This window comes from Betta splendens, chromosome 12 (genome assembly GCF_900634795.4).
Source record: "Betta splendens chromosome 12, fBetSpl5.4, whole genome shotgun sequence".
Classification (NCBI taxonomy): domain Eukaryota; kingdom Metazoa; phylum Chordata; class Actinopteri; order Anabantiformes; family Osphronemidae; genus Betta; species Betta splendens.
In genome coordinates, this window is record NC_040892.2 from 2,810,415 (window position 1) to 2,881,772 (window position 71,358).

The window sequence follows — 71,358 nt, forward strand, 5'->3', positions numbered from 1 at the left end:
GAGCACCATCAATCAACAACAACAGTAATTCTTACACCATTTCCACCAAACCCCTTAACCAAATAACATAAACACCAGTGATTAGTGTTACTGAGTTTGTGTTTCCATATTCAATTTGACCGACGGCTTCCTATTTCCTGCCAGTGATGCTAATGGATCTATTAAGCTGAAGGTAATAAATAAAATATAGCCAGAGCCTCCATTACCGCATACTGTAGCTCTGCCTACGGAGCTGAACGGTCCAGTGGAGTGTCTGTCATTGTAGCCTGACTGCTGATAGCTTTCTATTCCTACGCTGAAAATGCCCTCCAGGGACGCACGCACGTCCAGCACGAGGAGCGGTGAAAGGTTTCTGTGCACGAGCTTGCAGCCCCGTCGTGGTGCATTCACTGACATCTCTGATGCGTTGGCGGGTGGGAATCTGTGGCATTATAAAGTCTGCTCATTGTGAGACTGGGCCACAGACGGACTCAGCGCAGCAGAGGCTCGTCGTTTACGGTTTTGGGCCTGTGCTTAACTTATGCATCCACGTGTTGTTCATCCGTGGTCAGACGGACTCCGTGGGAACCAGATGGCGACACCGTGCGACCCAGATGGGACGGGGTGTTTCCAGCAGGCTGCCGTGAACACGCTGGTTAAGTTCGCCTCATCTTCTGAGAAAATCACCGACGGTGTCAGCATCACGCACACACACACACACACATCATCACAGCTCCTGCATGATTCACAGATATCAATATGGACCCTCCACATGGACTGATAGACAGGCATTGCATTAAACTATATGAAGATGAACTGTGAGCACAGTCTATGGCCATAACCAGATAAATAAATGAACCTTTACATTGTCTGGTGATCTGGGACACACGCTGAAATTTAATTTCTGATCAAAGTGTAAAAGTGTAGAAACTCAAATTATTGCACATTTATAGCCTCAGAGAGAGTAACTGCAAAATAGCATCTGCTTTTTTATTCAGGTTTTGTGCAGTTTACATTTTCCACTCATTCTTCTTTATCAATAAAAATCTTGACAATCAACACTGCATATTGTCCACGTATCACGAGCTCCGGCTGGTGGTGTTATACCGCCACCAGGTGGCAGCCAGCTGCTACTGCCGCCACATGATTCCTTTTATAAAGCAAACTGCTCCTTCGGATGCACTCAAACGTGTCATTCACGTCCCAACAGAGATTTTCAATAGGTTTAAATCGTGTCACTCAAAACATTCCAGGACTTTATCTGAAGCAAAACCTTATTTCCGAGGTCAGTTTTTATACTTTAATAACACACTAGAGCTTCTAAACTGTTACGTTGACCGTTTTTATTGCTGCTTTTGCAAAGCTTCACTCTACTGACACACTTACACACTCGGAGCTGTAGGTGTCAGCACAGTTTCAGTACAGAGACCTGCGGCGAAGGAGGAGGAAGCGTTGCAGTCACACCAACCATGACGTGAAGCTGTAGATTAGGTGGAACCAGCTTTGTTTGCATTCACTTCTCCTCCGCGTCTCATTTACTCACAGCGTCAGAGTCACAGCGAGGCTGGAGAACTGTGCGCGTAGCACAGCTGTGATGAGCCGCAGCGACGTTAAGCAACGCTCAGCGAGTTTGCACTGATGCGCATCAGTGCATTAAAAGAAAGCATCTTTAAGTTTAAGTTCAGTGGCTCCACCTCAGAACATTGGGAAACTGAATTCCTTATTCAGATACAGTACCATTAACAATTACTGCAGACGAATGGGGCAGGATCCAACTAAGACCTCTCCAGCACATTCTGGGGATGAATCCTGACCATCAAGCGGATCATGAAAATTAGATTGTCCCAATTGATTCATGCCCCACAGAGAAAATGGCTTCAGCAAAAAATAACACAGAATGTGGGTGTTCTTTTTAATGCCGCGCCGCGCACGAGTGCTCCTCCATTAAGAGCCATTGATCATCGCGCCCGGGCCGCGCTAGACGCACTCTGTGCAAATCAGAGTGGTTTGGGGTGAAAGGTTCCTGGCAGACGCCCAGGAATTCTCTCAGAGTCACCCCTGTGGGCGCCAGGACAGCACAATGCTGCCGCCCGGCTTCCTGTCGAGGAGACGAATAATGCAGACTTTCTCCCTTTCCTTCTGAAATGCTGATGAGGAGACTAGTGCACATGCAACTCTGCACTGCTCATACCGTGGAAGCGCCTCTTGTTTCATAGTGGAAGCAGCCGGTGATACTGCGTGTTTACCAGCGTTTACGTTGTTGGTCCCCTTCTTATGTCTCACACACACCTCCAGCCTCCACTGCTAAGGTGCTGACAGGCCTTTGTTGGGATCTGTGCCTTTTGCAGAGTGGAGCTGCAGCCCCGTCTCCCTCGCGCTGCTGTCGGGAAACGCGCTGACCTCTGAGGCTTGGATTACCTGGCAGGGCCTGAGGGAGCAGCTCAAGAACACTTGAGGACAAGACTTGCGCTGCGCTCAATCAATAACTATCAAGTGTGTGTGTGTGTTTTCTACAGGCCTCACATTACAGTAAATGTGTTTGCTTTGCAGTGGTTCTGCAAACTGCAATGGCAAATGCCTTGTTCCATAGATTAGTACACGCGGAGGTGTCCTGCAGCTGCAGGATGACTTTGCACACTACGTTGCGATAGGAAGAGACGCAGGGTGTGACAGGACAAAACGGCACATGATGGAAACGATGGGAAGCGAAAGCAGAGGTATTTGTGCCAATCAGTGAATCAGTGGCACCTTTGGAGTTACACATGAAGAGAGTGGAGAGGAACCTCCAGGCTCAGGGAGGGCGGTCATCTGCCTCGACCGGTCGATGTGAGGGGATAGAGACGAGGAACAAGCTGATGCAAAGATAGAAAAATACCGTTGTGATGCTGAATATGGCGTAAATGGAGCTGATGAGTTGAAAACACAGGTTGACTCTCTTCTCTCTGTCATCGATGTGTGTTGTCATCTTCTAAAGGCCGTCTGTCTTTTAAATGACTAGTTTCTGTTACCAATGCTGCTAAAATCTATTCCTCACTCCTTGTGGCGGCTTCTTCCGTCCCAGATGACACAATCTAAACCTCATGTCCCCTCGCTTTTTAATTATCCGGCGGCCTGGCGTCGGCTCACGTAACACTTTAAACTAATGCAAAGCGCTTTAATAGTTGGTCGTTAACGCCATTAAGGTCATTAAAGTCTCAAAAGGGAAGAAAAACATCTGAACATTCAACAAATGATTCTGTCTGGGACCATTAGTTTTCTAACAGAGAGGAAGAGCATCACATGAAGTTAGAATCTATCTCTGAAGTGTGGAAACAATTACTGGCCTTTCTTCATCTTGTGTCTTATGAATATATGATTAGAAACAATGAAAATTCTAACATCCTCACGGCCTCGATGCTCCCTCGCTGCCTCACTGCAGAGAGAGAGAGAGAGAGAGAGAGAGAGAGAGAGAGAGAGAGAGCTTTTGGAAGATGAGCTGCACTGCAGCAACTGGGCGTTGGCTCGGTCCGAGGAAGGAGGCAGAGAGAGGCAGAGAGAGAACGGAGCGGTACCAAAGGTGCAGAAGAGGCGCGTTAGAGGCGCCGCTGCTCGGGTCTGACACAAAACTGTAAAGTCTGTTATGCATGACTTGAGTCCACATCGATCCTGTTACTTTTAGAACTTTCACTAACGGAGATGCAGCATTCCACCGTTTATAAGTTCGCTGCCATTGGCTTCACATCAGTTCACTGCACTTTAGCAGGTAATTCATGCTGCGATTCTTTACATGCTCGCATTATTGTAAACCAGCGCCTCCTGACTCACGGTTTTCTATTGTGCATGCTTGCATCTCTCGCCCACCCCGCCCCGCCCCCCTCCGGGGTGAAGAAAATGTGCTGCGTCTGCAGGGGGGTTATTTGGTGCAGGAGACGGGGAGTAATTGATAATGTTGCTGCTTTTTCTAGCAGGAGAGCTGTGTTTGCTCTTAAGAGGAAATGAGACCGAGACAGAAGCAGTGGGAATACAAGTCAAGTGGGAGCAGGGATAAAAATGCAACAGCGAAAAAACAGAAAATCAATGTGGGGGGGAAGCAAGCAGAGAGAAGGATAATGGAGAAATTCAGAGACAGAGAAATAATAACGCAGAAAGGGTGTTTTTTTATATTTGCAGCTTCTTTACACTTTTGTGTTGTTATTCAGACTTTTCTGATCTTGATCTGCTTGTTTTTTTCTGAACAAACAACACGTGGCAGAGATAAAAATAACGACGCTGAAACAAAAGGGGGCGCGTTGTGGGACTGGGGAACACTTCGCACACGTACCACACCCCGAGATGCCAAACTCCATTCTGCACAAACACAACCCCCTCGCGGCGTGTGCTGATGGAGCTGGTGCAGCGCTCACAGCTGAACATGGGGATCTGGGCGCTTGTGAGGCCTCACAGCGAGTCGGTCTCATTTTCATCTCTGTCAGACTTTGGTGCTTTCTTACTGCACTTGCTTTTATCCTACATGTTCTCACAAACGTGCAGTGTCTCTTAAGGAAGTCCACATCCTTGTTTCCAGGATGTAGTTTCTGATGCTGCCAATCAACCCTGTCTCCTCCTCCTTATGATCCTGCTACTGTATAACCAGGGAGCATTAACTACATACGCTGATATCACCCACTTTATTAAAAAGGATCATTTGATTCATAAAAAAAAATACTGCAAAGCTTGTTGAATATTCTGCTGTTGTGCACTTTTCTGCAGCCTGTTTCAGTCTCATGAAATATGCAGCGTCCAACTCAGTCACCGCCGCCTTCACGCGTCGTGACCCAAACCGAAGCGACGACTTACTCATCCACGCTCCTGCACGGCCTCTACTCCACTACGACCCCGCTGTGGGTTCATGTGGCCATTAGTCCAAATACTGTTGATGGGTTTTAGCAGCTGAATTACTGCTAGTGAATCTGATCTTCACTCCTCATCTTCTCTTCCTTCATTAAACAACTTTTCAACTTAAAAATTTGCTCGTTTGAAATAAAACAAATGTGAGGCACTAACTTCAAGGATTTCCATGTGGGATCAAAGCAGAGACACGGCTCCATTGGGAAAGCGTCCTCTCTCCATCCGTCTCTGCTGCATCACTCTAGTCTATCATATGGTAAACAAAAACATTTTATATCGTAATTGTTTAATTACAAAAAAGTTCTGAGAATTCAAATATACACAACATGAGCATATGAAAAGAAGCAGTTTGAAGGGAAGAAACACAAGCTGTAACAGAGAGAGTGATAGAGACACAATCCTACTTCAACCTTCATCTCTTTCAGCCTTTTAACACCATCACTACGGAAACAGCTGCCAATCACTAACGCACAGACACACAAACACTGTTAGTAATGGAAGTAGAAACCTTGCAGCTCCTCGACGTACATGCATAATGATGTTCTAACAGGTTCCAGCCCAACCCAATAATTAAACCCCCCATTGATTGGCCCACACACACACACACATAGATTTATGATGCACACACAAACCGGCTGAATGATTACACTGTCACCATGTGGGATTTAGCCGGACTGGATTATGTTACTAAAACCTGTTACTGTTTCAATAAATACACTGTGGTGCAGCTTTTTGGTCCTGACCTTAAAGATTTTGTCTTTTCAGGTTAAGAGACTGTTTGGAGGAGTTGTTGAGGTCAACAGTATGGCCGAAGCCTCCAGTGCATCTCAGACCTGATCAGTAATTAATGATAACATTCAAATGAAGCGCTAGCTTGGGCTGCAGGACGCACACAGGGAGCCTCTGTGAACCCTCACGCCTCCGTTCTCACCCCTCCCTCCTTCAGCTGTGTCATGATTCCGCAGCTCAACCTCTGCAGCATGACTCCACTTTCCTCTCCGCACCTCACTCAGTCTCCGGCAGCTCGTCGACAGGTCACAGAGTAATGCAGTAATAACTTGAAATTACAGCGGCGAGGGCTACCGACGCACGCTTTCCTCCTGGGTTTACTTCAGTCGCCAGCGCTTCGTGTTGATATTGTCCTTTACAGTCACGACTCAGAAAGCTAAACTAGAAAAAACATCACTGCAGGCACAGACGTGCTCGTGGAGGGGAACGACTGGAAACAGGCTTTTTGACACAACAAAACCAAAAGGAGGAATTCATTATTTTACCTGAACCCTAAAAGAAAAGCAAAGAACCATTCCCGCCCTGAAGTCAGATTTCACAGGCTCACTATCAGGCTCATCTGCGTAAGGTTGCGTCATCATCCTCATCGTCCTGTAGCAGGAGGAGCCCGCTGTATGACCCCTGACCCCCCATCTCTAGCTACGCCTTCAGCTTTCTGCACGTTCCTGCTCTCGCCACCCTTCGTCTGACGCGCCAGAAAAATGCGCAGTGAGGTAATTTCCTGAAGCGCGGGTCCCAGTCCACAGAGCAGAGCATTAAATGTCTAAGGGGGTGATGGAGGAGGATAGAGACGTAAAAAGAGACACAGTGAATGTGCTGTTGTGTAGGTGGAGACGGCAGGAGGGGGAGGAGGGATGCAGAGGAGGCTGATGATGACTGCAGATTAAGGGCGTGATGTCACACCAGGAGAGATGCTTCAGGATATTGGCTGTAGATAAACAGAAATTACTTTTACTTATGACTTTGCCGCTACTATTAATCTCTGCTACTAAGGCCGTCCCCAGATGCGGGCGCTCGTCTCACAGGGAACAAAGCCATAAGTGACTTGTCAAGTCAGGTGGGAGCTGCACAACCTCTTCCTGGAACCTGATCACATGCACGACATTGGCAGTGGCACCATATGGAGCCCGGCTCCAGATGGACCCGATGGCCAGGCCACCTGGGGAGAGGCCTGTTCCATTGATGAGTCATCCTCAATGCAATAAAAGCCCGTTGGAGCAGAGTAAAACCAGACAATGATAAAATAATTAAAGGGTTAAAGTCTCAGTGATTTTCTATAGCGAGGTAATTACGTTTAATTTGCTAAGCTTCCACTGATCGTTGACTTCCTCCTTCAGACGGGACAATCTGCTGACTTCATCTCTATTAGCGTTCGCTGCCGGTGCTCAACACGAGACACTGTGCAGCTTCTGCTCGCTCACGCCTCAGGTTGCTCTATTTGCAAACTACATGTGTAGTGGAATTCGTGTCAGTGACACTGGGGCGGGGGCATATCGACTACTAACACAACCGCACACATGGTGCAGGGACAACAGGGGCTCATGTAGCCAGGACGGAGCGCCAGGAGTCAGTCTTTGCTACTACAGTTTATGAGAATGATACAAATAGTCTCCATGGATTCACATGCACAATGTTTGGCTACATCTTATACAGCAGATCCAACCTTTTGTTGAGTTTGAGTTTTTCTCTCTCTCGCATTGTTGTGGAGATGTTCTGCTCCATTATTGTGACATGCATGGTGTGATTCTGCTGGAGCATCCACTCCTATAGTGGGGAGATGCTGACAGCTGTCTGTCTTAAATCTAAGATCTAATCTGTAGAATATTGGAAAACGTTATTTAAAGAGTAATGATTAGCATTTAGCTGGTTTGCTATTTGAAAAGTTCTGTACAGTATGAGTGAGACGAATAGTGTCCCCCGAAGAAGAAAACCAAAATAAAACATATTCAGACATTTCTGAACCTGTTTTGGCAGATAAACGTCCACCAGCGTCTCTAAACTCAAGTTCAGATCAGAGGAAGAATCAGAAACATGCAGTGGAGTGCTGGGGTAAGTTATTGCAGTTTGACTGGAGGAGGTAGTAAACGTTTTCACAGCAGAGCATCAATAACTGCTCACTAATTAGTCATTCGTCTCCAGTGCTGCAGGAAAAAACAAGCACTATAAATCACTGGAAAATCAACAGTTTCCTTCAGCACTGAAAAAAGGAAACGCATGAAGGAGTAGGTGTGTGTTTGTGCACTTAGTCACAGATAAACAAACTTGTATGAAGACACATGACTATTAGTGGATGTTTCACTGCTTCTTGAGGTTCTGCCAACTGTTGCTCTACATTAAGACATTAAGACAACAAAAATCACCTACAGGAAATAATGCTGCAGCTGTCTGATGATCCACACACACTGACAAAGAGAGAGAGAGAGAGCGAGAGAGAGAGAGAGAGAGAGCTACTGATGCATTGCAGATAAACTGCAGATCCCAGTGTAACCCCTCCCACCGCCCCCCACCCTCTTCCCACTCCTGTTGCTTTTCCACTGCCCTGCCACAGCGTATGACATCATCACTGCCTCCAGACCTCCCACTAACATCGGCCCACACGGCCTGTCCCACCCTGCGTACCTGACCGCTGGAAGCCCTCAACACCTCTCACCCATCCATCCCAGAGCCAATAGGCGATCCAATAGAACCGGGCCCTCGCAGAACACTGACGTTTGAAATCTCCGGCTCAGGTACAAATGCACGATTGTTCCACTAACGACTAGCGTTGTTACAAGTGCAATTAAATCAAACGGCGCCAGTCTGAGCTACATCATCTGCAACGAGTAAAACTCATCTTTTATGATTGCACCAAATGACAGATACATTTCAAAACATTTCAGCACATTTTTCTCTGTAATAAAATTAAGCAGCTTTTTTAATTTATGGGCACTTACTTGAATTTCCCTGGACAAGCTGCACATGGGTGTTTTTCAGCCAATATGTGCTTCAGCAACTGTGAGCGCCTTCGTACAACAAATGTCAAATGGCAGATGAACATGCATCAAATACAAACATAAATAAATACTTGGCTTTGAACACACGTTCTCACTGAGGAACACGATAGTATGAAATAAACCATAAGGGCATTTTCATATGATTCTAGTATAAACTTTCTGTGCTTTCACATTAAATCACCTAATGCCCAGTTGCTGCTTCCATTCTGTAACACGTCGTCGTGCACAACGGGATGAAAGCGTTGCTTCACTAAAACAATAGTTGTGCTGCAGCAGGACAAACAGCGTCTGCATGTAATGTATCATGACAGCTGCTTGTGATTATGTGAAAAGGAAATTTTGCTTGATATTATGACAGACGCTTGTGCAGATTAGAAAAAGAAAATGGGGAGGTGGTGTCCTTGTCAACTTCTCCAAACATTACAGGATATGGACTAAATTACTTTGTTGTGTTGCTGAGCAAACACAAGGATCGTTTTGTCTTTTCTCACATATTAAAGTTTCATTACTGATAAAAGCAACGCTGCCTCTTTCACAGTTTGTGCTGCTCACCAGCGTATCAGCTGAATAAAAGGTCTCGCTGTCTCGTATTCTCTGCATCAGCATGTATAGAACCACACCTCTGCTTCAAGTCACATAAAGATGTCAGATTTAAAGAAGAACATAGATTTAGAAAGCCGCTGGGCCGCTTTGGGCCGAGTGAGAGCGACTGGATCTCTGGGATGGGCCCTTCTGCCTGCGAGAGCGTGTTTCTGCTGCAGTGCCGTTTGAAAGCTCTCCAACCCTTCTGCAGTGCGCTGGAGGCCAGAACTGAGGTTGAGTGACTCTCTGCTATCGCCCGTCCCGCACGCTCTCGCTCCCACCACCATCTCCCTACGAGAGACCTTGAGGTTCAGGGCGCGCGATCCCGCCAGTGAGACGTGTGCATGTGCGCGAAGGCCCGAACACAGCGAGTCATGGGAGAGCGGTCAAGGGCGTCGACACGTCAGCAGCTGAGGAGACGTGATCGCAGCTCTTATAGTATTATCATTTACAATACATAATGGTGCCTAAAATAGACAGAGGAGGAGAAAGTCAATGCGCCCATCTCTCCCTCCCTCTCAGTCTACCCCCCCCTCTGTCTGCATTTCTGTCTCTGGAGCCATCTAAAATTGGCCAAGCCTGGTGCATTAACGCCGCTCGAAAGCTGATGGGGAGAGACAAGAAGGTTTCACAGTAAAAAAGCAGAATAAGTTCTCTGCTCATGTTCTAGACGCAATATCAGAGTTACTGTCGTGCTCAATTTTGCTTTTGACTCGCTGAGAACACCGGGTCCAGGTAATAGCCTGCACCATTAGCAACAATAATTCACAACAGTGTAGTTTGCTGAACTTAGAGTATGGCTGGGGTTGGGGGGGGGGGGGGGGGTGATGGTTTTGACAGGATTAAATACATTAAGTAATCGATCATCACGAAGCCCTGACGCAGCTGTTTTCGGTGCACTACCTCCAACAACTGGTAATCGTTTCGCACTGACCGGAGCGACCTGAGATTAGAAGGAAGCATCAAGGCTGATAGGAAATCAATACCCGGTCGGTGAGGCAGCCACCACACCAGCAGCCCACGCCAACACTGTACAGGGAAAACGCCTCAGCAAACGAATGGATCAGCCACAGCCTCCCACATGACGCTGCATCTACTGTAGCACTGATCGAACCATGTGCGGTGCAAATATAACACTGGACAGTGACGCTAAGCAGTTTTTGGACATGAGCCTATTGGAACCTACTTTGTAATGTGTCCCAAGTGTTCAGAGAAGGGTTAAAGTCTTGCATTACTCATTGATAACATAGATAATTACGTTTAGTAAAATGGTGACAACAAACGTTACACACATGGGAAGGCACGCATCCATGAATCATGGGTTGTAACATCTGAAGTTTCAGAAACAAGACAGTAATAAACTGTGTCTGTCTGAGTGACTCAGGTACTTGTATTTACTGTTCACTTTAACGACCAGTGAAAAGCGTTTACAGCTAAATAAACAAGTGACTGTTGCTTTTCTGGTCGCTGTCCGTGGTGCTGAAATGAAACGCCATCTATCTGACTAGAGGGTCTGTCTGTCTGTGTGTCTGTGACAGCCACCTAAATTCTCCACATCACGTGGGTTAAACTCAAAGGGGGCCCAGACCAGTACCAGACGGCCTGAAGGGGATGTTCCCTCCCCTCCTCCAAGCAATGGATGGACAAAACAAAACTGCTTGGAGTTGCCTCGTTAGCGACACAGCTCCGATATATAAGGCGCAGACAGAGGGATCTCATTCGCTGTGAGAGCCGTACACTCTTCACCTGCACACACACACACGAAACACACACACACCCACATACACACGCCTCCACCTCCTGCACCCTTCATTCCTGCGCACGTCCCCTACGGTAGCCTGTCCGGATGAGTTACCCGGTGGACACGATAGGAAGCCCCTTTAGGAGAGTAATGGATACTAGATCGACCAGCTACGGCTACGGCCGCCCCGGCAGCACGCCTTCCAGCGGCTTTCGCTCCCAGTCCTGGTCCCGGGCAAGCCCCGGGTCCACTCTGACCACATCCTACAAGAGGACCGTGAATGTGCCGGCCACCCGAGCATACAGCTCAACGGTGCTCAGCTCCGCCGACAGCGTTGATTATAGCCAGACCTCCATCCTCAACGGAGACTACAAGCGTTCCAACGAGAAAGAGCAACTTCAGGGGCTCAACGACCGCTTCGCTGTTTACATTGACAAGGTGCACTACCTGGAACAGCAGAACAAGCAGATCGAGGCGGAGATCCAGGCACTGCGGCAGAAGCAGGTGTCGCGCTCCCAGCTGGGCGATCTCTACGACCAGGAGCTGCAGGAGCTGCGCTCCGTGCTGGAGCAGATCCACCATGACAAGGCGCAAATTCAGATCGACACCGAGCACATCGAGGAGGACATCCAGCGGCTCCGGGACCGCTTCGAAGAGGAGGCGCGCATCCGGGAGGAGACAGAGGCCATAATCCGCGTCCTGAAGAAGGACACGAACGACGCGGAGTTGATGAAGTCGGAGTTGGACAAGAAAGTTCAGTCGCTGCAGGATGAGATCGCCTTCATCCGCAACAACCACGAAGAAGAGGTGTGCGACCTCATCGCGCAGATTCAGGCTTCTCAGGTGACCGTGGAGAGGAAGGACCTCCATAAGGCGGACATCACCGAGGCTCTGCGGGAGATCCGCTGCGAGCTGGAGGGACACTCCAACCAGAACCTGCAGCAGGTGGAGAGCTGGTTCATGTGCCGCTACGCCAAGCTCACCGAGGCTGCGGAGCAGAACAAGGACGCAATAAAGTCCGCCCGCGATGAGATCGCCGACTACCGTCGCCAGCTGCAGTCTAAGACGGTGGAGCTGGAGTCCGTCCGCGGGACAAGGGACTCGCTGGAAAGGCAGCTCAACGACATCGAGGACCGCCACAACAGCGACCTGGCCAGTCTACAGGTAGGGACCGGCAGCACGGCCGTGCGTAAAGACTGAGCTTCAGCACGGAACTCTTAGGAAACGTTCACGGTTTGTGTTATAAATGTATTACCTGAAAAAAGTGGATGGATGAAGTTGGCAAAATATAAATTATTTTTATAATATATTTATATGTTTTACTAGACATTTTAAGATATTGAAAGCAGTACACGTGTATAATAATAGTCCTGCTCCGCAGTGATTTTTATTTGCGCACTCGGAGCTGACTTCATCACAGACATGAGAGCTTTTCAAGCGTCAAGAAATGGTTAAAGGGAGACACTGCAGCAGACCCCCCCCCCCCCTCTCTCTTTTCCTTTTGCTGAGTCAGAGCCATGGGTCGATGCCTTCATTGGCTCAGCCCTTGCATCACACCACCGAGACTTGGGGGCGGGTGGGGGTGTATTCAACAGGGGAAGAGGCTGCCCTTGAAAAAGAGGCATTCAACAATTCTAGAATACTGTATTGCGTCAGAATATATTATACCAACAGCCGCTGGGACACAGACGTTTAGAGAACAGAACCTGCATAAATTAACCGATCAATTCAATTAGAGAAATGCTTTAGAAGCGTTTGATAAATGTTGCCAAAGAGATTGTAAAAACTTTGAATCTGCATTTATTTCTGTCTGTTCTTCCGCAGGAAACCATTCACCAACTGGATAACGAGCTCAAAAGCACCAAATGGGAGATGGCTCGTCACCTGCGTGAGTATCAGGACCTGCTCAATGTCAAGATGGCCCTGGACATTGAGATTGCTGCATACAGGTATGTACTGATGCATCCACAACACTTCAAAACAACTTAATACACTGGTGTTTAAGTCGCTACGCAGAGAGTCAAAAGGGGTTTAAAAGAATTGTGTTTTCTCCCCCAGAAAACTCCTAGAGGGTGAAGAAACCCATTTCAGCACGTTCCCTCTTCGCCAGGCAGTCGCCTCCACCAAAATTTCTAAACCTAAATCAGAAGCTCCCAAGATTAAGGTGCAGCACAAGTTTGTTGAAGAGATCATTGAGGAGACGAGGGTGGAGGATGAGAAGGCCGATATGGACGAGGCCCTGGCAGAAATAGCACAAGAGCTGTCTGCTGCCGGTGGAGAAGAAGAAGAAAATGAAGAGGACGAAGGGGGAGAGGGTGAGGGGGAAGAGGAAGAAGGAGATGAAGGTGGAGAGGAGGAGGAGGTAGTAGCTGCTGCTGAAGCTAAAGTTAGCTCAAGTGCACCAGCTAAGGAGGAAGACGAGGAGGAAGAAGGGGATGGAAAAGGTGGTGATGAGGAGGAAGAGGGAGAAGGTGGTGAGGATGGAGAAAAGGAAGATGAAGGTGAGGGGGAAGGGGAGGGAGAGGATGAGGGAGAGAAAGGGGACGATGAAGAGGGAGGCGATGGAGAAGAGGAGGGTGGAGAGGAGGAAGAAGTCGAGGAGACGGTGTTGTCCTCTAAAGCCCCCGAGTCTAAAGCCTCTCCCGACAAAGAGAAGGCCGCAGACAAGGAGGCAAGTGAAGGAGAGGAGGAAGCAGCAGAGGAAGCTGGTGCCGAGGTGGAGGCTGGTGATGAGGATGCAGGCAGCGACAAAGCATCCAAAAGCGGAGACGAGAAAGAGGAAGCAGACAAAGGCAAAACAGAAGACGAGAAGCAGGTGAAAGACGAGAAGGCGGACGACAAATCAGAAAAAGCCGAGTCCAAGACTGAAGCCTCAAAAACAGAGGCTGCAAAGCCTGAGGCAAAGAAGGAAGAGGCTCCTAAAGCTGAGGCTTCAAAACCTGAATCCCCAAAGCCTGAATCCCCAAAGTCTGAATCTCCAAAACCTGAATCCCCAAAGTCTGAATCTCCAAAGCCTGAGTCCCCAAAGTCTGAATCTCCAAAGTCTGAATCCCCTAAACCACAGTCTCCTAAATCTGAATCTCCCAAGCCTGCATCCCCCAAGGAAGGCTCACCAAAGTCTGTGTCCCCCAAACCTTCCTCCCCTAAAGCCGAGTCCCCTAAGTCAGAATCCCCAAAGAAAGAGACTGCAAAGAGCGAGTCTCCTAAGGCTCCCGCAGTAGACGATAAGAAGGTAGAAAAGAAGGACGTGGCCATGAATGGAGACATAGACAGCGGCAGCCCCGAAGAGAAGAAGGACGAAGACAAAGAAGTCGATGTGATGGCCAACGGCGTGGACGAGAGCCCAGTGAAGGAAGACGGCAGCCAGAAGGTGGTGATCACCAAAACCGTGGAGACCATCACCACCGGCGAGGACGGCTCCAAGCACGTCACCAAATCAGTCACTGTGACCGAGACCGTGAAGGAGGTGGAGGAGGTGCTGCAGGAGAAGCTGGTCTCCACCAAGAAGACGGAGAAGCACTCCACCCAGTCCATCAAGCAGGTGGCGGAGGGCGAGTGAGCAGACGGCCGGGTCGATCCGGGCCGGGCCGGGCCGGGCCGGCGGGCCGGGGAAGAAGACAGGAAGCAAATCAACCCAGAACTAACATAAAGAAACTCATACAGCTAGAGCGATGTAATAAAGATAACCACTGTCAAATATACCAACAAACCATAGAGAGAAGCCAAAAGTTAAGCGCTACAACTTTCAAAAATGCATGTTGAGTGAAAGCTTTAAATGGGCGGCCAGGAGCACGCGGGTGAGACTATTTTAACCTCTTTTACTTCCTTTCTGCAGTCTAAGGGGGAGCTCTCGGGAAGGGGGGGTGGGCTCTGCATGCTAGCTCAGGGGAGGGGAGGCCGTTCCTCTCTACTGGATGTTCGGTAGAAATGCACTGTAAAACGCCAGGGTGGGAGAGCGAGGGGGGACTTCTTTCTTTTTCCGTTTGACCAGAGGGGGAGACGGGCAGAAGGGAGGGTCCCCGACGCAGACGCGCGCTCTGCTGAAGAAGCCTTACTTGACACGCGAAGATACCAACTGAGCCAAAAAGAAACTAACGACGAAACAAAACACACCACGTACGAGCAGCGACGGGCAGCAATATGATAAACACACGACCATGTACATGTAGTAACTGAAGCAAACTAAAGCTTAACACACCTGAAGAAACTCCTAGCCTTAAACATGCTTTTTATCAGTGTCTGTTCTGTTTACCTGAGTGCAGATGAAAAATATCGCGGCAAACGCAAAGTGTGCTGGACCAGTCCAGGGTGAAGACGCAGTGGACGGGTGGGTGGATGGATGAATGGATGGATGCGAAGACATATGTGCATAGGATGGACTTGAATTTAAATACAGAAATAAATGAGGTGCTACTGTTTGCAATCCCATGACTTTACTCATCATGAATGATTTCCCAGCAGCCTTTGCTCAATAAATATCATAACGAACAACAAGCTTTTCTCTTGTTTTACTTCATTACTGAATGTTGTTTATGCTGTAAGTGGATGTAGCTCAGAACAGTGTAATCTTTAGATTGATGTGTTATGATAATGACCATTCATTATTTTTGACAATTTATTACTCCAAGCTTTAGTAGGTCATTAAAAAACCCCTACAAAGATCTGGTGAGACCACATCAATAATAGGCAACACTGAAACCAAAGATGACATTTTTTTCACTGTGACCTTTACTGACCTTTCTGAAAGGCAGACATTTTATATTATTTAATGTATATGATTAATGTGTAAGATTTGACTGAAGTGCTATAAATTCTGTTGTTTACATTTATCAGCTGTGAAACAAACCCAGAAAGCGTTACTGTAGCAGATGTTATTTGACTCCAACAGTTTCCAGGGCAGCAGACTGTCGGAGGATAAGCTGCAGTGGCCTCTTAGCACAGGAATTTATCAAAACTCTAGGCCACAGGTGTCCAACCCTGGTCCTCGAGAGCTACCTGCTGGTTTTAAACTCTCCCTCCCCCATCACCTTACTGATCAGTCGTGTTCACCTTGACCCGGTGTGTTCAGTCAATCAGCAGCTAACTGACACACATAATCACGGTAATCAGCAGAGAGTTGGAAATCCAGCTGGACAGTAGTTCTCGGACATCTCCGTATAGGCCAGCACACAGACCCAAACCCAAATGCAACGACCCACAAGACACCATTTAATGAATAAAAAGCAGGAATATGAAGCTATAGAGAGAAAGTAGATAAATGCTGACTAACAAAAACTCACTGCCTGGCAGGACAATAGCTTATTATACAAATACAAAACTAAAAATCACTGCACATGCACGAGAAACAACCGACAAAGTAAAAGTAAACAGAGTGCAAACAACTCCAAGTAGCTTAAAGACAAACAGGATAACACAACAAAAGTAACCTCACCAACACCCAACGACAACAGTGACCTCTGACAGGTGTGGGTTATTGACTTGATTAAACATGGGCATTAGCAGGAAACAGGAAGTGACAAAGACCAACAAGGAAGACAGAACTGAAACAAAAAGCAAACCCACTGCTGCCAGGCTGAATGGCTAAAACGGACTTACTTTATCACAACCATTATTTAAACACAAGTATGAAAACCTTACAGCCATTTGTGAGCAGAATAAACACCGTTCTGTTCAGTCAATCAGAATCAGGCATCGTCCTTGTTGTGATTGGCTGAACAGGCTGCTTCAGGTCAAGTAGGGTCAAATGACACAAACTAAATGTGGGTTTGTGCAGCTAGAAATGGGCTCATCTACAGCCTAGTGGCTGGGGGCAACATTAGCAGCAGCTAGTCAGCTTGCATCATGGGTAATGTAGGCACAGGTTGTGATAAGAACACATTAAAGTGATATTGTAATACTAATACTTTTAGCCTCATCAATTTCATAATCTTGATGTTGCACAATATTATTATTGCTAATGTTGCCAAATCATGTTACACAAGAAGACAAAGCATTAAATTACGACTGTGCCGCATTCAAATGAATATTTTATTTGTATTGCCTCACGGTTAAAAGCAGGTCAAGGTCAAGGACACAGACAGACTGGGTTCAGCTCTTTATTGAGCCAGCAAACACGCACACACTCACATCTGGATTCAGCAGTTACACATTATGCTTAATCTGTATTGTGTTTGTTGAAAAGCTGTTGAGCACCATGATCAGAAGCAGGTTTAGAGGATAATGCTGATGCCTCCGCTGTGATCAAGCCGACGTTCCCACAGGCCGATGCTGCTTCACTTCTTCTCCTTTGTGCTTTTTTCCTTCGCACCCTCAGCCTTCGCTGCTGTTTCTTCTTTCTCCTTCTTGGCGTCGGGTTTTTCATCTGTTTTAGGAGCGGGTTTGTCGTCGGCTTCTTTCTTGGCGGCGGCTTTGCCTTGTTTCTCTTCACTCTTTTTGGGCTCCACCTTCTCCTCCTTTTTTGCAGCGTCGTCTTTGCCCTCAGCTTCTGTTTCTTGTGCTTCTTCTTTGGCCTCAGTCTTCGTTTTTTCTCCTTTGTCCTCTTCTTCCTCAGCAGCCTCCGTCACCTCTTCTTTCTGCTCATCTCCACCTGTATCAGTAGATAAGACTTGTATTATAAATAACCACAACAACCTATTACAAACACACTATATGATATAACAAACTAACCCTCTTCCTCTTCAGCTTCTTTTTCTTCTTTAGCCTCTTGGTCATTTTCTTTTTCACCCTCCTCTTCTTCCTTTGCTGTTTCCTCCTCTCCTCCTTCGTCCTTCTCTCCTCCCTCTTCCTCCTTTGCCTCTACCTCCTCCCCTGCCTCTTCTTCCTGCACCTCCTCCTCATCTCCCCCCTCTTCCTCCTGCTTTTCTTCCTCCTCTACCTCCTCTCCCTCTTCCTCCTGCACTTCCTCCTCCTCCACCTCCTCTCCCTCTTCCTCCTGCGCCTCATCCTCCTCTTCACCGGGCGGACTGGCCGCTGCATGCTGGGCGTGGCTGGCGGGAATGATCCCCTCGGTGGTACTGACACTGGAGCTGAGCAGGCGTGATGTCATCAGGTAGGAAGTGCCGGAGCTCAGGCTTGAGAGGACGGGCCGGCCGAAGGAGGGCGCTGACAAGCTGTGGCCGTACAGGGAGGAAACTCCCCCGGCCATTCCCACGCTGAAGCGAGACTCCTCGCCCTCCAGCAGCTTCCTGCACAGGTGGATGAGAAAACAGTGGTGCTACAGTGAATGGAGGCCTCAGTGTTTAGCACACATTAACATTTTGATGAAAACACTGCTCACCTGTATGCAGCAATCTCGATGTCTAGAGCCATTTTGACATTGAGAAGGTCCTGGTACTCCTTCAGGTAACGCGCCATCTCCTGTTTGGTGCCTCGAAGCTCACTCTCCAACTCTGCAATGGTGTCCTGTATGGGAGACAAGGTGAAAAGTCTTTGAAGCAATAATATCTTAAAGTAGAACTAATATTTGAATAATGAATGATGCATTGTTGAACACGCGTCTGACCTGCATGGCTGCAATCTCAGCGCTCTGCTTGTCCTCGATCTCATGCAGCTGCTTCTCCAGGGATTCGTTGAGGCCTCTGCACGCATCGATCTCCAGCAGCCGGGCCTGGAGCTGGCGCCGGTACTCTCCGGCTTCGTCTTTGGAGCTCCTCACTGCATCGGTGTGCTGGGCCACGGTTTCGGTCAGCGAGCCCACCTTTCCCCTGAACCACTCCTCCGCCGCCTGCATGTTCCTGGCTGCCAGCCTCTCGTACTGGGACCGGATATCTCTGAGAGCCCCGGACAGGTCCGGGGTGGCGGCCTCGGACTCCACAGCGACCTGGACCCCCAGCTGGACCTGGGCCTGAAGCTCTGCCACCTCGCTTTCATGGATCCTCTTGAGGAAGGCCAGCTCCTCCAGGAGCGTTTCAACGCTCTTCTCCAGCTCAGCCTTCCCTAACGCAGCCAGGTCCACCTCCCGACGGGCCTCCATCAACCTGCCCTCAGCCTCCTCGCGAGCCAGCACCTCCTCTTCATATCGACCTTGTAGAGCGCTGAGGGTTTGCTCCAGACGGTCCTTCTGGCCCAGCACCGCTTGCTGCTCCGCCCGGGCCTCGTCCACCGCTGCCCTCAGGGACCGGGCCTCCTGCTCGTACAGCGCTCTCAGACGGGACGGCTCGGTGTGCCTCTGCCTCAGCAGCAGCAGCTCCGCCTCCAGGGCTCGGTTCTGTTGCTCCAGCTCACGCACTCTCTCGATGAATCCGGCAAAGCGGTCATTGAGCTCCTGCAGCTGGCTGCGCTCCTGGGTGCGGACGGTGCGAAACTCGGAGCTGATCTGGGCCGCCTGGCTGAGCTCCAGCTCCAGGGAGGAGGCCGGTGAGGAGGAGGAGAGCAGTACGCGACCGGGAGAGGAGTACTGCAAACGGGAGGAGGACAACGGGGAGGCATGGGAGGAGTAGCCGGAGTGAGTCCTCCCTCTGGTCACCACCGCACGAGGGGCCGACTCGTAGTACCAGCGCCTACATGAGGAGGTGGGATAGTAGGGGTCATATCCGATGCTACTCATGGCTGAGTGGTGAGAGGACAGGCTGCTCTCCCTCTCCTCTTTGTGTATGTGTGGAGGTGTAGGAAGGCTCGGCTTTAAGCGTCGACTGGCTCCTGCTGCAGCAGCCGCCGCTTTTATAGCGCGACCGGGAGCTCTGACGCAAGCATTTTCCCCAAACTCTGACAACGCAGGCTCACTGGACTCACACTGCAACAGCGAGAGCGGGAGGCACGAGGGAAATGAGGGCGGGTTAAAGATGCAAAGAGAGGACGAGAGGGAGTTGGATGTGAACGACCCAATCAATACGCCGCCTTCTGTTTGTCTTATTTTTATATGAACAATAAAATGAATCAAGATGAGTTTTTGGAATCAGTTGCAAACAAGGATTCTAACAATGTCTGCAGTGCATCAACACAAAACAGTGACTGTAGCGGCACCGGCTTTTACAACCGTGACACAGCATCTTTCCTTGTGGTGGAGAGGAGAACTGCACCGCGACCTCAAAAACCCTGACAACACAAGGCGGCAGGTAAACCTGGCTAATGAAACCATCAGTCTATGAGCAGCAGTTTGCTAATCATGTGCCAATCAGTGATTATTATTGGTTCACACTCCACTGTTTTCTCTGTAAATAGAGGGTGAGTAGTTGCTTATAGTTTGTTTAGTCACTGACGATATTATTTCAATAAAAAAATAAATAAAATGACTTTTTGATCTGCAGCACAAAAACCCAGCAGCTCGATTACATCCAGTTGCTGACATGCATATTGTGTGTGCGTGTGTGTGTGTGTGTTGACTCGTGTGTGTGTTAACTCATGTTGAGCTCTTGATTTCACGGTCGGACAGCACGCATTAATGAATTTCATTGCAGTGATTTGCAGCAGTCTGCATGAATACTGTACTGTGTGTGTGTGTGTGTGTGTGTGTGTGTGTGTGTGTGTGTGTGTGTGTGTGTGTGTGTGTGAGAGTGTGTGTGTGTGTGTGTGTGTGTGTGTGTGTGTGTGTGTGTGTGTGTGTGTGTGTGTGTGTGTGTGTGTGTGTAGAGCTAATAGAGACGAGGCAGGCTGTGGGAGGTGAGGGACGTCAGTGCAAGCTGCATGAAATGAGCGCTGCTGCAGGCTGAGTCATTGTAACAGTTGTGATCACACCATTCCCCTGTGTCCACTCTTTCTCACCATAACAGCACTCTGACAATCTGCAATGAGGCACCTTTTAGCCGACGAGCTACTTATTGGACCTGTGAAAATGAAACTAGAGTAGACTAGCAACATCCCTTCTGGACAATAGGTTCTCTTTTTCTGTGAAACTGATACATTTCTGTCGGCCCATATAATACAGACTCACACACCTGACTAGTGCAGTTGTACAATTGTAGTATAGGCTTTAAAAGATGCATTAAAGCACAGTTAGTCAGAAGATGCACAACCACTACTTAGCACAATGCAGCTTGCATCTGGGTCAGTAAAACACTGCAGACGAGCTTTTACAGTAACTTGCCTTTATTTGGACCTGCTCACTGTTCTAATTATACTTTTATGGACTTAGTTCACCACAGATCCAGAGTGGTTAATCTGCAGAAAAGCTTAGATTCTCCCCCGCAGCATCATTCTTGTTACTACTTATTTCATACAGTACGGTAACATAATCCATTTTCATGGACACAAGATACATGAAGCATGACAATACATGGTTGGCATCATGCCTGCAGATCCATTAATGTTATATATTTGGACTATTGCTTTTCTCTTTATTTCTATATAAGGATCATAATTTGATTGAGGCAGGAGACCGTGACTTTGTCTGACAGCTCAGCTTCGGCTCTGTGGTTAGTTTCCAAGCTTCATCAGCACTTTTACCTGTCCTGTACATTTCAGATTGTTTTAGGTTCCCAACCCACAGTGTTTGGCTTTAATTATTTATGAGGTATATTATATTACATGTAAAGCAGAACACCTGAAGACTAAATGGGAAAAAAAGCAGCTTAGAGTGAAATGAGACAGGATAACCTATGCAGCTGAGGTAATTGATCTTTTGCTTGGGTTAAGACTGTCCACATTAAAGCCAAAGATGCATTTCTCATGTGTGTGTATTCTACAAAAGCAGACAACCTAACTGACTGCAGCGTGAAATGTTGACGAAAATGTATCGATGAAAATTATACCAGCACTCCCCCTAGAGGAGATAGACGGTAATAACACTAATAGTAGCCTGTGGCATAATGTTATGGACACTGGCAACAGTATCAGTAGCAAGATAAGTACAGAAGCCACCACACACAACACAAGGCAGTCAAAGCATTACACCATCTTTTAATATAATGCACCTGTAGAAATATAAATGCAGACTTGTCAACAGGACCTGCTCCTGTTTTCATGGAGACTGAGGCACCTTTTTTAAACCTGCTCTGATCTTAACACTTTTGTTTCACACATTCAGTTTAAAAGTCATGTTGCTATTTTGGCCTAAAACCTGACCTCTGGCCTTCCCAGCAGCCCAGCACAGGCCCGGCTCCATTGGCCTGGTTGGTGTGTCCATCGGAACACGAAGGCCTCCCATAGGTGGAAAGCTGAGGAGGCCCAGTCTGCTATGCACAGCTGCTGTCGGGGCGGCTATAAAAAGTGTGTGGCGTCCTGGCTGCAGCGCACTGTTGGTCAGCCAGTGGGGCACAAGTTAGAAGGGGTGAAGGCAACAGGTTGGCTTCAAGGTAAACAGAGCGTAAGCATGGCCGGTGTGCATCGTCTGGTTATTGTCCGCCACGGTGAGAGTGCCTGGAACCAGGAGAACCGGTTCTGTGGCTGGTTCGATGCTGACCTCAGTGAGAAGGGTGTGGAGGAGGCGAAGCGAGGGGCCCAGGCCATCAAGGACGCCGGCCTCAAGTTCGACGTGTGCTACACCTCCGTGCTGAAGCGCGCCATCAAGACCCTGTGGACCATCATGGAGGGCACGGACCAGATGTGGCTGCCCGTGATTCGCACCTGGAGGCTGAACGAGCGCCACTACGGCGGCCTCACCGGGCTCAACAAGGCCGAGACGGCCGAGAAGCACGGCGAGGAGCAGGTGAAGATCTGGCGCCGGTCCTTCGACATCCCCCCTCCACCCATGGACAAGGACCACCCCTACACAAAGGTCATCAGTGAGGTGAGATGAGGGACCCAAAAACTATGACTGCTCAGGAGTCTACCAGCATGTTGTTGTAACCCTCCACTTCTTCTTACATCCAGTCACGGCGTTACAAGGGCCTGAAGCCCGGGGAGCTGCCCACGTGTGAGTCACTGAAGGACACCATCGCCCGTGCGCTACCTTTCTGGAATGAAGTGATTGCTCCTGAAATCAAGGCCGGGAAGAACGTCATCATCGCCGCCCACGGCAACAGCCTCCGTGGAATTGTCAAGCACCTGGAGGGTGAGTCTAACAGCTAGCAGACGGAGAAAACTTAAACTATGACAGAGAGAGAGAGAGAGAGAGAGAGAGAGAGAGAGAGAGTTGTGGATCGCAATGTGTAAAAATAGCATGCAGGAACGCTCCACCAGAGCTCAGGGACAGGAGAGGGTCATGAGCTCGGTTCCCGTTACAGTCATGACCTTTATGTAAAAAGCTTGACCTTTTGGAGGTGGCCTTGCATGGATAAGCTACACGGGACAAAGGTAAATGTCAGACAGTACAGCAATAGTAGAGGTCAAGACGCTGGCGTCCAACGGACGGAGAAGCTGTTCCTGCGACTTGCTCCAGACGTTTGTCTGATCCGTTGATCTGCATGTTGATGCGTCTTCACAGGTATGTCTGATGCAGCCATCATGGAGCTGAACCTGCCCACAGGAATCCCTATCGTGTATGAGCTGGACGCAGACCTGAAGCCCGTAAAGCCCATGTCCTTCCTCGGCGACGAGGAGACCGTGAGGAAGGCCATGGAGGCCGTGGCCGCCCAGGGAAAAGCCAAGAAGTAAAGCTGCTCTGGAGACAGACTGACCCCACCTTTGTTTCCCCTTCGACCTTGTCCTGCTGCCCATTCGTCCCTCCTTGCAGTCCATTCCAACTGGGGAAACGCCTAATGGCTATTCTGGACACGGGCCACGTCCAGCGCATTGGCGTCCTGCTTGTGTGAAGGACACAGGGATGACCTGTCAAACCAAGCAGCCAGATTGGCCCCACATTTCACGCAGCCACATGCCTCTCCGTCCTTTGAAATCGTGCTCAGGCCCTGTTTTGTGGGCTCCACATCCTGGTGCAACCAATAAAGAAGCCAAGTTTTTATGTAGGCCTGTGTCTGCTCATCCTTATCGTATATTTATGTGCTTTCCATTTAGAAACCAGTGATTTCAGCAGTGCAGAGGTGCTGTGAAATCTTATCTAGGAGGAGAGAGAGAGAGAGAGAGAGAGACAGTCTGAAGCATAAGTTAATGGGTTCATCCTGGCAGGATTCCCATGATGCGGAAAAGAGCTTGGTCTTGAGTTTTTGCTTGTCCTGTGCTCTAGATAGATCACTGGAAAACACGCAGACAAAGTACTACGAGACCTATTGTGTCAACATATTAGACCTGCAGGTGACAAATTAAAGACAAAGCATCTTTTCCAGCAGCCTCAATTCTGCTAAATCCTATAAAGTGACAAAGCAAATAAGACATTCGTCTAGTTTGCTGCAGCCAGTGGCTTTTTGCTGGCAGCATTAAGCTCGACGTTTTGGAGGAAGCATCACTGCCGCTCAATACCAACTGTCCTGAGTCATTATATGTGTTAATGGTCAAATAGGTCCATCTTGTCAGGTGTGGTCTCTTGGGTGACAGTGCCCCATCTCATTATAAACGCTCAGTAAAAGGGATAAATGGTAGCATCTGCTGCTACCTTTCCACCCTCCACATTTCCACCCACACCAACATATTTTTTAAAAATGGCCTGGTGAACATGCAGCTTTCTCACATTGCTGTTTAGACATTCATTTGTTTTTTACGCCAATACACAACAAAAGAAAGACTGTGTGGTGCGACCCGGATCAATGCTGCACCAATGGGCACTGAAGTGAAGCAAGACAAATGTTTAACCTGATGATGGCACTATAACAAAGCTTAAGGATCCATAAACTAAAATTCAATTCTTTCAGTCAGAACCAAAGTAGTGAACCAACACACTGTACTGTGGCAAACACTTAAAGGAGATGCTACTACTGCATATCACAGCAACAAAAGCCACATAACATAGATTTAAACTCGTAGTAAAGCTTTTTATTACTATTAAATTGTACATTTAAATGCATTTTTAAAACAACTTTTAAATAACAGTAAAAAAACAGGACACAGTTGAGCAGGATCATATGTTCTGGGTGGAGGTTAATATTATTCTGCCATCTACTGGCCAATAACAGAAACACCAACAGAGCTTGAATGAATTAGTTTGATTTGTGTATGATGTAATACTGGTCTGATGGATATCTGACATCGGCAGTAGAGATGTGAGGAACCCAGCGTTGGTTTTAGTACAGTTTACTCAGTTTCAGTTTTATCAGACGATTGCTTCCTGAGGGACTTTAAGAAGTTGGGGAGAGATGCGACCTTGTATGGATTCTTCTTAAAAGCAAGAGCTTTTTTTGTTTCTGCTTGGGCTTCATGTACATACTGTGCACTTTCCATTACGTTCCTTTCTATGTTGTTGACGAGCCCCCCCTGGTAGAAGACAACCATAACTGATGAGTCAGGGTTTTGATCTCTGATCAGAATACCATTTTACTCATGAGATCATTTAAGGTGTCTCTCTTACCTGAGAGTCCATCATCATGGCAGTGAAAGTAAATATCTCATGCATCTCCTTGATATCTGACTCAAGACTGACAATATTCTGATGACGTGACTCAATCTGATTCAGGGCTTCGCTTGTTCTTTGGGCATCAATGTTGACCTGTTGAAGAGAAGATGATTCACATTACACCTGCTGAATCAGCCAGAACAACAAATTAAATAAATTAAAAGGAATCCTACTGACATCAGAAATGAAAACGTCAAGATTGCCGCTGTTCAGCATCTCCTCCAATTCTTCATCTGTAACCACTTTATCCACTGAAATGGAAAAAGCAGTAAAGATTTTTAAGATAAAGCAAATGATAGACAACACAATACATGGGGTGTGCACAAAACGGGCCATATGTAAGAATGGCGGAACCAGTGTCCATTTGTTTTGTCAACTCACTTATCTCCAGCTGTCTTTGAATTTGTGCTTTGCATTTGTCTCTGAAGTCCATTTGTGAGCTATGGTGGCCCCTCATGACTTCATAGAACTGCTGAGTCAGATATGAATGCTGTTGAAAGGTAAAAGACAGAACTGGACATTACTGGAAATAACACAATATAAATAATCATATTACAGATAGACCTTTATCTGTAGTTATCTTGTCATTACAGGTGATTATGCATAATCTGCCTCGTTGTGTTTGACTTACCAACGATTATCAAAATGATTGCTTATAATATGCTAAAGATAAAGTGGTCACAAACCTGGTTTTTCATAATACGTTGAATTACTGAGGGCCTATTACCATTCTCATCCACAGGTATGTTTTTTTGCATCACTGAAAAACATATGAATAACCAACTTCAAGAGTACAAACGGGATAATTCAAACATCAAGCCTGTCTTAAAGTCTGCTAATTAAACCCAGTTACTTTTTGACAGTTCACAGCAAACGATTGCTCTTGTTCTCAGTGGTAGAATGGACTGTGTTGATTTGCAAGTCAAATCATTTGTTACAAACACACACTCCCATAATGCTAGGAACTGTAGGGTTCCTCCTCACTGTGTATTCTTTCTATCGGGTCAAAGAAATGAATCACTCACAGTTTAACTTCACTTGGACGAGGTCTACACTCTTCTTGAACTCATTGTTCTGCAGCTCCAGCTCATCATTGCTTCCTACAGGAACATCAGAACCAGTTTAATAGAGGGGACATTTCAGCTCCTTTACAAATGCATGTGTCATGTTTTTCTTTTCTATGTAATTATCGATTGCCAAATTACTGTACTTACTGACAAAATGTGAAAACTTATTGCAAATAGAGCGTGCAAAACTGAAGTCTGAACAGTTTTTATGCTATGCATTTTGATTTTTATGCCATTTGCTGCTGGTATTGTATTAACACGTAATTGTGGATCACGCCTCCAGTCTGGTCTCGTCTGTGTGTTTCTATCTTCTCTGCAAATAGACACAGGCGTGTTTGTCAAGGGCTGCTTTGTTTTGTTTGCTGAGCCCTCCAGGGGAACAGCAGCGTCCAAGCATCCAGTGCAAAAAGTTGAGCAAGAAGCCTTCGAGCGTCTACTGTCCTGACATAAGGTCTCACGTTTATAGAACCACGGACTTACTCCTGTTTAGGCTGTTGTTGAGGATGTGGCGCTGCGCCGTCATCACGCGCTCCGCCTGAAGGGACAGTTCCTCTACGTGTTTTCTCAGCTCCACCACCTGCGCACGCGCGCGCGCACACACACACACACACACACACACACACACACACACACACACACACAGGTAGAAAACGAGGTGATGCCGCCGGATGTCAGACAAAGCAAACGCGCAGACCCGTCGTAACTCGTACCATTCGGTGAACTTCGTCCACGTCCGCGTCTCTGACTCCGGACGTCGTCGTCTTACGCTGCTGTCGATAAAAAAGGGAGGATTCGTTCATCACCTGCTGCTGCAGCGCACGTCAACAAACGGAAAGTCCCTTCAAAGAGGTGTTGGCTGGTAACTGCGTGTGTTCAGCCGGACGTGTACGTTGTCGGTAAATACTTACAAATGCCATCAGTGCGTCCTGACTGAATATCAAAGCAGAAACAAATGTTGAAACAACTTCTGCTACTTTCGCTATTGACCACCGGTGTCGGCTGGTTGAGGAGCCGAGCGCACCCTTATGATATTAGGCGCGAGCCCGTAGGCGCGTCTCCGTAAACAAAAGAGCCAATCAGCTGCGAGAACATTGAACCCGGAAGAGACACGCCTAAAACGACCGTTAGGTAAATGGACAGGTGTTTGCCGAGGTCTCTTTGTTTTCTCTGTAATGAATAGTTTGGCATATCTGTTCTTTGTACAGTCACATCTTATAAACACTTTTTATTTGTCCAACATAAATGATTTCTAGCACTAGAGCCAGGCTAAGCCTCAAGATCTCCCCCTGCCCTTATTTGTACTGTTTATTGTGATGGTAAACACTGAAACGCTTCCTCCATCTGGGTCATTGCAACTTAATGATGGCTTCTCTAAGCGGTACCTGCAAGCCTCCTTTTTCATGTGCTTTGCTGACTGCAATCTTATTTAGAACACAGTCATACAATGCATCTGTTTTCATTGGCCCACATTGATTCTTTTTATATTCACCTGTTTCTATGAAGCCTTTATCAGGATGGTGGACATCATGGCTCAATCATGGAGCATTTAATTCACTGATTCACTCATTTGTACATTTCTGCTGTTTGTAACTGTCTGTAGAATTGAGTCTGTGCTCGGTGACATGATCGATGACTGCATCTGTCTCCTCAGATATTTATTGTCCCAGCAGGTTAATGAAGAGTTCCTTCAGACACTTACAGTGTCTTACGTCTTCAGTCAGTGGTTTTCAGTGTCAGTGGTGGTTTTCATAAATGCAGCATCTGCTGGTGAAAACACACTAAAGGGTTCTGTTTCTTGGTGTGAGTTATAAAGTTCAACATGTTTATATCTTTTAACCATTAGCCAAGTGTTATATTTGCACATGTGTCTTACTGTTTATTGTTGACCTTAACAGGCTCAGTTAGTTTTCAATGTAAATGCTGTGCTCACATTTAACTCTACTCCTGAAGGCACTTGGATCCTGAGGGTTATCATGATGTTTGCTCACTGACACCTGACATACACACCTGTTCAGTCAGTCACTTAAATATAAAAAGTGTCTGTACCACCTGTTGATCCAAATTCATCTGTAGATCTGACATATTTTCACCTTTAATTTTACAGTTTAGGAATTGTTAGTTAGGAAGTCTGTAGAAACATGTCCTGTTTCTGCCTATAACGAGTAATAAACAAACGAAATAAACAAAACGTTGCATTAGACATTTTCAGCTGTCGACATGTAGTATTTATTAAATGGTTATATCTAAACATTTTTGTTTAGCCGGAACTGTTTTAGTAAATTTATTATATATTTTCTGGTGTAGTTCTGCTTTCCTACCACTAGAGGTAGCTTTAACATTACAATTGGAGCATGTTGTTTGTATGAACTCTGCATTTAGCCTTTAACTGTAATACTCAAAGCTTTGCAGTAAATACATTTTTGACAGAGTAATATACAATGATAAATACATTTTTATAACAACAATAGTTTGTGATCTCGAACAGATCAAACAAATCAGGAGATACAGTTTCTGACTCAGCAAAGAAGACAGCATTTCATACAGTAGCATAAGCATCTTTCTTGACGTATGTGTTGATATTATAATGTGAAACCAATGCAGTATAATGCAACACGTATTAGGGTTCTTTAACCCTTATAGACAGCGCACAGACAACATCCTTACAGGAACCCCTGTAGTTTTGGCCAGCGTCCTAAACAGTAATGAGTTGCTAATTACTAATGAGCTTTTAGTCCAGTTGGTACTAAATCTAAAGCAGATGTGACAGCCAACTCCCTCCACCTGCACTTGTGCCTCAGCCTTTACTCTCATGACAACATGGCTCTGAGGGATAGCAGCGATGGAGCTTAAGATGCTGCAGCATGCTGCTGTGATGCAAAGCCGGGTAAGACTCCTGTGCAGAGCGAGACGCTGTCTGGCAGTGTCACTCTGAATTAGCTGAGTCTGGGGAGCTGCTCTCTACAATCCGAAAAGGAAGAATTGGAATAAAGCTAAAGTCAAAAGCCTAATCATTACCTGGCAGCAATAATCAGCAACTCCTCGTTGCAGTTTCAACGTGTGGCGTCTGAGGGCAAACAGGAATGATCCCAAAGCATACGTGTCTGTGGAGGGACTGTGAAGCTGTAGTTGGGCAGACTGACCTACCTGTAGAGCAGCGCAGGCTGACTTATTTCTATTAACAGTTTTCAATGCAAATCAATAATGTATGCTCGCTGGCAGCTCAGCAGCGCTCGGCACTGATTTCTCAGACTGGAACACGCAGGAGTCGGCAGGCAGGCAGCTGGGAAGCAATCTTGCTCCATCAGTGATGATGAATCCCCAGTGAAGGCGTACAGTAGATACAGTGGGACACGAGTGGGGTCCAGCACAGCATACAGTACATACACTACGGCATGGCTGCTTTTTGGTGTAGTCTCATCAAAGCAAGAATGAATGCAGTTACAAACTGTTTGTATAAGGTTTCACGCGGCGCATACATAATTTAATAAAGCGTGCACTGGCTGCTCGTATTCCTGCACTGTTTCCTATTTTTCAATCTATTCTAAATGCCATCATAACACACATGCTGTTGTTCTGTCCATGGTAGGGGTGAACTGAGGGGTGAACATGAGCCCCAACGCATGATCCATCTAATTAACTAGACGGGCGGGGCTAGAGGTTTGTGCAAGCCTTCTTAATTGTATTTCCACTTTCATGATTAAAAGCGTGATGTGATATAATCATGTAATGCTCCATGGGAGGCGAACAGCACTAACACGCCCTGCGTGAACACTCCAAACAGGCTTTACACTGAATGTCCACATCCTAAATCCCAATCAGGAAGTTGGTATAAAATATGTTTCGGATCCTCCACTTTATCTCTTGTCTACTTCTGCTTCTACTTACACTAGCAGGGACATCAGTCACCTGTTAATTGACAGCTGATCACTAATTACTGATGATTCACAGTGACTTCACCTGAAAGGAGAAGAGAGACGAGGTGCGACGTCAGTGTGGGAAGGAAACAGGAGGGAGATGTGTCTCCTGAACAAATTACTCTAATCGCTTTAGCCCATCGTTCTTCACACGTTTGGCGCGGCTCATTCTCTAATTAGTTCAGCCATGCACCATAATGTGTGTTGAGGGAGTTTCATTTAACAGAAACCAAAACCTTAACTAAGTTTAGTCTCTCAGCAACACCTTTCATCAAAGCTAGTGGTGCACGCTGCCGCGTTTGGACGCTTCAGGCCACAGAGTCTATGGAGGAAATGCATGTCGCCTACTTCCCACAACCGCGTCCATCACGGCAGGAAGATTAAGGAGGACGAGACTCAGTCGTCACCCTGTGCCTCCGTCAGTGTAACGGGACCACGATGTTGACTACACAGCTCGAGTCAGTCGGGAGCCAAATTAAAGTTTGCTCCAGTTAATTTCAGTCACAAGCCTCTAGTATAAAACCCTACTGGTGTGAGATCATGGAGGTCTGGCTGCTTCATCAGGAAGGTTATTTCAAGCTGATGCCTCTGAGGTGTTCCATCCAAACCGTTACTGCCAGGTTCCTCATGCCCCAGAACCGTTATGCTCTGAAGACAGAACCCGTCCGCTTCATATTCATTCCCACTCAAGTTCTGAAGTAAAAAAAAAAAAAACACACTGTCTCCCCGGTTGTCGCAGGTCGTGTTAAACAGTTCTAAGCTGCAGCATTTAAATATGAAACAAGAGTTTAAATCCGTCACCAACACAGGCCTGGCAGGCAGCGCTTTACGCAGGCCTCCACCTGCTCGGCTTTAGGATGAACATTTCAATTGGATCCACTAATTTCACACCTGACTACCTGGCTGCTACTGAAAGATTGTCATTTAGTCTTTTTTTAAAACAAAAAAGTTTTTCAAACAAAAGTTTTGCATTTTCATTATTGGTGTTATGTTGGCATTTAAATTGACCTGGAATTCACATACAGTATAATATACTCCTCTATCCATTCACGCAGTTAATGATGTTGTGCATGATTCAAAAATTAAATTAAAGTCTGCACTTCTGAGAATTAAAAAAGACAATTAGTCTAGAAAATGACTAAGGAAAACCGCGAGCTTTGTCAGAAATAAATGAACATGCAGAGTTGGGAGCCAGAGGAGAATAAATTAAGCTAAAAGTCCGGATCAGACGTAACCATAAGGTTGTCTTATTTATGATCATTATTATTTCACAAGACATGTGGATCCATCTCCTGTTCTTTTAATAATCCAGCTTCAGTACGAATAGACAAGACAAAACTGAACATTATCAGTGGATGTGAAATGGAAAGAAATGACTTTTATAGATGTGATCATTTTATATACAGTTTTTTTCCACTAAACAGTCCTGATTTGTTGAATACTTTATTACCTTTATTACCTAACTGACATAAACATTGTGGTGAGTGGGAGCTAAGAGCAGACGTTTTAAGATAAGTCACAATCATCGTGACGGTTTGATCCAAACTCGGTGCTTTTTCACAGGAGCAAAACACTGTTCATTTACGTTCCTGTCACTCTCATCTGTTGAGTTCAAACTGAGTGAGACGGGCTCTAAAATCACTATCACACGGGAAATTGAGGTTATACAGTAGAGAAACAGATAACAACAGATCAACAGTGTGTGGACGTCTTGCTTTGTACAATGAAAATAAACCAACAGTGACTGTTCTTTCTTTTGCTTCACAGACAAAACTACAAACAAGTACGAGACTCTTCTGCCTCTTCACCCACAGATGTGAGACTGAAGATTTTGGTGTGATTTCAGACGGAGCCCACTGAGTGGAAAAATGGATTTATTCAATCGAGAACAACCTCACTAACAAACACACAGTGATGTCAGAGGTGCGTTTGTCGCTCGTTTCCTGAATGAGGAGATGCGAAGCCCGGATAACATTAGCAGGACCACCTCACAAGGTCTCTGTGTTCTCTGCGCTGTGCTGTGAATGCTGAATGAGGCTGACGGCTGACGGTCGGCTTCACCCGCGCTGCTGAATGCAGGGAAATAAATCAGCGGAGTGTCGGGCAGGCTGCGCCTCACAGCCAAGCGTTAACAGCCTGGATGTTTACCTGCTGGACAGAGAGGAGGGCGGCCGCGTTCCATTTCTGCCTCTTCTGCTGGAAGTGGAGAATTTTCACACATTTCCCCACTAATTTATTCATTTTGAAGCGTTTTTGGCTGCCGTTTTTAAAGTTGCACGTGTAGCTACAGAGACTCACGCTGCCATTTTTATATTCTGCGTTTCCTGTCAGGCAATCTGGCTTCCACAGATTCATTACCTTTTATAACAAGCTGCCAGCACCATTTATGTAAATAGCTGATGATTTCATCTTTTAGCAGAAAACGCAGACGTTTCCCTGCTTTCATTTTTGTTTCAAAGGGACAATGGAAGGACACTCCAGAATGGCTTCGCTTCCATTGGAGTTCACCGCGAATTGATCCCGTAATTGATCAGAATGCAAAGTAGCTGAAGGCTTCAAATGACAAATAGCATCAGAAAAAAAACCTGGAGGAGGATGATGAGGAAAGAAATGAGGAAAAATGACCTAGTCTCAGTTATTTTACATCACAAAGTTGTCAATGTCACAATGTGTCTCTCACACTGTGATAAAACTGTAGCTGACACACAAACAGGAGGAAAAAGACAGAAGCATTACATTTTAGATGTGTGGACCAAATGCTCCACAGCTTATGATGATTCTTTGACCACTATCACAACTGCACAGTAATATAAACTTTGCTGTGCCCTTATTCTCACTTTGTTTTTACCTGAGTTAAGGTTTAATGAAGCCACTAAGATCCCAAGTAGAATCATTTTCTTGTCTACGCACCATCACAAATTAAGAAAAAGTTACTTTGTCATATAATTTATTCTGTTTCCATTTCTGTTTATTGCACTTGAGTCTGCCTAAAGAGCAATTATGATGCTTTATTACCAACCGGAGGCAAAACTCCTCCAGCATATGTGATAGAGCCACATTCTGATCTGCTACTGATCTTCATGAGGTTTGACAGCTACACGTTATAAAAGAAGACTGGTAACATAAAGACATAAACACATTCATCACTCAGGTAGTTGAGATGGGGATGATTGAAAAGCTCATATGGAGACAAGACTGCGGCGAGAGCAAACAAAGGAATTAAAAATGTAAAAGTGAGTTTTGGAAAATGTAATACTGTCAAAAGTATCTTGCTTTTCAAAGTAAGTTTCTAAACACAGATGTAACACATGGTGTCATTTGCACTAATGTTCTGTATTTAAAATGATATAAATGTTCTGCAAGAGCGTGAAAGACAGATAATAGCACAGGTTGTGCATTAATCCTTAGATTTAATCATCCATCACCCACACACTAATACAACAAGTTAAACAAACAAGCAGAGACAGTAACAGTCAGTGCACATTACTGGGACTGACGCCTGGGGTCGGTGCTTAGGTTTAAACCCATTTCCTGTTTCTCGTCAAAATAAAGTTCATATAACAATAAAACAAATGCTCTTCCAATAAATAGTTTAAATAAGTCCTTTTCAATAAGATGTAATATAATAACACTCTGGTGTTGACAGGGGCCAAGGTGCAAGTATTAACCTGAAAAGCATGAAAACAATGATTGTAAAGCTAAAATTACCCAAATATACATATGGATAATAAAGCAAGCAGTCAGAACCAGAGTGACGTCCAGTAGCATCACTGAGAAAGACCTCGAACCCACAGCTGCCTCCAGACTGCTTGTAAATTGTTCTTACTGTAGCTCTGTGCAGGTTTTACACTTACAGTAAGCATGTCCACTGAGCAGCACCGCTCTAAACACCGTGGACGTCAAACCGCAGCCAAAACGTCCAACGTCCTGTCACTCTGCACACGGATAGATTGTGAGGATTACAAAAAGCTGGCAACCAACAGTGGTTGCTAAGCTGCTTTTGCAGGGAAAGATAATTCAGAAATCAATTGTTCATGGACAGATTTGAGCTGTAACTCACAGTGTGACAGACTCGCACAGCAGGGGGCTTTAAAGTTGAGCTGAGGAGGCGACAGAGGACACGTCGGCGCTGAATTCCATTATTTCTCAAACGCGAGGGTCGACGTGTTGTGTAAGTGACAACTTAACCAGGCTCGGCTGCTGCTGCTGCTGCTGCTGAGCCACTGGAGCTGCTGGAGCACCCTTCGCAGTCCTCACCTGCGGCGCGTGATCACTCCGAGCCATGAACTGCGGCTCAAGGCTCAGCTCCGGCCGATCGCGGCCACGTCAGTCCTGACAGACTGAGGAGGTGTGGAAGTGATGAATGGAGGCGAGAGGAGGTGTGTTTGATGCTCGAGACGATGGGAGAAGGAGCTTGAGCTCTGGATGGCAGCCGCACATGAAGCGCCTCTGACGCGCAACGAGCGTATTTTTAGCCGGCGCGCGCGGCAGAGCTGAAGTTTAACCAACACTAATTACTGTAATTGCAATTGTTTACTTGCGCCGCTGGTGGAAGCTGAGTCCGCCTCCCTCCGAGGCCCCATCAGGCTCATTGTCACTCCCGGAGACCAGCTGTGGAACGCTGAGCGTCCGCATCCACTGGGTCCCGAAGCAGCTGCGCCTCCGATTGCTGCCGCAGAGGAGCTCCAGTGATGCCTTCACGACCCGCGGAGGATGAGGAGCAGATTTCGCTTTCCAGCCTCCTCTCTACTTTCACCCCTTGGCAGAGATTAGGCTGTAACTCATGATTCTAATCCATATCCTGCTGCTCCAGCGTTATGAGTCGGGACCTCTTAAAAGGAAATAATATCCAATCACTGTATGACCCCTGATCACAGGTCAACCGCCTGAACTGGTCATTTTACCCCCGAAGACACTGAAGGAGTCTAGTTCATTATTTTACAGATTTAAGGCTGATGCCGAGAGAAGCGTGAGGAATGTTTAGAACTTTTCCGAGCTTCAGTCATAAAGTCTGGGCTCAAATCTGCCTAATGTTGTGTCCATTATCTGTCACCTTCACAGAGCCACCGCTCATGCGTCCTGGCAGGCTGTGATGCCATTTCACTGCAGCCCCTCTGTTTGTGAGACATTTACCTCACAGACTCAAGCGTTCATCCACTGTATGTTGGAATTATAATAAAAAAAAACAGAGAAAGAAAGATACGAGGATGTATATATTATTATAGCAGAGCAGAGACAATGAATAAAGTCCTCCGACCTGGAGCTTGTCGAATGATTTTGACGATCATCTCTATTGTCCTCTGGTTTCGCTCCTTTTTCCAGGCGCCATTATCACGCGGCTCATCGCCGTCCGCGCCCTCACCTGTCGCCCATATTTGATTCATTTTGCCTGTAGCGAAACGACAGAAGCGGAGGCAGGCGGCCGGACAAAGGGAATTCATTTAGGGGAGGAATGGGGTCGGAGCGACGGGAGGAGCGGGAACAATACGGCTGCGACGCGAGGCCGCGGGGAGCGTCGGCCGCCACGTCTCGCTGCCTTTTCCACGCTGTCAGCGAACGCCTCTCAGGTGTCGCGCAGGTGTGAGGCTCACATCTGTCGTTCCCGACCACACGTCCTCGTGATGAACCCTGAGGGCAGCATGGAAGCTAGAGTGATAATAATAATAATAATATTCACTTTACTTTTAGTATGTAACACAGAAAGGCTCTGCAGGGAAGTTTGGCTAGTTTAAAATAAAGCCATTTAAAAAAAATATTAGCCTCTGAGCCCTTTGGAATATAATGAGAGGCTCAGAGGCTAACACAGGAATGCTAATTTTGGGTTCTGCTGGTCTCGGTTTCACTTATGAGAGCCTAAACTTTAGTTTTAAACTGCTGGAAGAATCGATAGCTGAGGACTAACTTGAACAGTCTGTCTCACTTAACATAAAGAGCCACACCACTGTCCAGGCCTAATGGCTGGAGGCTGTTTACCAGGCTGGGAGCACAAAATGTATCCACGATTCTAATTAAGTAATGTACCTTACTCTAAATTAAAACACTAAGCAAACACAATTTGAATGGCGTCTCCTTGGCTGCTCACACGGCCAATCCATAACAATGCAAGCATCTCATTAACTTCTGTGCAGCTTAGAGAGGAGCTCAGAACCTGAGTTTGGGTCCAGGTTTACTCACATCACCGGGAACTAAAAATAATAAAGCAGAAAAGGCCCCGATGAAAATTCATACACGCATGTAAGAGCACATCATGCTGGTTGTGGAAGGGAAAACGCGTGATAATGAGTTCAACACACAGCAAAACCTTGCTTCAACACTGTTAAATTGCTGTTCATTTCAGTGCCTCCATGCAAATGCAGCTGCGTCGGTGTGCGCCTGGAATACAGGGGGCATCGGGGAGCGGAAGCCAGACTTAAAGAGGAAGAGAAAACTCACTTTGGGGCGAAGAGGCTAAACATCAAACCTGTAAATATTCAGGGTGCGAGGTGGAGTGGAGCAGAAATAAAGCCAGAGAGCGTCTTCACTGACTTCAGAGCAAACGAGCTTTGTTGACTGACAGGACTTTGAACATGTTTACAATCCAATTTGCCTGTAGTCTTGGTTTCTGAGTCAGAGAAAAGTGTCATCAGAATTTAAATGAATAAAGTGGAGGAAGAAGAGGCTGCTGCTTTTTTGGGCACATAGACGTCCGGATAGTGTAGAAAGACACAATATGAGGCATTAGCTTAAGTTTAAGGTGTAGTAAAACAAAAATATGGTGTGCATAATTATTAGGCAGAGTCTTAGGAAAAATGGGCCAAAGGACAGATTTAACTGACTCTGCGTCTTTCACAGGGATGCAGCACTTTTGAAATATCTACTGTACGATATTGGGGCGTGATCACAGAACCATAAACGCTTTGTAGCACATAGTCAACAGGGTGGCAAGAAACATGCAACCTGAACACCTCTGAAGAACGGGCCGAGAAATATCTGAAGACAGATTTTAATTAGGTTTTGTGAACTGATGAGATGAAAGCGACTCTTGTCGGACCAGATGGACGGCTCCAGGGTCGGATCAGCGACGGACACAGAGCTCCAGCGAGGTGGAGGGGGGGGGGGGGGGGGGGGGGGGGGGGGGGGGGGGCTAGTTGGACCTTTTGGGGTTGAAAATGGACTCGACATCAACTCTCAGACCTACTGGCAATTTTTAGAGACACTGTCTTCAAGCTGTGGTACAGAAAAAAGTCTGCATCTTTCAAGAGGACTGTGATTTTAATGCAAGACAACGCTCACCACATGCATCACAGGACTCTGACCACTAAAAGCCTTAAAGATGAACTACTAATGACATGCCCCCCTCTTCAGCTGACTTAAACCCTGTGGAGAACGTCTGGCACCTTCTTTAGCAGATCATTGACAGTGAAAGTAAACAGTACCTCCCTCTGAACAGAGTCTGTGAGGCCGTGGTTGCGGCTGCACAAAAAGCAGCTTCTGACCTGATGAAGAAACGGACTGAGTTCAAGAATGGAAGGCTTGTGACAAAAAGAAGACCTTTTAAAATTTCAGACAGTTCGTATACATTATTATTCCCACTTTAACAGGTGAAAATAAACAAGTCAGTTGGGAGAATCATTTAGTTGCATAATAATTCTGCACACTAATAGTGGTGAACAAGTCAAAACTTTACTTTTACTATGTAAATGTTTAGGTTTGAGGTCGACAGAGAGCCCTGTAGTTTTACAATAACAACATTAATCCTCGAAAATACAACTTGCCCAATAATTGTGCACACCGTGCACGGAGGACCTCTCTGGATGGCTGCTGGTGACGCTCCATTTAACCAGGAATTGTGCTGCGTTTTCCATAATGGGCACAAAAATACTTACCTCCCCATCCCTGACTCAGGCAACGGAGCGCAGGGAGACGGACGAGGGGTCACGCGAGAGCAGGGACCAGCAGCAGAGAGAGACATCAGTCAGCGACGCAAATATTTACTACAGGACTACAGTACGCCTGACTACACACACACACACACACACACACACACACACACACACACACACACACACACACACACACACACACACACACACACACACACACACACACACACACGCCGTATCACTCAAGGGGATAGATCCTGACAAGCGTGTCTTCAGCCACTTAACTCTGCATAACGCTGCTAATAGGTGGAAATGAGGACTCGATTAGAAAATAACAAACCCAAACTTGTTCAAACTGTACGACACGCATGAGGTTGCAAAGCAGAGAATCAGTAATTTTTTTTTTATTCCGCGTTATGTAAGAAGATAATTAAAGTCGCTACAGTACCTCTCCACTGAACCATGTGGGCCAATCCGGTCCAGAACCTCCTGCTTTATCTTATCAGTGCCCTCTAGAATAGAAGGTGTTTATCGGAGTGATCCCACGACCAACATGACCTCTGTCCAGACTCTGCTGTGTTAGAATGTGTGTTGATTTTTGGTTTAGGGTTTATTTGGGGTATTTTCCCATATTCCAAATTTGGAGTAAATACTTAACTGGCTAAATAAAACAAAAAAACAGCCAGGAGATGAAAAAATATGAGGAAGCAGAAGGATGATAACAGAAAATAGGAAGAAACAGCCAAACCTCTGTCGAAATAGAGTCTAAGGAGGCATAAAACAGCCGGGCTGCATCTATGACTCTGTGTGATGTGGAGCTTTAGTTGCTGCTGAACCCACACTCTGCATGTGAAGCTTTTGCTTCAGGATGTGGCTTGATCAGAAGTGGAGGCTTCTCAAAACCCTCAACCTTCAAATCATTGGAGTAAATGCACCAAAGGGTTCTGAGCTCCTCGGCCCAAGGTTAGCGTGGAAACAGAGAGCGCAATAAAAGTCAGCCCAAACACCCGGCCCAGCAATTTATACTGAATTACAGAGAATCTGTGTTGTAAAATTAAAACATATGCACTCATTCTGGGATCTGGAGACATTTACATACGTCTGTCTTTTTGTGTCTTTGCAACCTTCTTTACATGAGCTGACTCTGACACTGCCTGCAGCAATTACTTCAAAACTACAGTCACAGGAATCCACCAGGATGAGAGACTATATTTCCCAAGTCTCTTTCCTTCAGTATAAAGCGCAAAGTAAAATCAATAATCTCATGTGTAACGGAGGATTTGCTGTGTAAGTGGGTGCAGGAAAAAGAACAGTGTGCATTAAATCTATTATGTGAGGCTCCTGTAACTTGTCAGTGTCGTAATAATTAAAAAAGTTAAAGACTTTGTGTGGATAGATTCCTGAGCTCTGTCCATTCATTTGTTTAATATTACAGCGTATGATCATATTATTAAATGTCAGGACTCAGCTAAAGTCATACATGCTGCATGTTTGTCCTGAAGGCACAGTCGTCTACACACTCTATTATTATGAGACTTTTCTCACTTTGTTTAGTTGTTGGGAAGTGGACAGACTCTTGCTGTTGCTCTGGGGACTGTTTTTATTTATTTTTTTAATCCGAACACTCAAAAGTCTCCGCTAGTCTAGACAGAGCTGTGGTGAAAATTGAGGGTGGATCTGCAGACAGATGGACAGATACAGTTCCAGGGCTTGACGGAGATAAGGGCAGTTTATGGGAATCTGAGTGTGAGCACATTTTACAGGCCAGACCACAAACATCGATAAGCGTGTCCCACTAATGTTCTGGACATGTAAGTTGGAGAAAGTCAAGTTGCATGTTCCTCTATTACGAGTGCTGCACAACACTTCATTGCATAGTAATACTGTAGATGCCCATATTTTATGTGGACTCTACTTCACGCTCCTCAGTCTCCAGTATTTTGGGATGCTGCTGCCAACATTGCATTGGGAAGGATGTCACATTCATTGTTATTCAGTCCTGCACGTTTGTGAACCCTCGTAGCCATTCTGCTCTCCAGTCAACACCGGAATATAAAAAAAACACCGTCCATGAGGGACGAGTCTGCCAGTCCAGAATTTATACATTTGAATTCCGACGTTGGAGCAGAGAGTATTGAAAGTTTTTCCACGGACGGCTGCCTTTTGCACGTAGGCGGAGAGGGGAGACAAGAGAGGATAAAAAAACAATCCAATCAGGGGGATAATCTTAATATACATCATCATATCTGACAAAAATACCTTATTAAAATATTCTGATTTATCCTCATACTTAATACTTTTCTTTTAGATAAGTCTGGACATCCTGTAAGATTGTAACAAAGGCCTGAAGTTGGACATTAAAGTTGTAAATATAGCAAAATAGAGAAGCAATATGATTCTCTAAAATAAGAAACATTGTATCTGATACTCAATATTGAAGTTGTTTGCTGTCATTTGGACTTTTTCAGTGGGTGATGGTTGCGTAGCCTTTCTGAGTCTGAATATGTCTGCATTGCTTCAAGGAGAAAAGCAGGTTGTGCACTGACCTATTTGCTGCATTTCTTCCAGCATCTGTACTTTCCACCCTTACACTATATTTAAGTGCAGTTCTCATTGAAGCCAAACATGATAGTCATCTCACAGGCTGTGATTCCTTTGAGGTTGAGTGCACATTTCTATCCAGCTGCTTTCTTTGTTGAGCAAAAACACATTGTAATTGAAAAAGTAAGCGGCTCTATAGAAATAAAGGATTCTTAACCTTAAAAACCCCATTTTTTTAGCGAGAGCAGAAAAACGCTCTCTGGAGGTGAAATTGTTATCTTATTTCAGAAAGGAGGTGATTGTTGTTTTCACAGACACTAAAGCTGTGGGCTCTGCTCAACCTCTTGCCGTTATTAGCTTTTCCCATCTCCAGGATTTGACCAGCAACCTTTTGACTGTTTGACTGTCTTTGTGCTCGATCGTTAAAGCCGCCGCCTTCAGAGAAACTTCGATTCTACATGCTGCTTTATTGTTAAGACGCTGCCCCTGCTGCCGCAACGCCGGCCCTGCTTGTTTCTACAGCAGTCAGGAGCTACGACCACGCCCGCGTGAACCGTGCTCCACACACACCACCTCCCCAGTTACAGCGGAGTGAAGAATCCAACGCTCCTGCAGCTCTGAGGAAAATGTTCGACATCCCTGTGATATCAGATCCATCGTGAACAGGCCCCACCTGCGCCTCTCATTTGCATCCGTTGATGCAAACAGAGCACGGTCTGTTTTAACTCTATTACGGGAGACGTTTTAAGACAGACCTCATCGCTGGGGTATGTAGTTGTACAATGGGAGGAAGATGCCTGCATAGTTTAATATAGTTTAATATACTGTACCTGCAGGGGTTTGCTATATAGTCCATAAACATAGGTGGATGTATCCTAAAGGGCAATTATTAATGCAAAGGGCAAATAAACCATTACCAAAAGCAGAAATGTTTTTTTACTTATTTTTTGCAAAAACTCAGATATGTCTTTGTATGTGACCAGCATACATGGATGTTTTAGAGACTGTTGCTTTCAATTCATTAATGGATTAGAGACGGTGCTGTCATGTCAGATTACACGCGGCACCAAGCTCCACTGATTCATCTCCGAGATCCTATCACAACTAGCCTCTCACATTCCTACCAATTTTTTGCTTCAGCACACGTGCTGCTAAGAGCTGTGGGCATGTAATGCATGTGTGTGTGTAACTGAACCACGCTAACATGGTTCATGGGCTAACGTGGCTCCTGACAGCGTGGAGGTGTCCGGACAGAAGCTGTCATTTCCAGGCCACTTGAAGGACACACACCACAACGATAAGAACTGTTGAACCTGCTTCTCAGTCAGGAGAGAAGCACAGTGACAAGCTGACGAGCACAAAGGATGAGAGAAATAAATACAGGCGCCTTCAGAAAATCCTATTCCCTCTGAAGGTGTTGTGTTAAGGACATATAGTTTTGACTGGTATTTCTGATCGCTGTCACTGTGAGTCTTTTATTCACATTGTTCCCTATTTGTCAAACGCTGTAATGTTTGCTCAGTGTTCTGAGTCCTCGGGCAGTCTGATAATGGATGTGAAGGCTCTGGCTCTCTCAAAGAACAAAGTAGTAAAACTACCGTACAGTTGTCTTTCAACTTTTCAAAAGAATCTATTTCCTGTTATTTCTGTTTAATCTCTATAGGGCTGAATCGAAGAACCTCCATTTACGCATTTGAGGATGACCAAGCTTGAAATGCTTTAAGGTAGATTTCATGGTTTAGCTTCACTATGATCATATCATGTCGACCCCCCACAGTAAATTCAGTGACATATTCTATTCTTTAGTTCAGTTTGAAAACGTAGAGCAGGTTGTTACAGAGGCAGCAGACGCACACAATGCAATATTTGTTTAAACTACCACAACAAAAACTTCCTCCGATGGTCAGAAAGGGCTGCAGCAATGCAAGAGGCCAAAACAGTGGATATTGCACTTGAGTGGACATCTGGAGTTGTACTTAATACAAAACAGAACAGGAACAGGTCATCATGTCGTCATGATGTCATTGACTCATTTTCTGTCTGACGTGGTGTAAAGCCGATGCACAGACCTTCGCTTGGATCCATAGAGTAACTGTGTGACAGACTCTAAAATGTAAACCATGCACACAAACACACATCCACGCATGAGCAGCGAGATGAGACCTTCACAGCCAAACAGTCTATGTGGTAATATATGATAATACCTCTGCAAAGCTTCTATCCCTGCAAGAGCGAAGAGACAGAGTGTTTGTGTTTACAACACACTTGTCCTCAACAAAAAAAAAAAGATTTCCCCAGGTCCCAGTATGTGACGAGCACGGGAGGAAAAGAATTTAATAAATCAACAGCGAGGGGGAGAAATGTGAAGTGCGCTCAGGAGACGAAGGCTCATCACACGTGACAACCGATCCCGGCGGAATCCGAACACGTTCACCAGGAGAGGAACCAGAGGAACCCGAGGAACCAGGAAGCAGCAGCGCCACGAGTGACCCAGCGACAGCAGCGCTTCCTTTCAGGAAACACTTCTGCTACGTCGTTGAGCCACATCCAGTATTGAGCCATTCGGTTTGTGCTGCTCGCTAAATCCCAGTCAATACCCTTTCTCTGTGGAAATGCCATTCACAGCTGACGTTCCTGTCATGTCAATAAGTGGATACGGTGGCATTTATCAGAAGACAGAACACAGTTCACTGTTTATTCCCGCGCGTGTGTTACCTTTATACCGGACATGGAGGCTACATAGCAATTAACATAAGCCCAAATGCTGAGTAGACAGAGAGAAGAAAGTGACACGATGTCCAGGCCTGGCACAGCGCGGCTCATTATCTGCTCATTTTGTCAGGAGGGCTGCCGGTAAAGCAGCGCCGCCGAGAACAAGGAGGCAGAAAGGTTCAGGGAAGGAAGCGAGAAGCGGCTCGCAGAGAATCCACAGAGCCTCAACCGTTAAAATAATTGAGAAGGAAAACGGGAGTAGATAAAGCATCATAACCAAACGTGTTATACAAGGATGTGCAGGAGGTAAGAAGGAAAATAACAACACGGCAACATCAAGGTAGAGAGAGAGAGAGCGAGCGAGCGAAGCACAGGAGATGAGGAAAAGGACACATGAAGACAAATTACAGCACGGCTCAGTTACCTATGGGGAAAACAGTGCAAATATCAATATTCCTCCTCTCTGTGTGCCTCTCGCTGTCCCGTTCCGTGCACCACAGCCCATCAGTGTGAAATGTTTGTTTACCAAACCCCGGCTCCTAAAAATAATTGCTAAGTATCCTGTATTTAGTAGCAACAGAGGAGGTGTTGTGATGTCTATACAGTGAACACCTGAAGACGCCGGGATGTGGGTCTGTGTTCAGTCTCACACAGCTGGCGAAGTCTGGAGGCTACGACTGTAACAAGCTGGGGTTTAGAAATGGAAATGAAAGGTATGAGTCCTGTTAATATGAAATACAAACGAGCACGGTTAACTGACTTTATTGTGATTCTGGGCCAATAGACGCTCACTTGGATGTGCCCGGCTCTCTGCTGGTTACCGGGCCTCCACCTTCATCACCGTAGGACCAACCTGTCCACTATAGGCAATAAGGGCATCGATTTAAAACACAGCGGTTCCATCCTGGAGGAGACTAATCACGCAGCGTGTGCGGCTGCAGAGCAGCATTCAGCCTCCTTTCCTCTCTGCTCTGCCTCCATGCAGATCAGAGCGTAGTGAAGCTCAAGGAGTGCATGTGGGGAGAGGTGGTGGTGGTGGCGTGCACAGACTCCAAAGGGATCAGGCTCAGTTTGTCTTTGGTTCCAGATAATTATTTATTCGCTTTTCTCATTTAGGTCATGAACTGCGCAAGTAAAAATAATCTATATAATAATTAATGTGAAGCTATAATTATAGTCCTAATTATAGCACACGTCTTTGAAATCAAACTTGCTCAGCCCAAAAGTGAGGTCAGAGGTCAAACGAGTGGAAGACAATACAGATTTAAGACAAACAAGCTACAAACAAAACAACAGAGTGGATCTAACGTTTGCATAACCCAAACTATGAAGAATCCATTAGTCATATTCATGGAAGTAATGCTGCTCCTGAGAGTAAAATGGTAACAGTGATGACATCCAGAACTGAAGCAGAATTCATGTCCAGTCATTCAGTGGTCTATACGCGTCCTCCGCTCCCTCACGTTACTGAGGAGACAGATGATGGTCACCGTGAGGGAGCGGCAGGTGAACAGGGAGCAGCTGGTGAACAGGGAGCAGCTGGTGAACAGGGAGCAGCAGGTGAACAGGGAGCAGGCACGCAGACGCACGTCTGGGTCTGAGGCTCTGATCGAACACAGACTGCCGGTTTCTCTTTGTTTATCATCATTACCTGAATTGGCAGGGCCCGGCATCGTTTTGTTTCCCCCCCTTCGCTCCCTAAAACAGACAGATTCGCCAAACGCTGGCGGACAAGCTCTTGTTCTTGTCGCTTCAATTTGCTGGTTGGTGGGTTGAAATGGAGATTCATGGGCTGCCGCGCTCCCATAAAGAGCTGAGGCGGACTCGGTACCGCACGCCTTACAGTCAGGATGAAGCCCAGAGCTGCACCACACACACGGACCATGCAGGTAAATGATGAACCTCAGTGCTTTGTCTCCACCGTCCCAGACTCTTGACACCGGTGGCAAAGGTTTGCTCTGCAGGATGAAGCCAGCCGGCCCTGCGTGCTCCACCACACAGCTACTGTAATAATTACTCCAAGAAAGATTGCTCAAAGTCGAACACCCACGCAGAAATACAGAGTGCACCCGGAGACCCGACATTATTTCAGACCGTCACACATCACCGGCTTGTCTTGATGAGTTGTTGTGTATCGCATAAATACAGCAAAGTAAACAGTGGCGCCTTTTGCAGAAGGGGAAGTGGTTGAGGAAGTCGTTTTCCTTTGATGTGGTTCCAGCCGCTCTTTAAAAAGTCAACACTGGAAAGTTCGGCTTCACTTTCAAATATCTGTGTTCTTGAAATGTCCTTGATAAAATTGCTGAAAATATTAATAAAGCTTAAACATTATTAATGTCCTGAATTATTAATGTGAGTGCAGTGGTTTGAATATGTCATATATGTACATCAGGTGTGTAGAGACGCCTTTGGTTGATGAGTAATCAGATTAACCCAATTTCATGAATTGGTCCTACAGCTGTGGGACGTCTTGGTTGGGTCCGAATTCCCTCAGCTCTGAGCAAACCCACCTCAACCCTGTCTGCTGTATGTTCTGTCTGGATCTGGAGCCTCCACGCTGACTCTCGTTGCTCATCCTCCGGCCATTTCCTCGCGTGGAGCGAGTCTCCTGCCCGACTCCAGAGGTCACCCCGAGCGTCAGCCTGGGTAAATAATGAGCGAGCCCAGGAGGCCGGTTAGTCCCGGAGCCAAGCGTAAACCACGCTGTGCAGTTACCATCTGTGAATTTACTTTTCCAATGGCTGATTTTAAAGACACCGCGCTCATACAGTAATTCATCATAATTAGCGCAAGTTACTGTGGCCCTGCCGCTTTGTGAGCGGCGCTAATTTAAACGCCCGCTCCCTCTCTCTCCAGTCACACTATGGAAGAGAGATGACTCGATACAACAGCCTTTATCAGACTAATGCAGGATTTGTGCTCCACTAACAACATGAGTTCCTCCACGGCGTCAGATGAGCCACTAATTATTGCACACTCATCCATCACTGCTTTATTTACTGCTCTGCCCAAAGTTTGACTCGTAAACACCCAAAACATATACAATTTTGTAATGATTACACCAATATGATGTTGGTATAACTTTCGCTGAGGTGATGGATGCACCAGGGAAAGAAATGGAAGTGCCAAACATTAGCATTTGATTTATGAGCTGAAAACGTGCCCCTGACAGAGAAGTACAGTAAAGCTGGGCTTGAAGCGGTTTAAGGCACAGATCCAGATAATTCCCCACTCACTGTGTTTAACTCCAACTCTTAGCGAGGTTCTGCTCAGGGCACAAAACATAAAGTTGCATATGTCAAAGTGACTCTTTATTGTAAACATTCTTCTATTATATAATTGTTTGGTCATTTGAGACGGTTGTTTATTTCTGTCTTTGTACTGGACGCAGACACGTCACAGACACTGGGAGCTGGGAAGCAGTTTTATGATTTTGGCTGCTGCTTTAAATAAATCAAAGTGCGTTTCTTTTTAATAAATGACTGCAGATTATTAAACCAGAATTCATACTGATAGCTGTTGAATGATTATTATTTTTGTCTATTCTACGAACGATGTGGCAATAAAATCTTCAGAGTGACATATTGAGATGAACTGATTGCAAACAGTTTCCTCGCACTTATTTCTCCCGTGTGTGTGTGTGTGTGTGTGTGTGTGTGTGTGTGTGTGTGTGTGTGTGTGTGTGTGTGTGTGTGTGTGTGTGTGTGTGTGTGTGTGTGTGTGTGTGTGTGTGTGTGTGTGTGTGTGCAGACAGACAGAGTCGCTCACGCTTACAGGCAGGTAAACATGTTCACGCCGACATTGGGCCCAATGAGGACTGTCCGTAATCCCACTATAGCACTTACAGGCACTGCTGGACAGGCCCTCGGTCAGACGGGACAATGCAGCTCGCTGTGAACGGCAAAGAAATGGTTTTAGTGTTAATGGATAACAGACCCCAGCACACGGATCCATTACACTCTGCACTCGGACGCTTCCCTTCCATTCACTCCAAGAATAGGCAGAGACGTATTGAGTGGAGGCAATAAGTCCTCAAAGAACAGGGTTATCCAATCAGAGGCTTAGATCTGTAATGGCAGCGGTAGAAGAACACCCAGCAGCATCCTGATAAATGAATCTCACTAACAAGTCCGGACCCAAACAACAGCGCCTCTGCACGTAGATTTGAGGCGTGTAATTATCTGGATGGGTCTCAGGCTGCCTACACCTGCCAACGCACAGCTAACTCTCCACCCACAGCAGCCCAGAGCGTCTGCTCATCCTGTTAGCCTCCGCTAACGCAGGGAGCAGGAATATCACAAGTCTGTTAAAAGCATGAGGTCAGAGCGCTGCTGCTTTGTCCTTGTCGTTCCCAGACGCGATTCAGCAAGTCGAGTGCGCGCATGTGTGTTCTCGGCCATTTCTTTTGCCAGCGTGGGGCCGTTGTGTGAACCAAATAGAGGCAGAGCAACAGCAGCGGCACCATCACCTCTCCGGTCAAACACCATTTTCTTTTTTGATAAGGTAGAAGTCAGATGTGAAATATCATGTTTTTTTATTTTCTGAAAGCCTCTTAAAGTTGTATTACGCAGAGCCGTCACACAGGAGATGCTCACTTTAAGCACCGGGGGCTGAGTGTTGCTTTTACCTTTTCTCCCAGTGCTCCCAGACACGCACACAGCTTTTACTTTACAATCAGCGTCTCCATTTCACCTGGGGATCTATGCAAACCTTCCACAATGAACTCAATAATGTTGCCTGTGATCGACTGACAGCCTGTCCTGCAGCCTGCCTGTGCATGTTAGATCCAGCCTCAGCTTCTTTGCCTGTTCTCCTGCCTCTGTATCTTCCCTTGACCCCCTTCTCCACGCGTGTCTCCTCAGTCAATGCTGGAATCAGCTGCTTGCTCACCTGTGAGAGCCGAAGCCTCTGCGGGAGCAGCGGACCAAGAAACAGTGACAGCTGTGAGCTCCCGTCCCAGATGTTGAGCCTCTGATTGCTTAGAGGTCTCAATATCGCTATCAGGCTGTTAGCGGGAGTCACACAAGCTTTTGACAGCAGCCCCCACACGTTGATTCTTAGAATATATTCCCACTAAAACATTTACACAAATGCTGCATAGAGTAGTTTCACACACAGGAAGATTCAGACGTCCTGTATCAATCTCATCATTCTATATATTTCATAACTGAGTTCTTGTGGAAGGTTTGATTGAAGCATGTGTGAGTGATACGTCAGTCGTGGTGGACACGTGTTCACCAGGCCTTAGTCTACTCTACACCCTGTATACATTTCTCCATGAGGCCGTCTTTATTATCTGATAATAATTGTAATGCTTTAAAACGAGGACGACACTTCCGAAACATACAAGTCGTCCTAATTAAATTCTTATCTAATCTTATCAAGCATCACGAGGAAAATAAAGCTTCCCAAATTGGTTGGAACAAGTACTGTACATTTTCACAAGAACCTTTAACATCTCAGTAAAAAGCATAAGAAACCAGCACCATGTGCATGAAACCAGGTTGGACGCCTCTAACCTCGTCTCTCAGAAGCCTTTTTATATTGCTCCGGTTCTTATTGCCAGTCAATAAATCTCCATCTCCCTCACCCTCCGTCACTCTCTCTCTCTCTCTGTTTTGTATTTCCTCCAGTGGTGCTGGAGACACACTGCTGCTTATGAGGAGTTCTTTTGCAGTAATAGGCTATTATAAGTCATTTATCACACAAGGTGTCACTGGTTCCCAGCAATCCTTGTCACTCGGTCTCAGTGGCAATGAAGCCTCCTAATCAACAGAAAATAGCCAATTCCACAGTGAGACTGCTATTAGTTGTATGAAGTTCACACACACACACACACACACACACACACACACACACACACACACACACACACACACACACACACACACACACACACACACACACACAGTATATTATGTCCTCATTGTTACTTTACTCCTCACAGAACTTTCAGCGTGACTGTATCTAAACCCGTCTGGCTTTCGGAGCAAGTAGCTGTAATGACAGTTGTTGACTGAAAGCAATGACTTGATTCATTTTATTCAGCGGTTTAACATCAAGTCCCGCGGCCGGGTTGACCTTGGACCAACATATTGGTTCGGTTTTATAAACTCGCACTCGACAGCAGTGAAAACAAAGAACCCAGCGAGTAGATTTGACTGCGTTAACCTGAATGACATTCATTCTTCATTCCATCCCTCTCAGCTCCAATCTGAGATCTTTCACCTTCTCTTATAATCTCTTTTCCATCTGCACTACTTTTCCTCACCACTGATGCAGTTTAAATGTAATTTCATTCCCACAAGCAGAAAGATTACAATCACTTTTAGGTATTTACAAACGCTGACATACTGTATCTCCTCTGGATTTAATCACATTTCAATGGACTATTTTATCAGATATATAATGGAATTTGCATCTTTAAGTTTTGTGTGATTGTATTTCTGGAATATTGCAATTATATTATCAAGGCCTCAAATGTTCTATACTTTTACGTGGTTCAGTTTTAGGTGGTAGAAAAGTATAATTAACATTGGCTTTTTGTCCTGAGTGCTGATGACTGTGTCTGTAGAACACATGCTATCGACAGCTAAACATCCTCCTTAGCAGGTCCTCAGTGTTGAATCATTTATGACTCTTACTGTTTTACATTCAACTCACAGAACGTGTGCTTTAAAACCAGGACCTGGCAACGGTAACGGTGAAGACAAAGTGGAACACGGTGAACATGAATCCATTCACGTCTCTGCAGTCGATTAACAATGTCTATTAAAGAAAACCATCTGAGGGAGATCTAGATTTCCCTTTTGACTTTAAAGCTGCAGACTTGCTGAGATGCTGAGAGTTGCACAGCAGGTTCACCAGAGAGAGAGAGAGAGAGAGAGGGAGAAACCATAAGGTACAAACAAATGAGAAGAAAGAAAAGAGAGACTGACACAACAATTTGGGTCAGAACCTGCATCAGTGCTCTTTTAGATTGGGGTTAAAAACAGGTCAGATTCCACTCGGCATCAGGGAACTGCTGTTTTCATATGGAGGTGAATTTAATTTAAAACTACTGACGTTTGAAAAAAACATTTTAAAAAGTAGATGTGAAAAAAACAAATATAAGTAAGAGTCAAATACCCACTGAGTATTTTAATTTAGAATAGGACACAACGTAAAAGAACTGAGCTAGTATCAGTGGCTCAAACCGTTCCCTGCTCTGGAGGAGGCTGGAAACTCCACCAGTGTAAAAACACTGTTTAAAACACTGTTTAAAAAGACGCTAACTCTCCTGGCGCTGGTCGCAGAGTTTCCCCCAAAATGGACGGTGTTAAATTTGATTCATGCTGTCACTCTGACGCAGAGACAATCAGCGAGACAGTCATGGATCAAACAAAGTGTCAAGAAGCACTCAGCGGCTCTGCTGAGGTGAGGCGACACCTGAACAGACGCCAGAGGAGGCAAACTTTACTTTTTGTGATCGTCAGTGTGTTTAACACACGCGCACACGTGTGCGCATGTTGGTTTCTGTCCATTAAGCAAAGGACTAAAGTGGTCAACAAATGTGAAACTGACCTGACATGGACTTGATAATTAATAAAAAGGTAACGCAGCTGCAGAATCCAAGCAATGTGTCGTCAAAAACAACCAGGACCTCAGTCCCTATAATTGATTCCTACTGTACCTGGACGTCTGAAGAGAAAACATTGGTTCTTTGTACAAGATCCCCCCTGGTGCACACGTACTGTATTCTGTAGTGGAAGAGGATGTTCACAGCATGAAGGCGTGATTGACATTTCTGGCACGTTTTAATCAGCGCTTCACAGATTCAAGGCTTCCATCAGCTCTTACTGTAAACTAGAGCAGGAAACAGACAAAGCATGTGTACGTCGCTACATCAGGTCATGCATTTTAGATATGATGCACATTTACAAAGAATAATAGAGCTGTTATAATGTCAGTTCCTCGAGTCAAATGTTTTACTTTGTGCAGTTCATGAGGGAGAGGCTTCAGACTCAGGATGCTCTGATAAGGTGGAGAAAATTTTAAAACAGAGCGAAAGCAAATACAAGATAAACCCCTTTTCTCCTACTCTGGGGTGAGAGCGGAATTGCTTTCAAGACAAACACGGGCGAGATTACAGCGGGCTGCACACAAAGCGGAGCGGGAAGACGCCCAAGGAGAACGTGGGGGTTCCTGAGGAGCGTCGGTGAAGTCAGAGTTGAGGAAACACACAAGTAACAAGTAACAAACGTACACGCAAAGACACAGCAGAGATCTACTGTATAGTGTCCTCAGGTCTGTGTGTTTGTGTCTGCGCTGCAGCGTCTGGCCTTTAAAATGAGCCTTAGACGTCATCAAGTTAAAGGTGAGGAGTCAACGTTCTCTCTCATGTACTAAACCAAAGCGTTTGTGGGCAGGTGCATTTCTCCATATGACTCAAATTTCACCAGTCACCCAATGTTACAGTGCACCTACTACTACACATTTCAGTATGCGGTAACGCTTGAGGGGTCGTAGGTCATGTATGAGGTATTGGAATATTTCAAAATAATAAAAATCAGAGCTCTTCAAGCAGGAGCCCCGTCCTGAGGCGACTCACAAAGCCACATTTCTTTCTTTTTATGAAGAATACATCATATTAAACTACCAGTGTGTGAGTTCAACAAGCGGGACCTTTATACTGACGCAGGCGTTGTGATCACAAAGCGACTTTAACGAGGCACATGCTTTTATTCCAAATTAAAAGCACACAAAGGAAGAGGCACTTTTTCAGGAAGTGTCGCAGGAACGGTCTCAGCTTAAACGCTGTGAAAATTAAAACAAGCACATGTCAAAATATTTTTTCCTCGAATGCAGATTTGATGAAAAGCTCCTTTTGAACACTCGCCAACCACCGGCTGAAGCCTCTCATTCTTCTTTGTCCACATCAAGGTGCCATTTATTTACACGTTTGCGCTTGTTTTGCTGTTGAAAGCATGAATTCATGATAAAGTGAGCAAACAGTGGGAATTTTGTAATCACTGCTGCCTGCGGGGAGTCAATCAGTCAGCAAAATCCCTAACCTAGCATAAGCGGAATTAATCACCTAGAATAAAGTCAGGTCTGCATTTTCAGTTTTTCATTTTTCAACATGACACAAAGAAAACAAGACTGGCCGTGATGATTAAGCGCACTGTATCTGACAGCTAATAAGTCTGAGATCTGATAGATGGTCCTGGGGGGAGGGGGGAACCCAGAAGAGAGAGACACTGTTTCCAGCCGTTTCTCATGCGCAGCAAACAGCCTTCGGTTGTAAAAGCAGAAAAGCGACACCAGAAGGCAGCGAACGCCGCGACCCCGTTGTTCCTGGAGCTGCGTGGACACGGAGGCGCGTGCTTCACGTGCCGCCGCCTCCACCGCGCCTTGGACGCTTTTCATCCTCCCTCCGGCGGCTTGGCAGCTGTCCCTGTCACCAGCTGATTTATGGCTTCATTCTGTTGTCAGCGGTGCATATTTGAAAGTCACACCTCTGATTATTGGCGCTGAAGAGCACACGTCTAATTGCTTTTCATCGCAGTGTAATTAAATCCTCAAACTTGTAAAACGCTTCGGTACGAGGCGCCGCCGAGTGGAACGCCGCCGGCCTGAGTTGGTGCTTCCAACACGGGGGGAGGTCACGGAGTGTGACCCGATGCCTCCACGGCTCCAGCGCCGCCCAGACGACCGCACAGACGACCGCCCAGACGACCGCACAGAACGTCAACAGCTGACGCGTTTCTCCTCAAATAATCCCGCTGACGAAATCAAGCCTCTCATGCAACGCCTCGTAAGACTGGATCTGCCAGACGTTTCCAACATGATGCACACAGCGAAAAGACAAAGGAGCCATACTGTTCATACGCGCGCACACACACACACACACACACACACACACACACACACACTTGATGGATGCCTCCTTCCAAATGTAACAGTAAAAAATAACTGAAGGAAGTCAGAAATAAGGCCGTCCTCAGTGACGCCTGACGCCTGTAGAGGCGTTATTTGCTGAGAAGCCTTCTGTCAGTTCCTCCAGCTCTCACAAAGATATTTACAGAGATTTAATTAAAAGTTTTTCACACCAAATGAGGCAGCAGGAGGTCAACAAATCATGTCAGACCCGCTCAGCTTGTTCATCAGTCCATTCGGTGTTCCTGCTCTAACTGTTACTTTGGACGCGTTGGATTAAAATGAGTGTTTTACATAAAGTTTTGTTCTGTTGTTTCCGTTCATTGACGTTTCTGTTCTTTTCTCATTTCTGCAAACATCTGCTTATGTAACGCCATCCACGGCCCCCGTTCTTCCTCCCTTCATGCCGCCTTAACGCCATCTGTATATTAATCACTGCCGCGCGTGAACGTGATCAGACGGATGTGATGAATGGACGTGTTTAATCAATAGTACTCCAGTTTCCCAGCTCTGTATTCTCCCTCTCCCACCTCTCCTCCAGCCAGGAGCAGATGCTACTTCTGTTGCCGCTGGGTCCAGACGGAGCCTGGGGACTCTGGCTCCACACAAACACCATTATATCATCCTTCGCTCCTTCTCTAATCCGCCCACTCATCTCCCCTTCCCTTTTTTCCACTCCTATCACCTCTTCATTTTCTTTCCTCCTCCCTCCCATCCTTTTCAACCCAGGTGGTGGACTGTGGCATCATAGCCTCATTACTGGCTTGTCTATGTGACGGCTTGCAGCAGCCTGTGCCAATTCACAAAAGGGATCATTTCTCACAAACTGCTGCGGGATGTAAAGTAGGAGGGAGCTGCGGGGCCTAATGTCCTCAACGTATCTCCGCATCTGTGCCTGTTGAAGTTGGGCTAAAACACACAAAGGGAGCAATAGCATGCACAGAGTGACGCCTTCTATAAATTACAGCAGGATTTTTCTTATATGACAAACCTCACCAAAAAAAGGACGCTGGATTCAACCGAATGGCTCTGAAGGTTCAAGTTGCTCTGCAGGAGGAAATTAAAAAGGAGACTAAGAAAAGGGAAAGTGTGTTTATATAAACCAGGTACACACAGACCGCCTGACCTCCCATCTTATTAGTCCACCTTAAGGGGCTTCAGGCTGATTTGGGATTTAGGGCTCAGCCTCTAAATGTTTGTCACTCCGGTAAAATAAAGACAGGCTGTCTGGTTACTTCAGAGCGAACAGAGAATTGTCTCCCAATCAATACTTTGAACAGGTACCTCATTAAACCTCATATATAATCAATTTGCCAAGGAGCATTTCAGCAGACCCCCACCCCCCCTTCCATTACTTTTACACTCTGCTACAGAACAAGCCTTCAAGCCTGTCACAGAGAGTGGAACCAAAGTGGTAAATGAATTCTTCAATTGAATATTCCCAACAGCGGAGGCAGCTGTGCCAAGGCACCATACGCTGGCCGCTTTGTATAAGCAATGTAATACAGTGCGAGTGCAAGCTAATAAATCACTATTCATGAGTTTAAAGGGAAGCTCCACTCTATCACACAATCCATCTTCAGGGTGTCAGACACCATGAACAGCAGCCGCAGCCGGAGTTGTTTGTATTGTCTCTAGGAGAGGACACATGTGGTCACCTTGAACTGAGTCCGCTCAAGTTTATACGGATGGGAAACATATCCGGGGAACGAGCCTAGGCGCCTCATTATGCATCACAGCTCGCCACTTCCAGGGTTTTTCAAATTACCAACAGCAGCAAAACCGCTGTTATTATGTCACACATGTGAAGTCTGTGTCACTGTGGTGTATAACTGTGTCAGAGCTCCAGCCACACTGCATTTTTGCTCCTTACTGGAAACTAAAAGTGCACATTTATAAAACATATCTGCTCACATGGTCGGAATCTTTCATTCTACTGCTCTACAACTTATTACCAGCTGTGCTCTCCAATGCACGCCTGCAGGTTTTTCCCTCTACATCATGGCTGTTATGGGTTTTTTAACACCATTTGTCTTTTATAGAGTCGAGCTATTCAGTCCTCGACCTCAAAATCCACAGGTTAAACTTACGCCTGTTTGAAATTCATGTGTTTCGGTGTTACTTACTCCTGCAGCCTGAGTGATGTAGCATCGATATGCTACATGGATGGTCAAAATGGATGGGGTGTGGTCACAGATATGTGCAGCAATGAACATACTGTATCCTGCAGCTCAGCGAGGAAAATGCCAAGTGTGGGCTTCCTGGTCGCATCCTGAGGCAGTGGTCAGGATAAAATGGGCTTTACTCAGCACCAATTTAATCCTGCTAAGAGCTGCTGTCTCACAGCATTTTTAATTCTGCACAGGAAAAGGCCACAGGAAAAGGTCGATATAGTCAGGGAAATGTTCTGCTGATTATTAAAATGGTTGCTTTTAAATAGTTGTGATGATAGCAGCAAAACAGATTTCTTCTTCACGCTTTCCCCCTTTTCAGCTGGCGCCTGGCGAATTCAACTATTGCACCTGGAAGCTGAGTCCTAATGGCTCCACGCAGGCGGGGATGTGGCTGAAAATAGATCCTGAATGTAGAATTTTGCCAAATTTTTCTTCACAAATTGGACTTTTTATCAGGATAATCAGTCCCCCGCAGCCAGAACCTTAACCAAAGATCGGTTGGTGGTGGAGGCAGCTCGGAGCATTAGCCACCCTCTCTTGTGTTTGCAGATCATTTTCTCTCTCTCCATGTGCATGTAATTATACCCAATTTGGAGACAGAGCCTAAACTACCAATGGCAGTGATAAAAGGCTGATAAAAGGCAAAATACATCTTTGGTGAGATTTAATCAATGCATTGATCACTTGCTCATAATAAACACTGGCGACAAACACGCCTAGAGGAGCCGGCTCACAGCATCTAATCTGCACCGACCTCGGGAACACAATGCACAGGGATTAGTGGCATTTCATTAGGAAGCCCATTAATATTTATAAATTAATTTCACACATTGTTTAACCTGAGTTAGTAAAAGAGGTTGTTCTTTTGTGAAACAATCACAAGCACCCAAGAGGTTCATTAAGCCTCTGACTAATCCCAGCAAATCCACTCACTCCCCACAACTCTCTAACCTGAATTGTCTAAGTCCTAAATAATAGTGACACCTGCGGCACAAAGTCATTTGTCCGTGTTGCCTGCTGTCCTGTCCGACCCGTCACTCACAGACAGGCTCATCGGGCTGAGTCGCAACAGAGATACACAAACAAAGGTTGCCTCGGGGCCGCTTCTTATATAAATCAGTGTTTTGAGGTTGGAGGAAAGGCCAGGTTGTCATGTGTGCTTTTACAGCCTAAACATCACTGCAGTGTACGAGCACTATAACTACAGTGACCACTATTTGATGTGTCAGCCATAAATCACTGCTAAAAGCATGAAAGCAACAATAAATAGCATCTGCGGTGGAGCGTGAAGCCCGGGAGCAAAATCCTGCCTATAGCTCCCAAAAAAAACAGTGAACCTCATAAGTATGACATCTCAAAGTTTAAAGTTGAACCTTGGAAACAGGAGTTTACAGAACAATTTCACCTGCGGGGCCATGTACAGCAAGCGGGGTTTGGCGCAGAATGCTAAGCCAGCGCGCCGCTTGTTTTCAGCTCCCTAGAGTTTTGCGTCCTCCACCTGTGGCTGTGTAGTTACAGCGCGTATCGCCAGCAGGCTGTATTGAAGGCGTCATGTGTTAGCAAAGGTTAGGTGTCGCGTGTTAGCAAAGGCGTCGCGTGTTAGCAAAGGCGTCGCGTGTTAGCAAAGGTGTTGCGTGTTAGCAAAGGCGTCGCGTGTTAGCAAAGGCGTCGCGTGTAAGCGAAGATGTCACGTGTAAGCGAACGCGTCGTGTGTTAGTGAATGCGTCGTGTGTTAGCTAATGCGTCGCGTGTTAGCGAAGGTGTCATGTGTAAGCGAAGGCGTCGTGTGTTAGCGGACGCGTCGTGTGTTAGCTAACGCGACGCGTGTTAGTGAAGGCGCCGGTGCATGTGCCCGCTGGCTGCTGGTTAGCGCTGCTGGTTAGCGCTGCTGACTAGCGCTGTGTAATTGATGAGCGCACAAGTACAAGTACAAATAAATGGCAGGAAGCTGCAGGTACCGTTGGACCATTGTCCAGGGCTTTTTGCATCACACCTGCTCACTATACAACAAATAATACAATGAAATGAAATGAAACACAAACACTTCATTCATAATACTCAGCCTCAATCATCTGACAGGTTTACAGCTGCACAGTGGTAAAATATGTTTGTACTGGCTTGTCAGCGTGTCATTAGTGAATAACAAGCTCCTTGGCTGGACATTTTTTTAACAATATATCATGAAATATGGATGCTGAATTATTCTGGCAGGACCACAGATCCTTTACTCCTTTGTCACCAATGCATCCTGACACGCTGTATAATGCATGACAAGCAACGGTAAAGCTAATGTGGAGGGGTTGCATTTTTCAAGCCCTGTTGTGTGGTGCGGAATGCAGAAGGTTACAGATTTCACCGCTGAGACTTGGAGGATTTATATTTATCCCCCGAGAAGCAAATCTATCTAATATGACAGTTTAATCCTCTTAGAGGCGTATTAACTATGATCAAAGAGAGGACTCCAGCATTCAGGTTAGCGTGCACGAGTGCCACTGTCTAGTTCCCCAACCACAACCTCCCAGCTTACTCTGGAATTCAACCTGATCCAAATAGCTTGTTAACAAACATTTCTAAATGGCGAATTGTTTTGAACAAAATCGCCAAAAACTCACAGACAAGAACGAGTTACAAGCCGGTTGGTTTACAGTTTCTACAGTCACTCACTCACTTCGCAGCTGCTTAGAGCTCATAAGGGTTGGAGATTTGCTGAAACCCCTGTCAGCTGTCAATCAGGCGAGGGCGGGCTTAACCCCAGACGGGAAACCTGGAATCGAACCCAGGACCCTCTTGATGGAGGACTGTGCTAACAGCATATTAAAGAAATGCATTGATGTATATAGATTAAAGGCTCTTTGACTGGATGTTTTACAGCGTGTAAAGGCTAATTTTAAAGGCTGAGCGGGACTAAACATAAAGCCTGCAGCTTTACAAGACAACTGTAAAGAACACATTGGGTTTTATGTGAGGGGCTTTTTTAAAGTGGGACCACAGAAACTAATAGAGGAGGCGGTGGAGTGTGGACTTAGTCACTGAAATTCTACACAGAAGATGAACGTCTGAAAAGATCCATCTGAGGTTTGAAGTTCTAATATTCTAATAACAACATTAAACACATCCGTGACAATACAGTTTATGAATCAACTACACAGACGTATGTCATAAGAATCAGAAGAAGAGCTACGCTATGAACACAACACTAAAACTAAAAGTGATTTATTTCCTTCTTCTGTCCTCTGATGTGATTATATTAGACAAGTAATTAAATTCACATGCTCATATTATTGTCTTTCTAGATCTATCTAGATCTTTTTTGCAAATAGGATTAAAGACAAATATGTAGATACTGTAACAGTGGGTGCCGGGATTTTTTCTTACTGTAGCTCAGTGCTGGGACATCAGCGACGGTGAACGCCCGTATCTGACTGTACATCTTGTGTTCTGCCGATTGACATGGTGTTGACCACCAGGGAGGAGATGCACAGATACAGAGGAGCTGTGCTGTCTTGTCTCCGGGCCGGAGTTACTCCTTGTGTTTAATCAGACCACTGTCTGTGGATTACTTATCTTACCCCCTTGACTGACTGCACCTCAAGCGAGACCGAGCGGAGCGGCAGATACACGTCCTACCTGCATACAAAGGAAGAAGGCTCCGCTCCAGCCATTCCCAGCTCATGATTAATGGCTGTTATCCAACTTAGAAAGGGAAACTTCCTCTACAGCACTTGCAGGCCTTGATAAGTCAGTCATTTTTTAAGAACACCTACAGTACACCTCCAAAATCTGAATCGCATTTAATTTAGACTCATCACTCATCACATCCAATTAGTTTGATTTGAGTTCAGAGAAAATCCACTCCACTTTCAGAAACGTTACTGCATGGGTGATGGGTGGGTGCAGGGTATGTGCTGTGATTATATGGCCCAAGCCTATCCATCATTAGTTATCACCTGGATTAATGTAGTGGAGCTGAGGTTGTGTTTGACCGGTTGCCAGAGGATTCTATAACTAACCTGGGAAGTAATGTTCATTTGATGAATAGGCCTCTGCTGTTAACTGTGCTTTTAATTTTAATCACACGTCATAAACTGTTGTCCCCAAGGCGTTGTTCACGCGCTATAAGCTAATGTCCCAGGCGCTACTCAGACTCTTGCACTTGATTTTATCTCTATGGGATCAGGGATGAACACGACATGAAGGGCGAGTACGATGTTACAGTGAACGCCTCATACAGTACAGAGACATAAACCGGCTGCAAAGAGAGAAAAGCCAGCTGAACACAGCGTATAGAGCAGGTGACCCGGAGGCAAAGGTGATCTGGAAGAACGGGTGTGAAAGATGCACCAGGAAGGAATGAACAGCATGTAATCCAGGAAACAAGGAAACAGCGTTATGTCACAGATAAACATAAACCCCCAGATTAATATTTCTCACGCGCGGCAGATGAAACCCGCTGAAGTGTGCCATACGTTAACAGGTGCCTTCTTCTATATCTGACGCGAGGAGGCTGGGGGACGGACCGCGTCGCACCGCTTCATAGATGCAAACACAAGTGGCTGTTTGCACACGCCAGGCTGCAGAAGTAATGAAACGGATCTCCTGGTGATTCTCAGTCGAGGACTCAAGAATGAAGCAGAATCCTGTTCCACCACAAAGGCCTTTTCATCCACTCTGTGCTAGTGCATTTGCAACTGTACATAATGGTGCGTGTATAAATTATTTAGATTTGGGAAAAACTCACCATTTTTGCGGATCTATGCTAAAGTAAATCTATGAAAAATCATTTGTGTGATTGTTCCTCTATTGATTCTATTCTCTTCTTTTATCATCACAGCTTCCGTACAAACATGTGGCATCTTAACTTTTGTTTATGTTTTTGTTTACATGTCACTAATTTAAAAAATCCCCGAACAACACAACACCATAGGGACCTTCATCTTACATTTCACAGCACCGAACGCTAACGATCCAGCAGAGGAATGGCGTTCATGAATTTTTGATATGTCCTCTAATGTCAGACACTGTTTCTGGTGTAAAAACCTGATGTTCGATGTTGATGAAATGCTGTGATAAATCCTTTAGAACTGCAGATGCTCGCATGTAGCTTGAATCAACTACTTGAATAAACATAAGAAATCGATTTAGTAAAGATGCTACTGTACTGTAGCTCGGAGAATGAATGGGTTTCTACCTGCCCGGGCCTGAATTAGGGTGAATTAGAGAAAAAGCAGAGGATTTCTGAGTTTACTCCAACCACGAATCACTCTGGGATAAAATATTAAAAATAAAAGCTGATCAAAGAAGAAAGGAAATACTTCCAGGACACAAAAGAAGCTTAGGCTTATGAGAAGTGAACTGTTTTATGCAATAATCAATATGAATAGTAATGGATAGTATAGTAGACGTAGGTGGTGAAGTAGGTGGAGGTATTTGAGCTGTAATGTAAAAAATGTAAATGCTTATATTCAGGTGTGCCCAGAATTTACGGTACACGCCTACTGTTAAGTCACCAAACGCTTAGGACCACGTCAACTGAACATCAAAATGAATAAGGTTCAGACAATAAGTTGTGTTTAAAAACAGCTGTAAAATCTGAGTCCACCCGGGAAAAATCATCTCCACCAAACTTTGCACGGTTTCACCGTTCACAATAGATGAAGCGTATCTCGTATTTGAGTTGGACCTGGAAAACATTTCTCTGAACGCAGCCCGTGTGGATCCGGCTTTAAAAGGAGATAAGCTGTGCTGCAGATACCACAGCCACAGTGAGCTAAAGCTGGACACCCGCAGCTCAGAGCAAGTGTCTAGAAAAGGTCATTATCTATTATTCATACCTGAAGCCTAGAAGAAGATATGCTCTTCTGGAGATGACTTCTCTGCTCCCTCCCTCCTGGTAATGACAATGATTCATCACTGAAGGCACCAGGGAGAGCAATAATGAATTATTGAGCTCTTCTTTTTGCACATTTATCCGTCCCATGTGGATTTTGTCTGTATCTAATAAGCAGGAGAAGAGATGAAACAATAAACAAAAGTCTTCCACCGTTCACAGAGCCGTCGTGCATGAACCTTACGCTGTCTTAATACTTTAGCATGTTGGCTGATTTTCAGGAAAAAGTTGCAAGTCATGCCGTAATTCACCAGCTTTCACTGAGGCTGCGTTACAGCACCATCCAGCACTCATGCGTCAGGTGGACACAGCATCCTTGGACCGTGAGCCAAACTCGTTTTTCCATCTGATAAATGCTCGCATCCACTCTCTGCGCCCCGAGAGTGTCCTGTTTGTTCAAACTTCTAACATATATACAGGTGCATGTAATTCACTTTGATAGAGCTGCAATTATTGATGCTTTTCTGGTCCACATCCGCAAGACGTTTTTAAGATGATTAAAAATGTTCTGTTGTATCCACACAATACATTACAGTATTTCAGGGCTGAGGCTCATTCTGATGCTGTTGTCCTGTAATTCCTGATATTACACAGGACTATTATTATTTTCCCCACTCCTGTACACAGTCCTGTGTTTCTGCACAAGCGCTTTGATTCCGCTTCCTCCTCCTGCTGGCGACCACCACGGCCCCGTTTGGCTGCAGAGGTCAGGCGACCTTTATGTGTCAGCGTGAGGCTCAGTTTGAAATAATGCTGAAAAATAACGAGGCCGACATCTCCCAGTTTGACTTTCTGCGACTCCACCATTACCTGGACCCCCACTGGTTATAAATGAAGGTCATTACAGCGTGTTTGTTAGAAATTAGCAAGAAGCAGCGTTCACACAGGGAAAGCCACCAAACGCACGGTTAACGTTGACACATGGATGTTTGCATGCGTGAGATTCAGTAAAATAAATATGATTCTTCCACATCTAATTATGACACTGAGGATGGTTTTTATGCATAGCTTTATTTTACTTCTGCGTTAGCGATCGGCCTCGGATGAAGACAAGGACTGCGGCTATCTCTATTCCAGGCCATTTGCTCAGACAAAAAAAGCGCTCTCACCAGGAGGAGATGATAAAATTAGTAATTTAGTTGGATACAGGCCATTTTCACTGGACCTTTAACTCTCCCAGTTATTACTTTCAAATAGCCTGCTCATCTGCTAAGCTCCGGCTGAAAATCTTCGCCTTCCATCCTCTTCACTTTAGACTTATTCATAAGAGGTTGGAAGGCATTGTTATGAAATGGAACCATTTCATATTACTACGTTCTATTACTGTGTCTATATTCTATTACGACTCCCACCTGTGCTGCCTGGAAAGTAATTTATTTTTGGCAGAGCAGGAAGACTGGAGGTCTTAGAGACATAAAATGTGATCTTTGTGGTTCCCCCATCCACTGAGACTGTTCCTCGTTAAATATAACATATCATACTGGGTGTAGAGCCAAACTAATTCTGTAGTAATTTTATGGATATAAGTTTTCAATTCTTTACTATTACAATAATTGTGTTTCCTACATTATATGTTATACTGTTATTTGCCATAATTAAAGGAAACTTAATTTAAGTTATTGCTCCAGTGTTAATTGCTCGATTAATTGGAGGACAAGATAAGATTTTTTAGGAAACTTGCATGTTACTGAACCTTTATATTGTTAATTGAATGATTTTGGCTTAAACGTTTGTGATTGTCTTATCTCGTTATGAAAGTAATAAAATCTTCTTGATCATACAATTTTCTCTGTCTGTCTAGTTAAGTCATTAAAGACGCCTTTCACTCTCTCTAAAAACTTTTTAATTCTAAAGATGTATTAATGAAATATGGTCTATGTATTGTGATTAAGGCGCTGACGTGAAGTCATCAGTCCAATTGGTTGCCACTTTGCTAGAGGAAATGAGCCCGGATGGAAATGCTGCAATGATCGATGTTGAAGTGACATCCTGTCTGGAAACTGCAAGTCTGCAGCTCCAGCTTGTGGTTATTCTGACTTTCTGACAGAAATTATTCCTGAGAACCAATCAATAAAAAAATTAATGAACAAACCAGTTTAACCACACCAACACAAAATATTAAAGTATCTCCACAATCCTCTTAGACTCTAAACATCCAGATTTAGAAATAAAAAAAGGCAAATCCACTCAAATTAGCTTTTCAGTCCAAATCTCTGAACATCTGCACTTGTCTCATCCATTAAAGGAATTTACCAGCAGCAGCAGTCACAGTCTGATGCACTTACAGTGTATTAGGCTTTATTGTGTTTTCACAGAATAAAATAAACCTGATGAAGTTAATCGCATTACAGATGCTGCTGTTTTTCCACTCGTAGCCCAGATTCTACTCTAGACTGTGCGTGTGACACCAGAGGAGCTGATGGGCATTCAGGAGATAACTCAATTTAGACTTAGAACCTCAAAAACCTAAATGGAACTTCAAACAACATCACCAAAATGTGACCAGCTTTTACCTTTACATCTAAGATTCTTCACAACCTCTCAGAACCTCTTTGTCAACGGCTGAGTTCCGGTGGCTGAGCTCAGTTTGCTCTGTCTCCAGCTGGCAGCCCGGGAGGCAGACGCCCCCCCGGGGAGTGTCGCCGACAGGGCGGACGTTGGCATGAGAGAGACGGATGAGCTCGAGGGGAGTCCGGCCTGCGTGCAGAGGCTGCGGTCCGGTCACAGGCAGCGTGGACGCGTGGAGCGCAGGAACACAGCGAGGCCTCGTTTGGCCCGTGGCCACGACTCCATCTCCTCAAAACCCGTCGATATAACACTCATTTGTTTTGCCGATTATGTTTGGGGGGGGTGTAATTGACTGGATTACGCTCAGTGGCAGGGAATGAAATGCTCCGTTCCTGTAACGCACACAAATCTCCCACAATTCATTACCCACGCGTCAGTCATCCTGTGTTTGCCCTGCGCTCCCCTCCCTCCCATCTACCCCCTGCTGTTTGCCACGCGCGTCTTCCTGTGAACGCTTCAGGAACGTCACCACGTCTCGCTACAGGACAGAGAGGAGCCGCGGCCAGGACGGAACCAGCAACAGACGCTTTCACCATCCATTATCCTGGGCGCCGGTGCCGGGGAGGGTCGCGGGTGCTGGAGCCGATCCCAGCTGTTACTGGATGAGTGCTTTCCAGCCCTGAGCTGCGCCGCTGGGCAGCCGGCAGCTTTACCTTGATTGTCTGGTGCTGTTCCTGCTCGTTGCTGACCTCCACCCACGCGCTGACTTCAACCCCCATCTATTTACCTCTTACCTGTCTGTATTTACATGATGTTTGTGAGTCACACAGTGGGCCGCTGTGAGTAGATGGTGGGTGTGAAGGACTCAGTTTTTACCATTACCTTTGAGCAGATTATGGTTTGTTTATGTGTTAATAATTAAACCTGCGCTATAAGTTAGTGGAACCTTTTTATGAATAATCTGCTGAAACTTTTAGAACTGACCATAGAGGTGGTTTGAGTTAAACACTATGTATATCTCATATTAAATACTTATTTAATTTTTAAACCAATTTTATTTTGTTTATAAATAATCATTTTAATTATTGACAAATATTTGATTATTTTGGGGTTTTTTTCTGCCAAACAATTTTATGGTTTAAGTTTTTTCATCTTTTTTATTGAGTATAGTAACAAAATAACTACAACCTGCTTACAGTATTTAAGAATGAACTAAATGACAAATATCTAAACAGATGAAACAGACGTAAGTCAAACAAACATTCCTACAGTTTCCTGTCGTGACGTTGAGTCACATGCAGTCATACTTTTTTGGAACTTCAACAATACGTGCCAATTAAAGCTGAATGCAGCCGGCTGAAACAGTCACTTGAATAAAGTTACAGCCATTAGTGCTCGCTGAACCGTGAGTGTTTACGTTCTCATTACTGGTGTCTATTCATCCCTGTGACAGCCGCCGAGGATGTTTGCTGACCTGTGATTTGTAGCAGAGGGGAAACAATTGCTACCCTTAAATTAGTCCTGGGTGCGATGGCTGCTCAGTGGAGCTGACTGAAGTGATACGTGCTCATAGAGGGCTGACGGGCTGCTTTACCTGCTTTGAGAAATGCCTTTGTTTTGGTCCGGCTTTCATCCACTTTGACGTAAAGAGAGGATAGCATTGTTTTCCCAGAGCTGTGATGAAGAACTGCTTATATTGTTTATGAAACTGCGCTGTGGAGCAGAGGAGGGGGAGATGATTGAAAGGCGGACTTTTTCCGCCGCTCTTATTCTGAGGCTCTAAGTTATAGACCCAAATCTTTTTACTGCTTTAGAACAAAATGCACTTTGAACGTCAAAAAGCAACTGTAACGCTGTAGGGCTCATGATATGTCACAGCGCGGCCTTGTTTAGCTCAGATCTCCTTTCTTTATCGTAGCTTCTCTCTGGTTTCATCTATTTCCAACAATCTCTTTGCCGACGCGCTGCGCGTTGGAAGGAGGTTTTAGCATGTGTCAATAAATCCTCATCTCCTGCACCAGCACCCTGGGCAGGACTGAGTGAACAACATGTGGAACCTACAGTAAGAGGCGTCATTAAAGTCAACCAAAGCAATGACTGATGTTTTAATATCGCACACAGCTCCCATTTCATGACAATGTAAATTGAAATATACGTTTTTTTGCCTTTCTTCCAGTTTCCTCCGGTTGCTTTACATCTTATATTTAAATATATTATACAGTATATGTTGGTCAGTGCATCCTATTCATTACTGTATAAAAGCTGCACGCTGGGCTGTTTCCAACTCTCCCACACTCAGCTGTGGGGGCTACACTGTATCTTCATCTATATATTTTACAAACATCAATCTTGGTTCAAGTTCAATTGTGCTGCTAGCAAAGCTTGCAAAGCTTTAAATTTTCATATGCCCTCACTCCCCTCCTGTTCTCGCTTTACCGTGTTCCGCATGCAGAATCCGAGGCAGCGGGAGCACAGACTCCCAAAGTCAGTATGCATTAGCGGGTCATTTAATATACTGCTAATGTATTCAATTACAGGTTGACAAACACCTTAGCCATTTTTAGTGGGAGTGTGTGCATTTGTCATTTTCTTTCTCTGAATCAATTCTCGCCTTCAGGCTACACATCAGCGCAGCTAACCATTGTCCCTGCACAGCGGCGCAGCCAATCGCAGACGAGCTGTGGGATTACCCTGCCAGGACATGACCCAGGCGTGAAGAGCACGCGACCCACAGTGAGCAGTCCCATCAGAAACACATGTATCTGAAGGAAGCTTCCGCGCTTTCCCCGTGGGTTGACTTTCTGCTGCCCAAGAAGTAATACAACACCTATTACAAGTTTCATTTCATGCTCCTCCGTCGCGTTTCCTCGCTCTATTTCCGTCTGTGTATTCATCTGTGAGATAACTCACACTCACCCGGCGACACGACCTTCTACACAAATAACAAGTGGATGAATGTCATTGCTTCTTAAAAGAGCCCATAGGAGCACAACAAAAACTGATTCAGACGTTGTGCGATCTGCTTGTGCACAAGGTTCCTGATCCGTTTGGGCAATTAAACGTCTGCAGGCAGGGACTGATTGTGTCCATCGATAAATGGAACCATTACTGAGGCGGAGGAGATGGAATGTCAACTTCAGACACAAGGATCTCATTAACATGTTACAATTATTTGAACGTAGCATAAACTGATACATTGTGTCTATATTTTTTAACTAAACAATAAACACTTTGTAACTAAGCGTAAATCATTATAAGATTAAACAAGGTGTTAAGCTTTAAATAGTTAGTATCAACTATAACAATACAGTACTGTGTAGCAGCCAAGTGGATTTGTAACCATGACAACTCCAGCTGCATCCATTCAAACGCCACGTTTCCACTTCTTCCACACCACAGTTTGTGTTAGGAAGTATATCAGAAGTAAGTTTACCACTTTTAGTTGGCATCATAGAGGCAGATAGTGAAAATCAGTTTGGGGCAAGGGATCCAGAGGATATTTTATCTTACTGATGCAAAAACATGTGGGACCTTCAGAGACAGGCTTTAAAGTAAAGATCTTTGATGATAAATTAACAGAAGATCTCTGCAGTAACCTATCAGACCATCCAGTACAAAGTGGTGCAGATTGGGAACTTTGGCTGAGAGAGTGTTTAGTCAGTTTATGGGCTCTCTCTGTCAGCTGTGTCGAGGGAACGCTTGCTCATCATTTTTCGCTTCTCTCCAAACCTCAGAGGTTTGTGTTGCGCTCACTGCTGTTCTGACAGTTTGTAGCTTCCCTGTTGCATTGACTTTAAGCTGGTCATGAAAAACAAGAAGACTGAACGATAAATTAGCATTCGGATACTTCATTAGGATGTAATAAACAAGTAAAGCTTTTCTGTTAGTGCATAATTCATGATCAGATCATGGATCAAACAGACATTTAGGTACAAGACGGTGAATAAAACTATAATTTAAAAACCTGGTCAACGACTTGAAAAGATTTGAAAATTATGTGGAACATGTGGAATATTCCTGTATCACTAAACATGGCTGCAGAGAAAAATGTGTTTCAAGCTTATTACGGCAATGTGTGTGCCTGCGTGCGTGTGGCCTTTTGTCACCTGGTTCAATGAATTTATTGACTATGTCTCTCTTGCTGCCAGAAATTGAATTAGTCTCAGAAGTATTAAAGTGGAAACTTGGTTACTGCTGCAAGTGAAAAGTTATAGGAGGATAAACAGGCACTTTGTATAATTGAAAATTAATCATTTGAACATGACACAAGGTGACTGCATCTAAGTTTGTTTGTGTTATCTCCTACTCAATGAAAGTTCATTAATTGGGCCCATTATAGATTGAAGTTGTAAATCAGTCATATTATAATCTGCTTTAAGTGTCCTTGGAGAATATTTGGCAGAATAAACCCATTCATTCGTTTTGTAAATCCCATGAAACGTGGGCATTTTGTTATAAGAGGTGTCAGAGCGTTGAAGGTGTAAAAGCAGTAACAATAGACAGAAGAAGAGATTTTTAATAATACAGGTAAACATTACGCTCTTTTAAAGAGTCCAGGTATTTAAAGATGGTCTTAATCCAATATTAAGGAGCTTATAAATATGTAAGAGTCCTGCTTGCTACAGGGGCCTGGAGCTTTACACAGGCTCCTTGAGTCTCAGTCAGGTAAAATTTGGTTTAATAATAAGACTCGTTACCACATGAGAACATGTCCTTACATATACAGTATTTATGCGGTTATGGCAGATAATGTGTTAGACTTGTACCCTCACATCAGCTCTGCAACCCTTAAATGGATAAGTGGACCAGAAGATGAGGGGTGGAACATGCTTGATTAGCTCAACAAGTCCTGATGGTGGTTTGAAGGTCACAATGTCCATATTCTGGCTAACACAAAGCGTAGTTTGCAGTTGTGACAGTGTTCATTAGTCTTTATTCTTTATCACTTTTATCTAAGGTGTAATCACACTCAGGAGATTAAAAATATTCTAAAGAAGCAGCCAGTTAATCTCCTCTTTGATCAGGCACAGCGGGGGGGAGCTGACACAAATGACTTTTCTATGAGACTTTGAGCTGGACTTTATGCTGCAGTGGAGCCTCCCATGTAGTCAAGCACACCTTTAAAAATGGCACTGACATGGGTGCAAAATCTCTGCTTTCATTCTTGAGTGTTAAAAGCTCTATATGGGTTGAATATGTGACTATAATTGCCTTCCATCGTTGCAAACTTACTTTGGATTTACGTTCATAAAGACTGTAGATTAGGAGAAACTGAAACATGTACACGAACGGATGCAACTGCAGTTGTCGTGGTTACAAATGCACGTGGTTGTTTTTCCATTTAAAAGTATTTCATTGTTATAGGTGATATTGACTTCAAAGCCTCATTTACACGCGTCGCTTTAAGTCAGTTAATGCGAATCACACAGTGTGTAACCATGAAGATGTTTGATGGTGGCACTTGCTTTTAAACAGTCAGAAATTTAAATATTTCTGCTGTGCGATACCAGGGAAGCGCATCGGTGCAGGGAGATGATGGGCCGAGCAGAGCGGTGGTCTCACCGTTGGATATTGTAGCTAATATGATGAATTTGAGCAGCAGCTTTGGCTGAAACCAGTCGCATTAGTTGCATAGCCCTTTAAAAGCATAAACAACAAATCGCTCAAGTTTAAAATCTAGTTTAGATTAAAAGCTTCTCGAAGGAGTAATTTGTTATCTGACAAATCAAATCCATTATCTGTTAAGTGTAGAGGACTGAAGCCAATTATAACATCTGAGGCTGCTCCAATATGAAGCTATTTGGCTGTTCCACAGAGAAATGGCAATCTGTTGATAATGTGCGTTCAGGGCTAATGGGATGCAACTATTACTGCCTCCAGTGCTTCTATTATTAGGTTTCCTGTTTGAAAGGCAAAGCTGGATCCTGTAGGTAACTTAGTCAAAGAAAACAATGAGACTCGGCACAACACTGCTTTTTAGACTTTTATCCGTAGATAATCAAGTCACTGGCAAGCGATCTTTCCAAGTAAAGACTGTGGTTAAATATGACTAATTCATAAAGTTCAAGCAGTGCTTCACAAACGTCTTTGTAGATGCAATTGATTCACATTCATGCATTTCTGATTTTCACTGTGAATATCTTTGTTTTGAAACCACAGTTTATTTGTTGAAGCTTTCCAACCATCAGTCGATTTTCAAGCCGATCTACTGTACAACACAGAGAGCAGCAACAAAACAAAAAGTTTTCACTTATGTAACAGCCAAACGCAGGTACAGCGGTCCCTAAAACATTTCCAGACATAATTTGGGGCAATTTATGTGGAGCGAGATAATGAGGCAACTGTTCAAGCACAACAAAATCTCAGTGAGTCAAATACAGGACATAGGAATGACTCCAAATATTCACACTGTGGAATTAAAGCTCTGCCGAGAAACAGTTGTAATTAATCACACACATCCCGAGTGAGCGACGTCACGTTGCTGTGATCCAGCTCCTACTGACGCCCTGCTCTGTGTAGGACTGTATAGAGGAGATCGGCCTTCGAGGTCAGGGGATGTTACGAAAACTGAACTTAAAATTGCTGCTCAGCAGGGACAGATATTACAAACTGCACTAAATTCTAAGTAAGCCCAAAACAGGAAATGATCTGAGGAAACAAAACCCAGAAGCGCCCCTAGTGGCGCGAAGGACCGAATGCCACAGGAGATGCCCTATCTTCAAAACCATCTGCAACTACAAGAAAGCTCTAGTTGCTGTGACTGGACTGAGAGAAGAGTGAGAGGCAGCACAAAGGACTGATCAGCTCTCTGACAAAAAAATAGAAGAAAACTGGAGACAGGATTGCAGGATAAAGTCACGGGGCTACTGGAGGATGTCAGTGGAGAAGATGGAGAGATCAGGAGGATCACAAATAAAAGACAAGGCCGCACATACACAAGTACAGGCCCCGCTCCACGCCGCAGAGGCCGCTATAAATAACAGCCAGCTCACCTGTGATGAGCTCCAGGAAGAACTCCAAAAAGTCGTACAAGCCATAAAAGTGAAACTTTCAAGGAGCACCACACAGAGAAAGAAGGAAAGATCTGGAAGAACCGGAGCACGGTGCTAGAAAATCTGTATTTACCTTCATTACAGGATAAATCCTCCCGAAATATTCAGGAAGGGAGAAGGAAACTGCGTCAGATTCTCCTCAGGGCTGCTGAGCTCAGATCTGAAATCCCCAGTGGTCCACACACGTGTTAAAACACTGTACACGCCCTCGGCAGCTCGGACCTTTGAAGCCGTTGTACAAACGCTGCTCTCCTTCGCCCACATTCAAGCAAACAGCGGTCGGCCTCACCGGCGCGCACCACGCGGCCGATTCATCTGCTGGCCAGGACGGGCCACCGCTAATCTGTCTGCGGAGGGCGAGCGGCCCCTCGCCGAGAGCCTTGATCACAGGCGCCGTCTCAGCGCGGAGACGGAACCACGCGCTCACTTCAAGGGGAATCTTTGAAATATCAAACA

The 71,358-nt window shown here is 45.4% G+C and overlaps 4 protein-coding genes across 5 annotated transcripts; 2 read left to right on the forward strand and 2 right to left on the reverse strand.

Annotated features, from left to right (window-relative positions):
- The first annotated feature begins 10,897 nt into the window (after positions 1-10,897).
- Positions 10,898-15,444, forward strand: nefma (neurofilament medium chain a). Its single transcript, XM_029169342.3, has 3 exons — positions 10,898-12,114; positions 12,775-12,899; positions 13,009-15,444. Exons 1-3 carry the CDS (start codon positions 11,056-11,058, stop codon positions 14,507-14,509), a joined length of 2,685 nt encoding a protein of 894 aa, XP_029025175.1. The 5' UTR covers positions 10,898-11,055; the 3' UTR covers positions 14,510-15,444.
- A 1,514-nt stretch (positions 15,445-16,958) lies between these two features.
- On the reverse strand, positions 16,959-19,595 carry nefla (neurofilament light chain a). The gene is made up of 4 exons (XM_029169343.3): positions 18,452-19,595; positions 18,227-18,351; positions 17,617-18,134; positions 16,959-17,536 (listed from the first exon to the last, which is right to left on the reverse strand). The coding sequence occupies exons 1-4, from the start codon at positions 19,493-19,495 to the stop codon at positions 17,223-17,225; spliced, it is 2,001 nt and encodes a 666-aa protein (XP_029025176.1). The 5' UTR covers positions 19,496-19,595; the 3' UTR covers positions 16,959-17,222.
- A 2,511-nt stretch (positions 19,596-22,106) lies between these two features.
- On the forward strand, positions 22,107-23,556 carry pgam2 (phosphoglycerate mutase 2 (muscle)). Its single transcript, XM_029169944.3, has 3 exons — positions 22,107-22,612; positions 22,696-22,876; positions 23,249-23,556. Exons 1-3 carry the CDS (start codon positions 22,196-22,198, stop codon positions 23,416-23,418), a joined length of 768 nt encoding a protein of 255 aa, XP_029025777.1. The 5' UTR covers positions 22,107-22,195; the 3' UTR covers positions 23,419-23,556.
- A 1,112-nt stretch (positions 23,557-24,668) lies between these two features.
- LOC114867438 (syntaxin-2-like) lies at positions 24,669-27,401 on the reverse strand. 2 transcript variants are annotated; one of them, XM_029170103.3, is made up of 9 exons: positions 27,243-27,401; positions 27,045-27,104; positions 26,815-26,911; positions 26,293-26,367; positions 25,954-26,027; positions 25,649-25,757; positions 25,445-25,518; positions 25,223-25,360; positions 24,669-25,128 (listed from the first exon to the last, which is right to left on the reverse strand). In XM_029170103.3, the coding sequence occupies exons 1-9, from the start codon at positions 27,249-27,251 to the stop codon at positions 24,949-24,951; spliced, it is 816 nt and encodes a 271-aa protein (XP_029025936.1). In that variant the 5' UTR covers positions 27,252-27,401; the 3' UTR covers positions 24,669-24,948. The 2 variants fall into 2 exon arrangements, with proteins under 2 accessions (XP_029025936.1, XP_029025937.1); XM_029170104.3 differs by having other exon boundaries at positions 27,045-27,101; positions 27,243-27,386.
- Between the last annotated feature and the right edge of the window lie 43,957 nt (positions 27,402-71,358).

Coding starts and splice junctions, on each gene's coding strand:
- nefla (XM_029169343.3), bottom strand. CDS start 19,495: ATGAGTAGCATCGGATATGACCCCTACTATCCCACCTCCTCATGTAGG. Junction 18,352..18,451: donor CTGAGATTGCAGCCATGCAG/GTCAGACGCGTG, acceptor TCTCCCATACAG/GACACCATTGCAGAGTTGGA. Junction 17,537..17,616: donor AGAAGCTGAAGAGGAAGAGG/GTTAGTTTGTTA, acceptor CTACTGATACAG/GTGGAGATGAGCAGAAAGAA.
- LOC114867438 (XM_029170103.3), bottom strand. Junction 25,519..25,648: donor TCAAAGACAGCTGGAGATAA/GTGAGTTGACAA, acceptor TTTCCATTTCAG/TGGATAAAGTGGTTACAGAT. Junction 25,361..25,444: donor TTGACGTTTTCATTTCTGAT/GTCAGTAGGATT, acceptor TCTCTTCAACAG/GTCAACATTGATGCCCAAAG.
- pgam2 (XM_029169944.3), top strand. CDS start 22,196: ATGGCCGGTGTGCATCGTCTGGTTATTGTCCGCCACGGTGAGAGTGCC. Junction 22,613..22,695: donor ACACAAAGGTCATCAGTGAG/GTGAGATGAGGG, acceptor TCTTACATCCAG/TCACGGCGTTACAAGGGCCT. Junction 22,877..23,248: donor AATTGTCAAGCACCTGGAGG/GTGAGTCTAACA, acceptor GCGTCTTCACAG/GTATGTCTGATGCAGCCATC.
- nefma (XM_029169342.3), top strand. CDS start 11,056: ATGAGTTACCCGGTGGACACGATAGGAAGCCCCTTTAGGAGAGTAATG. Junction 12,115..12,774: donor GCGACCTGGCCAGTCTACAG/GTAGGGACCGGC, acceptor GTTCTTCCGCAG/GAAACCATTCACCAACTGGA. Junction 12,900..13,008: donor ATTGAGATTGCTGCATACAG/GTATGTACTGAT, acceptor TTTCTCCCCCAG/AAAACTCCTAGAGGGTGAAG.